The sequence below is a fragment of the Manis javanica genome, chromosome 16 (genome assembly GCF_040802235.1).
Source record: "Manis javanica isolate MJ-LG chromosome 16, MJ_LKY, whole genome shotgun sequence".
NCBI classification, from domain to species: domain Eukaryota; kingdom Metazoa; phylum Chordata; class Mammalia; order Pholidota; family Manidae; genus Manis; species Manis javanica.
Genome location: NC_133171.1, coordinates 3,414,798 through 3,486,886, shown reverse-complemented (window position 1 = coordinate 3,486,886; position 72,089 = coordinate 3,414,798). Strand labels below are relative to the sequence as shown.

The 72,089-nt window shown below is 41.1% G+C and overlaps 1 protein-coding gene across 1 annotated transcript; it reads left to right on the top strand.

Annotated features, from left to right (window-relative positions):
- Positions 1-25,397: 25,397 nt before the first annotated feature.
- On the top strand, positions 25,398-61,475 carry SMIM13 (small integral membrane protein 13). Its single transcript, XM_037011566.2, has 2 exons — positions 25,398-25,557; positions 57,369-61,475. The coding sequence occupies exons 1-2, from the start codon at positions 25,482-25,484 to the stop codon at positions 57,554-57,556; spliced, it is 264 nt and encodes an 87-aa protein (XP_036867461.1). The 5' UTR covers positions 25,398-25,481; the 3' UTR covers positions 57,557-61,475.
- The last annotated feature ends 10,614 nt before the right edge of the window (positions 61,476-72,089 follow it).

Sequence of the window (72,089 nt, the reverse complement as noted above, 5' to 3'; positions counted from 1 at the left end):
AGCAGTCCCTCCAAAATACAGTGTAGAGTAGAGACAGTTTATGGGAGGTAAATTCTCTCAGCTTTTGCTTATCTGGAAATTTTTAAATCCCGCCTTCAAATTTAAATGATAATCTTGCTGTGTAGAGTATTCTTGGCTCAATGCCCTTCTGTTTCATTGCATTAAATACATCAGGCCACTCCCTCCTGGCCTGTAAAGTTTCTGTTGAGAAGTCTGATTATAACCTGATGGGTTTTCCTTTGTATGTGATCTTTTTTCTCTCTCTGGATGCTTTTTATACTCCATCTTTGTTCTCGATCTTTGCCATTTTAATTATTGTATGTCTTGGTGTTGTCTTCCTTGGGTCCTTTGTGTTGGGAGATCTGTGCACCTCCATGGTCTGAGAGACTATCTTCTTCCCCAGATTAGGGAAGTTTTCAGTAAATACCTCTTCAAAGACACTTTCTATCCTTCTTCTCTCTCTTCTTCTTCTGTTACCCCTATAATATGAATATTGTTCCATTTGAATTGGTTACACAGTTCTCTTAATATTCTTTCATTCCTAGAGATCCTTTTTTCTCTTTGTGCCTCAGCTTCTTTGTATTACTCTTCTCGAATTTCTATTTCATTTACCTCTACTTCATCTAATCTGCTTTTAAATCCCTCTGTTATATATTTCATTTCAGATACTGTATTCTTTAATGATTGAATCTCACTCCTGAATTCTTCCCTGAGTTCTTGAATATTTTTCTATACCTCCATGAGCATGTTTATAATTTTTATTTTGAAATCTCTTTCAGGAAGATCGGCGAATTCAGTTTCACTTGTCCCTCCTTCTGGTGTTTGTGGGATTTTGGTTTGAACCAGGTTCCTTTGATGTTTCACATTTTAGATGGTGCCCTCTAGTGCCCAGAGGCTCTACTCTTTGGAGCTGCTCAGCGTCTGGAGCAATGGTGGGGATTGTAAGGGGAATGGAGTGCCTGAAGCTCCTGAAAGTTCCCAACGTGCTGGGCAGAGTGCACCCAGACAATTTTGTCCACATGTCCTTTTTCCTGAGCAGCAAACTCTGTGTAATCCTTACCCCTTTAGCAGCCCTCTTGCTGTTAGAAAATCTCTCAGACTGCCCTCCTTTCCTTTGTCCCAGAGCAGTTGGATTTGGATTAATGTTTTCTACAAGTGGCTGGAATTTCAGTCTCCCCATGTGTTCTGCCTGTCTTAGCTTTCCAACACCACTAATCTCCAGAGCACCATGTAATGTAGGTTTGTGCACCCAGTATAGATCTTGAGGGCTGGGTGTTCAGAGGTACCAGGCCTCTACCCCCCTCCCTGTTCAATTTCTCTTCCTCTCACTGTTGGGTCCCACCGGATCACGGCTTTGGTATGTTACCTGTTCCATGAGGTCTTTTCTTTTCTCCGGGTGTATGTAGTGTGGTGCAGCCTTCTTTCCTGTTGCTCTTTCAGGGTTAGTTGTATTAACTATATTTTCATATTATATGTGGTTTTGGGAGGAGGTTTCTGTTCCACATCTCATGCTGCCATCTTTAATCCCTCCCTTACATCCATTATTTAGAACAAAATAGAAAATTTTCCTTAAGCTCTAATTGGTAGATAGGGTACTGAAGAGAAAGATGGCTTAAGGACATATGTACAATAATAAATCACCTACTATCAGGCCATCTTTATGAAGGACACAAAATATCCAATCATTGTCCTTCAGATGAATAAAGAAGGATTTTTTGGCTACTGACCAATATTTATCATTATTCATGTCCACTTTTTCCTGCAGCTGCTGTGAAATGGCTTCAGATAGCCATGTGTTTTCCTTGACTTCTCCAGGCTGGAGAGCCTTGCTGCTTTGCTCAAAGTTACACCCCCTCTTTTGCATGCAGTTATGCCCACGCCCAGTGACTTGTCACATGAGGATAAGTGACCCATTCCCTTGACCTAATTTAGGATGACTCTGTAGGACATTCCCACCCCCAGAACACCCATTGGACCCAATGATCTTTCCTCCTACCACCTAATCCTACTTCCTTCACTCCCAAAAGCACTCCCAGAGAATCTCCATTTCAGAGGTTGCTTTTTAGGGAAAACTGACCCATGACAAATATATTCAGGTAGTTGAATATTTATGGAAAACTCCCAAAATTTCAAATGAATGAAATGGCCATGTACTCATCACCCTGCTTCAATAATTGTCAACTAGCAGCCAATTTTGCTTCATCTCTACCCTCACTCACTTCCCCCTTAGCTTATTTTGAAGCAAATCCCAGATATTGTAAAATGTAACCTGTGATGGTATCAATATGTATCTCTAAAAGGTAAGGATTTTTCTTTTCAAGAACCATAACTGATATACCATTATGACATCTTTAAAAATTCACACCAATTCCTTACTGCTAAAAAGTCAGCATTCAGGCAGTTTCACTCAGGATCTCTCTGAGGCCCCCTACATTGCAATTGATTGATACAACTTTCAATTCTCTTTCTCTCTCTCATCGGTTTTTAAACAATATATTTTCTGACACTTAGGATCACTATGTTTGTAGTCTCACAAGAGCCTGGGTCATGCATATGATCTGACAATAGCTGCCTTCTGAGGTCCTTCTATGAGCCAGGCACTGTGGCAAGTGCTTTGCATATATTATTTCATTGAATTCTTACAACAACCAGCACATTAGGTATTATCAGTTGTATTTGTAGACAGAGCTGAGGTTTAGAGAGATTAAATAATGTGCCGGGAACATACAGTTTATAAGAAACTGAGCTGAAATTTAAAACATCCTTCTGTTTCCAATGTCCATGTTCTTAACCTCTAAGCTATACTGACTGGGTAAATGCATTAGGAAAAATTAATGCCATCCTGAGGGTGGGCTTTATTATTCTTGGTACTTTTTTGGATGTTCAAAATATTTCTTAGGTTGACAGAGGAAACTGAATGCCATCATAAAATGTCCATATGGTCAATTGAAATCAACAGACATGTACTGAGCACTTTCTGTGTATACTGGGTGGCAGCTGGGGGGAATCAGCTGAGAAACAATATTTGATCACTGCCTTCCAAATCTAGAGGTGGGGTTGGAGGGAGACAGACAGACACACACACAAGTGGATGCAGTGAAAAGTAGGCTCTGGTGAGTGTTACAAAGCTGCCAACAAAAAGTGATGCAGAACAGGGAGGGAAAGTATTCTAAGTTGTGGGGATCAGAAAAAGCTTTTAAAGAACATGTGAGCTGCAAGGCTCTTGCATGATAAGTAGGATATCAGCAAAGTTTAGGTGGATGGGGAATGAAGGTGATGAATATTTAAGTAGAATACAACATTCTAATAGAAGTCCCAATAAACACTGTTCCCCCCTGCTGACTTTGTGGAAATGCACAAAGCGCTCTTTGCACCTTTGTCCACAGCTCAGCAACCTGCACTGTCTGCAGCTGGGAATAAGTCCTCACCTGCCTTCTCTGCCTTTCTTCCAGGCAGCTCCAGGTTGTGGTGGCAGTAGTAAGGGCATGCTGACCATCTATATGAGCTGCTAATTATCTCTTTGCTTGTCCCATTGAAAAAGCCCAGGATTGTCTTTGGATTACTAGTGGCCATGGTCCTGGTGACCCCTGCTGTCATTTATCTCACCAGGTTGTTCTAAAGCATCCTTTGGTGTTGTTGAGGTCAGGCACCTTGCCAGCTCTGCCTTGGCAGGAGAGCATCAGCTCCAGAGATAACTGGTCTGTGCCTCTCTGATTACAGCCTGATGACAGCCCTGGATTGTCCCTGAGGAGCAGGGCCAGGTCACACTGCAGGAGGCGGTCAAACCCTATGCTCTGCAGCTAATCCAGCTGAGATTCCTTTTAGGTCTGTTGCATAAAGAAGCTCTTCTATCCAGTACTTAGAAGGACTACTTCATTTTACATCTTTACTAGAGAAACCTGTTTCTCTGGTTCGATGAAGTTAAAGGAAGAGGAAATGCTGAGCCACAAATTTTTCATTTCCACCTTGTCACCCACCTGTCAACAGCAAATGGGTAGCCTCCCGCTGCCTAACTCTTGTCCCCAAGCCTAGTTGCCCCTTCCTGTCTCCTCAACATCAAGCAATTATTGTGTTCTCAGAAAAGAAAATAGGTTTTAACATTAATCAAAGTAAACCTAAGCAAAGAAGTAAATCTGCAACCCACTCCTCACCTCCAAATCAAACGTGGCAATTAATTTAAAAGCCAAAAGCAAAATATTTCAATTATCCATGATAGCAGTTCTTACAATAAAGGAAGTTAATAACAGCCTAAAAAGCTTAATTGGAAAATGTAACTTCAAGATTAATGTTGCTTTATTATTTCCAGTGACTTATTATTATTACATTTGCAGCACGTGGTAATTGCTAGAGCTACCATCAGATATTTCTGTTTTTCCTCCCAGATGCACGATAGTGTTGTATCTCCAGATCTCTACAGGTTAGGCTGTTCATGTGATTTGCTTTAGTCAAGAATATGTGAGCAACGTGAATGGCTGCTCCTCCAGACAAGCTTTGGGAGCCATGACCTGCCTACGCATGCTTTTCTTACCCCCTACTGCAGTGACTGCTGACTTTCAGGGTGGGGTCCGCTTCACCCACCTGATTCCCCTAACGACAATGCTGGGTAGAACCCCCAGACAGCTGTCCACTGGATGTCGTGCATGCGCTAGAAACAAACTTTTGCTTCTCAAGGCCCTGACGTTGGGATTGTTAGGGTGGCATTACCTAGCCTTGGTCGATGGTTACGTAGGGTTTCTTAAAAGCTTCTAAGCACTAAACAAATGAGTCCCCTGTTAACTTTAAGGTAACCTCAGAAAAGGTTTTGGTTTGATGAGTGTGATGAAACACTCACCTTCTACAATTGTAGGGACTAATGATAATTTTGCCAAGCTTTCTATAAAGGTTATTTTCCAATCTTCTGATAACTTATGCAATATCTAATATATACATATATTTTATTTATTTTTAAATTTTATTTTCATTTTATTTTATATATTTATAAATGATATATGTATTTACATGACATAGACTATGTATATATATTATAAATATACTTATATAACATTTATAAATACAAACACTAATGTAAGCATATAAACATTTTACTATTTTAATAATTTACATTTATATAAATGTACAATAAAATATTAAAATATATAGAAGTATAGATATATAAATAACAAACATGCAATATTGTATATATAATACATATGTAATGTAACACCTACAACATGTTTTTTTTTCAGGAACATTAAAACCTTTACAAACTAACAAGGCAACATAGCAATTACCCTTGTATTTGACTTAATATCAATAATTGCACATTTTAAAAACTTTGGTTCTTAAGATCTCCTATGCCCATATTCTACAAGACTAGTCCTTTTTAGATATATACTTGCTATAAAAACCTGACGGTCAAGACTGGATAGACAAATCTTTTATTCAATGAAAACAAGCTTTTGCTAAGCTTCACTGTGCCAAATTTGTATTTTAGCACCCTCTGCTGAGGAAATTTGTGCACCTCTGATAAATACAGGTGATTCCCACCAACATGGCCTTTTGACTTAACACTTTTCAGATATAGGCTCTGGAGAATGCAGTATTTATACTCAGTACCGAAAGAAATCTCTTCTTTAAACAAATGCCGTTCGGACAAACTATCCCTCTACCAGCGGTATTTGTCTCCTGCAGATGCTAAAGCAAAAGAAATACAGGTGCAGTCATTAATGTGTGTAGTAGAATTTACACAGTCACGACGTAAAAATACACTTAGTGAAAATTAGAAATTTGTAATACCATGCCTCTTTCCCTTAGGACACCCCCACTGTGTTCACACACACGTGTGCTTACCGGCCTCCAGTCTCAGTGTCTCTGAGTTATGTGCCAAATTTCAGTATAAGTCATGTCATTCCCAGTCATTCATTCAGCAGACTGTGTGACAGGCACAGTGCTAAGGGCAGGAATTCCATCCTGAGCTAAAGAGAAGTTAACTCTGTCCTCAGGAAGTCTTATTGGAGAGCCACCTTTCATCAGTGAAGAGATCACTGTTTAATTATGAACGATCATGTGTGCTTTGAAAGGATACAGTTCTCTAAATAACAAGGAGACCTCATTTAGTTGGGCTAAATCACAAATTCATGGCTGAGCGGAGGGGAACTGAAATGGCACCTACAACAGGTGCTCACCAGCCAAAGAGCAGAGCAGGTGGGAGGAGGGAGAGCAGCCAGACCCAGAAAGCAACGGGTGGGACACTGTGTTGAGAGGAAGCCTGGATGGTTCCAGGAGTGAAAGACAGACAAGGTTCCAGCAGAGATCAGGGTGGAGAGGGAGGGAGAGGAGTTAGGGCCAGATCAAGGGACCTTGTGGGTCATGGGAGGGAGTTTTGCTCTTGGCCTTAAGAATGATGGGAGCTGGTGTAAAGGGGGAGATGGGTAGATGCTACAGGTAGGACAACGTTGGCTCTGTGTTGCAAAACAGAATTCCTACTACTGAGTTTTAAGGGTGGTTTCCCTTGGACTCTAGAATTGAACCCAGGGCCAGAGCAGGACTTCAGAGTTCTTCATAACTGGGCACTGTCTATTTTCCAGTCTTATCATCCCATAGGTTCCCTATGATTAGCTTTTGTTCCCTGGGAACATCCACCACACTTGCTTAAAATGCCCTTTTTCTCCCCTCTCCTTTTTCCACCTGTTATAGAAATGCCAGTCATTTTTAAATGACGAGCGCAGAACTAGTTCCTTTGGGAACCTTCCTCTGAGTCTCTCACAATTCTGCCTCTGCTTCCTCTGCGCTTCACGCAGCCCTTGATGTTCTGCCTGGGTAAGTGAGAGCTAAGTTTTGCATTAAGTCATGTCAGAACATTTGGCATTTCTACAGGTGGCGAAAGGAGAGGGGAAAGAAAGGGTATGTCAAGCGAGTGTGGTGGGTGTTCTCAGGGATCAGTAGGCAATCTTAGGGAGTGTGTTGATGTTAACCTATGTTAAATCTAATCTGGTGAATGCTCTTCGCCTTGCTGATACCTAAAAAGTCCTGACTTGTAGGGGACCTTGCAGACTGATCGCATAGGTTAGGTGTGGAGCCTGCGGATCTTCTCCAGCAATGCTGAATCTGGTGGTCTATGGACCACACTTTGGATAGCAATGATAGTAGTCTTTTCCAGTTCTCTGGCAATTTCTTTGTTGGAAAGACTATTTTTTGCAGATATTCACCTATAAATCACTTAATCTGTGCAGTATGAGAAGAAAACAAAATAAGACATTTCAAGGCAAGGGATTCAAAAGTTACGTAACAGTCTTAAATATAATCCAGTTATTCTTAAGTCAATAAAAACTGCCAGAGTAAGTGATAAGTGATTAGGCCTGAATGTTTAAGGGTGTGCTTAAGAACAATGGACCCCATTGTTGACTTAAAGTTTGGTGCTGGTCTCACAAAAAAGGGGATATAGACTAGATCAGTAGATATCAAAGTTATTTGTTTGCAACTCACAGTAAGAACTGTATTTTAGGTTGTGATAGTGTACAAAATTTCATAAATATAACCTTTATGAAATGTACTATGATGTTTTTATTCTATTGCAATCATTAAAAAATGCTTCTCATAATTCATGAATGCATGGTGACTTGAAGCTTGAAAAATCTGAATGAGAGGACACTTTAGTTTGTGTTCTGTTTTTTAATTTTTGATCACTATTCATCACTGAAATGTCATAAGACTGTTGCATTTCACTTTCTAAGGCATGCATTTGTCTTTCTTACTGTATGAGATGGAGTGTTGGAAGGTGGGGTTCAAGGGTAGGCCAAATGGCAGAAAATACCTGTGATGTCTTTTAGGAGTAATTTATTTTATAGGTGCCAGCTGTTTGATTTTCCCCCCAATCTATAACAAAACCATGTGCTGGACTTTGGAATTTTACAGAGACAAGCTGGAATATTTTTTTCCCTGTAATTACTTCCCTCTCACTTAATGCAGGCAGAATATCAGAGTGGCTAAGAGCATGGACTCGAGTCTGATTGTCTAGGTCTGCATCTTCGCTCTCCCATTTATTAGCTATGTAACTTTGGTTGAGTGATTTAATCTCATGCCTCAGCTTCCTCATTTGGGGAAGATGGAACTTTCTGACCAGGATTCCCACCTGGCCTTAATAGTGCCCACTGTGTGTATAGTGTCTGTTTGCACATTTATGGGACGTTTACTGGTGACAGAGCCAATGGCCAGTCATGGGAATAGCAGGCCAGTGGGGCAGAGGGGCAGGGAAGGAGCATGCCCCTGGGGGAGCAGGGAGAGAGCCAGGAGAGAGCCATGGAACCTGGATGCTGCTGGAGAGCTGAGCGCATGCTGGGCAGCATAACCTGGAGCTGGCCTGGAGATTGCATTCAAGCCAGCTGCATGTACCAGGCTGCCTGTGACCACTGTGAGAGTAAACGTGGTAACCCCTGAATCCCCAGCTCACTGCCCTTGCCTTTATTCTGTCTCAGCAGATTCATCGGGATCTTGCCCTAGGGGTGGGATGGGGACTACAATCATCTATAAAATGGGAACAATAATATTTCCTACCTAGTATAATTAAGATGAAAGTTAAATGAGTTTACATAGTAGACAAGTACAACAGAAAAGTTACTAGCTGCTGTTAGTCTGATTTGAATTACGTTACAGTGTAATTGAGCCAAATTTTATATTTTCATGATGAGGTAGAAAAGTACTGTATTGATAAGAACTTTTTAGACAGTGGCTTGAAAATAGCGGCTTAAGCTACAATATTAAGTCCAGTATAAGTGTTTTTAGTAATCTGCAATTGCAATTTTCTCCAGTCCTGATTCAAATGGATCTACAATAACTTATTCAAGTGATTAACTTCCTAAAAAACTGTATTGGGGAAAAATGATTCTAACAGAAATTAAAATTTTTGTACTGGAAAATAAACACCCAGTAAAATGTCATTCTCTGGAAATGTAAGAATCGGGGCTTAATTGTTCAAACTGAAGGATGCAGACTCCACTCTATGTACCACCAAGGAAAATAAGACACAATTTAGGAATTTGGTTTTTTTTGCTCAGTGCCCTTGTTTTCCCTCTCTGTTGTTACCTGATTTTTTGGTTGGCAGAAGTGATTTTGGTACTTTAGAAATAAAGTAGGTTGAGCTGCTACTGGAAAGAAATATGGTATGTTATGGACTGAAATGTTTGTGTCCCCCCCAAATTTCATATGTTGAAATCCTACCCCCCCCAACATGTTTATATTAGGAGATGGGGCTTTTTTTGGAAGGTAATTAAGTCATGGAGGGTGGAGCCCTCACCAATGGAATTAGTGCCTTTGTAAAAGGGACCCCAGAGAGCTCTCTGTCTTATGCTGCCATGTGAGAGCACAGCCAGATTTTTGCCTCCTCTGAGCCAAGAAGTGGTTCTGCACCACATACAAAATCTGCAGGTGCCTTAATCTTGGGCCTCCCAGCCTCCAAATCTGTGAGAAATAAATGTTTGAGATCTATGGTATTTTTTTTGTAGCAGCCCAAATGGACTAAGATAACATTCATTATAAATGTTCAACCTATTACATTGTGAAAATAATAGTATAGCTATCTTTTAAAGTTCTAAATTGTTTAGCCTTTCCTTAAAAAAACTAACATTACCCTAAACAGTTACAAAAAGAACTTCTATACATGTGGTCTAAAACCAAGTACTCTGCTGTGGACATGATTAGACTGAAGAAGGAAATGCGCATGCCTTCTTGCTCATGACAAGTCATTGCTATCTGGGTAGGTAAAAATCTGTTAGTCAGCTGTGTAAATCACCACGGGGAATCTGGTGTGTGGTCAATGCCTAACTTTAAGTTAACCAGACCACTGCAAAGACTTGAAGCATGTTTATGTGACTCTCTGTGAAGCCAGAATGAGAGTAGGGGAGAATAAGGGCAGTGTATTTGAAATAAAAATGTTTTTCCAAATGAGATGTAAAAGGAAAACTTGAACCTTTCCTTTCCCTGATTTCTCACTCTGGCTAGTCACAAACTTGCCCTTCTCAGTGACACCTCTCCTAAAGCCGTCCTCTCCTTTCCTTTCCTGCTCCCTCCCTGCGCCCTCGCCTGGGACTTCCTTAGCTCAAACTTGCATCCCTGCAGCCTCTTTTAGGTCACCTTGAGACTTGTACAGGAGGTAAAATTTCTCTGCTCTCTAAAGGGGTCCAGCTAGTCCTAAGAACTAAACTGACACAAGACAGATTACTAGGCAGAAAGCATACAAATTTTATTTGGTAATTTTCATGGGTACTTAGGAACCTTCACAAGCAAAGTGAAAACCCAAAGCACTTAGGGTCCAAGCCTGTATACTAGGTGGGACAAAGTGAAAACTTGTGAAAGCGTGACGGACAACGTGGTTTAGGCTAGGGCAGGTAGTTGTGGAAAGTGGGTAGGAAGACAAGGGTTAGTTTGGCTAGTTTGTTTGTAGAGATTTCTCCCCATCTCTGATGATAGGAATGTCATCCTTCTTCCTGGTACGGGGGGAGCACCTTTCACATGAGAGTTCATCTCCTGCTTCCAGGAAGAAAAGGGAAGGTCAGAGGGCCCTTCTTAGAAATGCTATTTTCAAATGTCTTTAATTCAAAAACATCAGTACACCAAAGTGGCATATTTTGGGGTAACATGCTAAGAACCCCTAAAAGACCTAAAGTTTTTCCAACATATATTCAACTCCACTGTTAGGCATCATTTTTTTTTCTTTCAATATTTCTTTTTTGTTTTTAGGCCTTTGTTTTAAAATACGCTACTTTGATCTTGTCATCTTGTCTTCGATCCTGCCTGTGGCTTAACAACCCAACTTTGCAGATGGCTCATGGAGTCCGGAATGCTCTCTTAACAACCTCCAGACACCCCTGAGATCTTCCTACTGAACATCTAATCCACATACTCCAGCATCAGGATCCAAATCCAGCAGGGCAAATGCTACCTTATTTCCCAAGTCAAAGATTTCTGTTCAGGGCTTTGGCTTGCATTCAGCCACTGGGGCCAACAATCTGGAAGTTGCCATTGGCTCTTCCCACATCCTCAGCAGCACGGACATCTCATGGGTCCTCTCTCCACAGTGTTGCTTCCCTTTGCTCTTCCTTTGCCACCCTAGGTTTGGTTCTTGTGGCTTTGTGCCCAGGTGAGTGCAGTACACTGTATAATGCATTGAGAGCACAAAAAGAAAAGATGAGCAAGAATATATTTTAAAGAGGTAGACAGCTTTCCTAATATTTACTATAAGATTGACCTTGGGGCCCTCACTTGGTCCTGCTGTTATATGCTCATATGTTAAGTAGAATAATAGGCAATATCCTGAGAGCATAGTAGGAGTTCCACTTTCTGTGTTTCACTCTGTGTGATATAATTGATGCCAGGGTTCTTGTTTGCAGAGTCAAAGAACGAACTTAGCAAACAGTCAAGGTAGGAGGGCCAGGGAGACTTTTATTGAGAGATACAGTGTGATGACAGACAGAGAGCTCCTGGCTCAGGCCAGGAGGGGACAAGAGAGCCCATAGTGTTGCATTGTCTAGGGGATTTAGAGGTGGTTGAGAGACAAAGAGGAAAGGATGCAGATCCACCAGATGGTCTCTAAATGTTTATTTTTAAAGAGACAGTAAATTTCTTATCAGTTTTCTGGACTATTTTGCAGAGTTAACGTAAGAAATTTACTGCTTTGATCCTTTTTCAGAATAGCAGTTTCTTGGTTTGGGAGTATATCAGTCAAGGCTGCTTGTCTTGCCTTCAAGGTGAGCTGAGTTATTGATTTGATTAGGGCTGGAGGAGGAAAAGCAGCATCTGGGTAAAGTTAAAGATAAACTGGGCCTTTTAGCAGGCTAAAGTAAATTTTACAATAGCCTCATTTAATTGACACAGACAAGACATGGACTATGTTGAGGTATTTTCTTATCTGGGAGATGTTCAAACATTCTAGGCTAAGTTACTTCTGGCTTTTTAGTTTTAACTAATCTTGATTGAAGAATGCTTATATTCCTAGTTTGATATTTTACTTTAGAGAATTAATGTGACTCTGTCTTTGCTTAATTGTTTAATATGGAATTTTGGTAGGGGTCTTTTTCCAGAGGACCACACCCTACCCTGACTACACCCATGGTCCCTGTCTCATAATGAGTCATAAGAACTACATATTTGAGAATATATTCATAAATGACATATTCAATGAGGGGTTGACATCCAAAATATACAAAGAGCTCAGGTACCTCAACAAATAAAAAGCAAATGATCTAATTAAAAAATGAGCAGAGGATCTGAACAGACACTTCTCCAAAGAAGAAATTCAGATGCCCAACAGGCACATGAAAAGATACTCCACATCGCTAATCATCAGAGAAATGCAAAGTAAAACCACAATGAGACATCACCTCACACCAGTTAGGATGGCCAACATCCAAAAGACAAACAACAAATGTTGGTGAGGATGTGGAGAAAGGGGAATCTTCCTACACTGCTGGTGGGAATGTAAATTAGTTCAACCATTGTAGAAAGCAGTATGGAGATTCCTCAAAAAACTCAAAATAGAAATACCATTTGACCCAGGAATTCCACTTCTAGGAATTTACCCTAAGAATGCAGGCACCCAGTTTGAAAAAGACATATGCACCCCTATGTTTATCACAGCACCATTTACAATAACCAAGAAGTGGAAGCAACCTAAGTGTCCATCAGCAGATGAATGGATAAAGAAGAGGTGGTACATATACACAGTGGAATATTATTCAGCCATAAGAAGAAAACAATTCCTACCATTTGCAACAACATGGATGGAGCTAGAGGGTATTATGCTCAATGAAATAAGTCAGGCAGAGAAAGACAAGTACCAAATGATTTCACTCATCTATGGAGTATGAGAACAAAGAAAAAAACTGAAGGAACAAAACAGCAGCAGACTCACAGAACCCAAGAATGGACTAACAACTACCAAATGGAAAGGGACTGGGGAGGGTGGGTGAGAAGGGAGGGAGAAGGGGAATAAGGTGCATTATGATTAGCACACATAACATGGGGGGGCATAGGGAAGGCAGTATAGCACAGATAAGACAAATATTGACTCAACAGCAGCTTACTAGGCTGATGGACAATGACTGTAATGGGGTATGTGGTGGGGACTTGATAATGGGGGGATTCTAATAATCACAATGTTGCTCATGTAATTGTATATTAATGATACCAAAATTTAAAAAAAAGAGCATGGGACTACAAGAAGTGCCTTGAACACTTAAGGCAGTTCAGATCCAGAACCACAGTCCATGGGGTGGATTATGGCCGTCCAAGGAACAGTGTGGGAGGCTAACCCGGCAATGTGTAAGTAGTGTGTCTCAATAAAGAATGTGTCTCCCTGTGAAGCGTGGAGAATGTGAAGCATGTGTGATTAATATTTTTTTAAAACACTAAAGGTAAGAAAATAATAAGGGAATAAATAAATAAGTAAAATTTAAAAAAAAAGAAATACATATTTGGTCATCTGAATGATGACCAATCATTCCAGAGCCTTAAAAGTGAAATGGGTGTCTTGTCATGTTAATGAGAGACTTTTGGACCCCACCTAAAGTCGGGGGCTGGAGGCTGAATCAGCCAATGGACAATGATCGAATCAATGATGACTATGCAATGAAGCCCTCAGAAAAATTCATGAGAAGAGCATAACTCTGTTTTTTCATCCTGCTTCTCTGTTGGAGAGAATTTCCACACTTGGGGAACCAGAACTCTACGTGCTCCGAACCAGGCCCCAAGCGCCATAGAATCTCCTTTATTTGGGATCTTGCCCTGTCTGGTTGTTAACCTGTATTCTTTAAGGTATCCTTTATTAAACTGGTGAACATTAAGTGTTTTCCTTAGTTCTGTTAACTGCAATAACAAAATAGTTGAACCTAAGGACCGAGGTTGTGGGAACCCCCAATCTGTAGCTGGCTGGTCAGAAGCACAGGGAACAGCCTGGGGCTTGCCACCGGTGTCTAAAGTTGAGGGTGGAAGCCAGACTTGAAGGACAGAGCCCTTAACCTGGGGAGTCTGGTGCTGTCTTTGAGCAGATAGCATCAGGACTGAGTTGAGTTCTCTGACACCCTGCTGGTGTTTGAGAATTGCTTGGTGGTGTGCATGGGAAGACCCCCCCTCCCCACCCCCACACACTGAAACTGTGTCTGGGAACCCAAAAGGAATTGTAGTGCTGTGTGAAAAAGCACTATGCATTGCTGTTCCCTTGCCACAAGTTGCTTTCAATGGGGTTCACTTTGTAAAAGCAAGACTTTAAAATAATAGGTTATCATTAGAATGGCCCAGAAATCCTTTTGTACCAGACAGGAGTTTTCTCTTGGCAAAATATGTAAAGACAAGTTAAGCATTTTTTTCTCTTATATGATCATGTCCCAGGTTGGGCCCCTGGAAGAAAATTCTGATACAGCCTGCAGGATGATTTTGAGGGCATACCGTTGGCTTCAGCATGAGCAGGGAAGAAAGGAAGCAGAACTGAGTAGAGGGAGAAGCTGAGCTGTGCTGCAAGGAGACTCCCTGGCTGGCCTCATGGAAGCTCTGGAGCTACAGTGGTTTTCCAAGTTGTCCTGAATTGGGCTCAGACGGCGGGATCTTTATATTCTGCTGTGTAACCGTTCCGAGACGTGGGCCGCCCCAGGAGGGGGATGGGCGAGCAGCCCCTGTAGGAGCGCCATGGATACTCCCTATAGCCGGCGCCTCTGTCCAACACCGAGTTGGGGCGCTGACGCGTGGTGGAGCACCATGCCCGTCCCAGAAGACAGCTGTGCAGCACTGCTGGCCTTTTGTGAAGTGAAATGATAGAGTGTCTCTCAGTTGCATACTACGTAGCAGCCAGTTTTGGAAACATAACCACATTTAATCTGTTTTCTCAAAATAAAGAGGATGTCTTAACATAAATGAGAAAGAAGTTGTTTTCGAAAGAATTGCACCCTATGGATAAAATATTTTGAAAATGTGTCCTGTTACATGACTTAGTTGTCAAAAACTACACAAGTATGTTGCTTACTTGCTCATAAACTTGGAACCAGAGTGTTTTCACTTGTTAAAAAATTTCTGAAGAATTCCCAGGGATTGTTAACCAATTTATAAAAGTAACAAAATGCAACATCTTCAAATTAATGTTTGAGAACAGCTAACACAGGGAAAATGGAACATACTAGCTGAATACAACAAAAGTCTTGGTATAGTTAAGTGGATGGGATTGAAAAAGAGCATATCGCAATTCAGAAAGTCGGAGATGTTCGGCTTCCCTTTCACCTGCAAATCTTCTGAGGCTTCTTTTATAATTATAACAAACATGAAAAGTAATTAGTAAGATAAATGGAACTTGGATTGTTGAGCTTCTGAATCTCAAAGTAGTTATCATTTTCAAAAGATTCCTTGAAGTAACGAAGACTATTTAGAGATCATTATGAGTTGAATTGTGCCCCAGGAAGAGATAAGTTGCAATCTTCACCTCCAGGACCTGGAAGTGATTTTATTTGGAAAAAGATTTGGTGCAGTTATAATTAGTTAATGACTGCTGTTCTTTTAAGACAAAGAAGGCAGAGGCACAGAGGCAAGACAGCCATGTGGAGATGGAAGCAGAGACTGGATTCATGCTGCCACTAGCCAAGCACACCCTGGGGCCACCACAAGCTGGACGAGGCAGGGACACATTGTTTCCTAGCGGCGTCATTGGGGGCACGGCCCTGCCAGCCCCCTGATTTTGTGCTTCTAACTTCCAGAACTATGAGAGAATACATTTCTATCCTTTTAAATTATTCAGTTTGTGGCACTTTATCACAGTGGCCCTAGAAAATTAAACAGAGATGGTAATTTTTTTCCTACCAATATAAAAAAATTTAAAAACAAGTATTTTATGTAATCTCTGTTTCATCTTTGTAAGCAAATAAACATGTATTGAAGGCTTGTGCTCAAAATTTTTTAAGACAAAAAGAGTAGTTGGCAGTAGAAAATGTTTGAGGATGTGCTAGAAATTGTGTTCGAGAAGTGATTTGAAGAAATAATTTGAGGCCAAGAATACTCAGCATCTCAGTTTATTTCCGCCAGGCCTTGGGGTCATAGCAATCCAGGATTCCCCTAATCCAATTTTAGGATTCCACCTTTTCTGGGTCAGTCAGATCAGGGAAAGCTGACCCCGGCTGTGGGTTTATTTTCAGTCCTCCCTAACTCCTGTGGTGTGGCCCTTTGGTGTTTCAGCCCTGGGTGCCTGGTGATCACCCAGAGCGCTAAACACCTGCTTTGCCCCAGTCCCCAGAGTGGAAGGCACTGCACAGTCTCTTCAATGCCCCCCTCTCCCTGGGCAAAAGGGCCCCCAAATGCCTGGCTTGATTTTGGTTTCTGGATTCCCATTTCTATCTTCTCCCTCATCTTGGCCCACTTATTTCTCATTATCTTACTAGTTTTTTGACACTGAGATATTTTTAAATTCAGTTTTTTAATTGTATTCAGCCAGACGGTTGGCCCCATTTACTTAGTCTACCATTACCATAAGCCCCATCAGAGTTTAGTAGAGACTGCTATCTTAGACTAAGCCAGTGACATCTTCAAGTCTCCAGTCTTTCTTCACCCTCCATTTTTCCACCACTTTGCTACCAGATAAGTGTTTTTAAAACAATGCTTCCATCAAGTCATTGCCCAGCTCAAAAAAAAAATCTTCAGTGACTCTCACTGCGTGACGGATCTGTACTGTGTCAATTTAGTTAAGCTGGAATTTCCCAGAATTTCCTGTATGGTTCTGGATCAATGGTGGCTAACAAGAGACATTTTTGATGCTATTTGGGAGGTAGAAATGAAGCCACTGCTAATGATTTCTTTAAATATTTTACTGGCTGGTGGAAGGTGCCAGGCATGTTGTTTCTCATCTACAGCTAAGCTACCTGTTTTCATGAGGAAGGACCCAATAGAAGTTCTTCCACGTTTAGAGTTGAATGGTGGTGACCCCTCCCCTCTCCCCAAATTCACATCCACCTGGAATCTCAGAATGCGAGCTTATTTGGAAATGAAGTGTTTGCAAATGTAATTAGTGACATAAAGATGAGGTCCTATAGCCATCCTGCCTAAAGCAATCTACAGATTCAATGCAATCCCTATCAAAATACCAACAGCATTCTTCAAAGAACTGGAGAAATTGTTCTAAAATTCATATGGAACCACAAAAGACCCCAAATAGCCAAAACAATCCTGAGAAGGAAGAATAAAGCAAATAAAGCAGGGGGGATGTCACTTCCCAACTTCAAGCTCTACTACAAAGCCACAGTAATCAAGACAATTTGGTACTGGCACAAGAACAGACCCGCAGACCAGTGGAACAGGACAGAGAGTCCAGATATTAACCCAAACATATATGGTCAATTAATATACAATAAAGGAGCCATGGACATACAATGGGGAAATGACAGCCTCTTCAACAGCTGGTATTGGCAAAACTGGACAGTTACATGTAAGAAAATGAAACTGGATCACTGTCTAACCCCAAACACAAAAGTAAATTAGAAATGGATAAAAAACCTGAATGTAAGTCATGAAACCATAAAACTCTTAGAAAAAAACATAGGCAAAAATCTCATGGACATAAACATGAGCAACTTCCTCATGAACATATCTCCCCAAGCAAGGGAAACAAAAGCAAAAATGAACAAGTGGGACTATATCAAGCTGAAAAGCTTCTGTATAGCAAAGGACACCACCAATAGAACAAAAAGGCATCCTACAGTATGTGAGAATATATTCATAAATGACACATCCAATAAAGGGTTGACATCCAAAACATATAAAGAGCTCATGCACCTCAACAAACAAAAAGCAAGTAATCCAATTAAAAAACGGGCAGAGGATCAGAACAGACACTTCTCCAAAGAAGAAATTCAGATGGCCAACAAACACATGAAAAGATGTTCCACATTGCTAATCATCAGAGAAATGCAAATTAAAACCACAATGAGATATCACCTCACACCAGTAAGGATGGCTACCAGCCAAAAGACAAACAACAACAAATGTTGGCGAGGTTGTGGAGAAAGGGGAACCCTCCTACACTGCTGGTGGGAATGCAAATTAGTTCAACCATTGTGGAAAGCAGTATGGAGGTTCCTCAAAAAGCTCAAAATAGAAATACCATTTGACCCAGGAATTCCACTCCAAGGAATTTACGCTAAGAATGCAGGCACTTAGTTTGAAAAAGACAGATGCACCCCTATGTTTATCACAGCACTATTTACAATAGCCAAGAAATGGAAGCAACCTAAGTGTCCATTAGTAGGTGAATGGATAAAGAAGATGTGGTACATACACACAATGGAATATTATTCAGCCATAAGAAGAAAACAAATCCTTCCATTTGCAACAACATGGATGGAGCTAGAGGGTGTTATGCTCAGTGAAAGAAGCCAGATGGAGAAAGACAAGTATCAGATGATTTCACTAATCTGTGCAGTATAAGAACAACAAAAAAAAAAAAACTGAAGGAACAAAACAGCAGCAGACTCATAAAACCCAAGAATGGACTAACAGTTACCAAAGGGAAAGGGACTGGGGAGGATGGGTGGGAAGGGAGGGATAAGGGGGAGAAAAAGGGGCATTACTATTAGCAGACATAATGTAGAGGGGGGCACAGGGAGGGCTGTACAACACAGAGAAGACAAGTAGTGATTCTACAGCATCTTACTACACTGATGGACAGTGACTGTAATGGGGTATGTGGGGGGGACTTGGTGATGCGGGGAGTCTAGTAAACATAATATTCCTCATGTAATTGTAGATTAATGATACAAAAAAAAAAGATGAGGTCCTACTAGATCAGGGAGGGCCTTAAACCCAATGACGGGTGTTCTTATAAGAAGGCCTCTTGAAGACACAGAGATACTGACACATAGGGACGAAGGCCATGGGGAAACAGAGGCAGAGATTGGAGGGCGAGCCTTGTCAGATGCCATTGGAAGTGAGGAAGGATTCTCCCCTAGAGCCTTCATAGGCAGGGTGGCCCTGCCAGCACCTTGATTTCAGACTTGAAGCCTCCAGCACTGTGAGACAAGACATTTGTGTCTCAAGCCACCTGGTTTGTGTCACTTTGTCATGACCAGCATACCAAACTGACACACTCCAGCTCCAAGCAGAGCTCCTCCTCCATTTCCTCCTGCTCCTGAACTCCACAGGGAGAGGCACCACTTCTACACATCGCCTTCAGCATCAAGGTGGGACCGGGGAGAGGTAGGCATGGGTTCCAGTTAGTCTTTCTGGATAAGGGTTGCCTTCTTTGGTCCTTGTTTGCCCTGGCCTCGTCCACACCCAGCTTTCCTTCTCAGCAGCCAGTATAGCAACTATAGGCTCAACACTACACGTGAAGACTGCCCACCACTCACACAGTTGCCTGTAATTCTTCTAACTGCCTTACTCCATAGTGCACACAGTCTGTTTCTCTGATCCCTAACAGACTGTCTTCCAAATCAAGTAAAATTGAAATCAAATAAAACCAACCCTGACACCCAATTCCTTCCATCATATATTAGATAATTAGGTTAAGATTAATGGCTAACATGTGGAAGACCTCCTAAATGTAGGCCACTATGCTAAGAAAGCTCTTTGTATGTCTCACTAAATTTTCAAAACAACCCTATAAAGAAGGTATTGTTATTATGTCTATTTTATGCTTACAAATATTAGTGTTTACAAATGTAACAGGGGCTTAAACTCTTAAAAGGAGATGAAGAAATTCAAGTCCTAATTCATACCCAGAGTATGACTACAGAGCAGGAGTTTTTAACTCCTGTTTCAATTACACCTCAACTCCAAATTCAGTAGAACAGAAAAGAATTGTGTTTTTTCCATGGAATCTTTGGGGCCCTAAACCTCTCCGACATAGACACAAAGTGCATTTACTGACTTCAAGACTTTGCTCCTGACTTTTCCCTTTATTTCCCCCTTTTCCCAAGCCACCCTCTGTTTTGTGGTACAACAGAGACAAATTTTTCTGTTATGTCTGACTGACCTGGGTTTGAATGTCAGTTCTATCCATTACCTACTCTCAAATTGTTTAGATCTCTAAGCCTGAGCTCATCTGTAAAATTCTTGTGTTATACATGTAAAATATTACTTAATATAATCACATGTGAATGTCTGGTTCTCCCTGCTAGACCATGGCTCTTCAACTTTTAAAAACTGTAACTCACAGTAAGACTATAGTTTGCATTACGACTTGATTCACACACGCACACACACACGTACACACACACTCATACCATACTCATAAATGTGGATAACTGAAACCGGTTTCATGAGTAATGCTTGCTTACTTGCAGTAAGTTCACAGTAATATCTTCTATTTTATTTTATTCCTTAAGGTGCTGGTCGCAACTCACTAAATTGATTTCATGAAGCACAGATGGGTCAATGTTGAAAAACACTGAGTCAAACTGGGTTCTTTTACATAAGGGAGCATATTTTATTTATTTTTGTATTGCTACTGGCAAGCACAGTGCCTGGTACAAAGTATATAAACATTTGGCAAATTCTTGTGATATGACTGGGTTTTCTTTGAAGGCAGCTATCTTGTCTTTGCTACCTTGTATCCACCCCACATTGACATAATTCTTCACACAATATTTGGAATCAAATGCCTATTGTTAGGCTTTAGAGACCAAACATTTGGATTAATAAACATTTGACAAGCACCTACTGTATGGCAATACATAAATGTGGAATTCATAGCTCCTTAATTACCTTAAAAGCGGTGTGGGGGTTGCTGGGGCTAACAAGGAATAATTGCCTGAGAAATTTAAAAATGGAGTAAGGCATGGAGGCCAACATGTCACCTTTATTAACAAAGATGAGGTCACAGAACACATAGTAACATGAGAGCCGGTCAGGCCTATTATTTAAACCCTAACTTGAGGTAATCCTGAACGGGGGTGGTTCATAGGCTCTGCTGAGGCCTATGCAGATCTGAGGCATGAAGCAGCTCATACCCAGGAGGAATGTGGGAGGAGCCAAACTCAGCAAAACCAGTTTATTTTTTCTAAATACACCAATTAGGTAAGTCACTCTGCCTGGACCAGTGACAGAGGGAATAAAAGCATAGAGAGACCAGACATATTATTACCAACTGAGCTTCCTCCCTTATGGAAGGAAATTAGGGGAGGGGTGAGTGTTCCCTTCTAAGAATCAGATTTGGGGAACAAGTTATAATGTATGCATTTCACATATACATATGCATATTATTCAGTATTTAACATATGTATAGGCCTATGTAAATACTATAGTTTACATATATACATACAAATATGGTGTGTATTTATATATACATATGCATATGTGTAAAATACCAAATAATATGCATGAGTTAAATACTAAATAAAAATATAAAACAATCCAAGGAATAGCACAAGATAGGTACCTAATTAACTTCTAAATACAGTTTGCACTAGTGTTTCTCCAAACTGACTTCATCAAAACCTGGAGGATATTAAATAATTGCAGATCCTCTATAGCTCCCCCCAACCCTGCTCCCCGATCCCAACCTTCAATATGTCTGGCATTAAAGCTGGGAATCTGTTTTTAAAGCTTCCTAGGTAATTCCAATGTACAAGTAAAGCTGAGAACCATTAGCTTGGAGGAGCTACACAGAGAAGGTCAGCAGGAATCTGGGGGGTCTCACTGAGGAAGAAATTGGATGGACTGCAGGATAAGTAGGATTGAGGTGGTCGGAAAGGAGGGAGCAGGGCATTTCTACACAGGGATGAAAACAATAGGGACTCCAGAAGTAACTGTGACTTAAGAGCAACCTCAAGACCTTACTCTTGAAAACCCTTACAGAATTCATCTTTGGAAAAATGATCTATGCTAATAGAGCAAATCATAAGACAAATGGCAGCGTGGCTTAATGGAAAAGATCTCAAACTTTTGAGTATTAGGAGACTGGTTTCTGGCTGTGTGACTTTGCCCTCATCAAAACCTCTTTCACCTGGATATTTAAGGATTGTTTGTAAAGATAGGAATTCCTAAAGCATTGTGGGGGAGATGGTTGCACAATCTTGCCTATTTCAGTGTAAAGGAGTGCAGAGAGCATTAAGAGTCAGGAAAAAGAACTAATAAAACTTAGCTAAACCTTAACAGCAGACCATTCCGGAATAGTAAGAGATTCAATGTCTAAACTTAGAGAGAGACCAGATCAAAGGAAGAGAGAGCGAGAGGCCAGCCAAGGGCTGTTTGAATCCTAGTTTACTAAATCCCCATGGTTTACAACCCTGATATCCACCCTGGCAGGGCCCTTGCTTATTTTTATACTGCTTCTCACTTTAGGTCCCTGTATCTTAAACCGGCTAATAGCCTTTGTTAGGGAAAGAGTGAGTGCTGTTCAGGTGCTAATGCTGAGACCGCAGTATCATTCACTCACACAGCAGGAAGAAACAAACATTCCATGACTGGAATGGTCAAAGGAAAGTGGGGAAATGTAGAATCTAAGCATTAGTAAGATTAGTAAATTAGCATAAGCATAGCCATCTTAGAAACCTAGAAACCATTTTCTGAGGGTGTGACTCAGGAAGAAGAAAAAAAAAAACAACCTGGGTCTGGGTAAGGCCTTGAAAAACAAGTTAATCATGAGCACCGGGTGGTGGGCAGCTGTGACCCTTGGTCAGCTAACCTTGGTCAGTAAATCTTACATACCAAGCTTATCGTGCAGAACCTCCCTAACCATTGAGGAGTAGTCTTACCCTGCCCTTGCTTAACCCCAGGATATATGTCTTGCAAGAATAATGTATAGTTATAGAAAATTGCTATGAGTTAAGTGCTTTGAAATTGCTATATAAACCCTTGGCTCTGAGTGCTCGGGGTCCTTGTTGAGACCCGCTGCATCGGGCTGACTTGGACCTCAGCTAGCTAGCTGAATAAAGACTGCTTGAATTTACATCTCTATGCCTGTGTAGTTTGTTCTCTGGGGAAGCCTCCGAAGCCTGGACCCTAACATCAGAAAATGGCACTGCCATTCATCTAGCTTAAGCTACAAACCTGGGAGTCATTTTTTTCTTTTCCTCACCTATCTTCACATCTAAATTTATTAGCTAATCCTGATGATTCTAATATTTATCCCAAATCTGTTCACTTTTCACTGATTATATTGATTACTACTCTAATCCAAGACATCATCTTTTACTTGGATTACTCCAGAGTTTTGGATAGGACAGACCTGGGGTGGGGCCTGGGACCTGCATTTTTAACAAGTTCCCAGGTGATGCTGACGCTGCAGGTCCAGAAACCATTCTTTGAGAACCACTGCTTTAGAGCAATGATTAACTATGGGTGCATATGAGAATCACTTAAGAGCCTTCAAAAACTACTGTGCATTTGACTGACTTCTAGAGATTCTGACTCCTTTGGTCTGGCCATTTGTAATTAAAAAAAATTCCTCGGTGATTTGAAATGTGCATCCAGGTTTGAAAAATACTACCAAGGCTTAGAGAAATGGCTAAGTTGTTCACTTCTTGTGGCCTTTGCACTCCTGTTATGTGGTACAGTCTTCCCATTAGCTGGATCCTTCTTGTCATTCAGGCCTCAGACAGAAAGTCACTTTCTCAGGTAGGCCTTCCCTGATCACTCCAATCCAGAATAATCTTTTCACACTGTCCTTCTTTTTTCTTTATAGGAATTAGCTGTTCATGAGATTTCTCTATTTATGCTTATTAACTGTGTCTTCCAAGCATAATCATGTTGACTATAAACACGGCTGTCTTGTTCACTGCTGTGTCCCCAGCACTTAGAACAGTGCCTGGTATCTATTAGGTATTTAATATACATGAATGAAAGAGAAGATAAAAGCCTTTAAATTCTTCCAGTTCTTCTGTGTTCAACTGTTAAACTGGATTTTTTGATAAAAAACGTGTTTTATTTATGCAAAAAGAACTGACCCATCTACGAAAACAAAATCAATGCATTTTTTTTTTTGGTAAATGTATCATAATTGCACAGGATTCATTCTCTAAGAACCCGGAATTAAATTTGCAAAATCATGGTCCCTTAATGTATTTTCATATACAGTGTTTGCTCATAATACTGCTGTTTGGGGAATATACTTCATAGAGTGGGGCAGCTGGGTATGGCAAAAATATATTTATTAAGTCAAAGGACTGCTGCTCAGATATTGTTTCCTTGTTTTTGGAGACAGAAGAAAGGAATTTGTAGAACGTAAAGTACTGCAAGGAGCAAGCAAGTTACAGGAAAACGTAAAGGTTACATCTGGTTCCTTTGAAAAGAGAGCTATGCATTTCTCTTCTCTTCTGGAGGCACCTCTGCAACGAAAAATGTAATCTGGTGGAATTGAGTAGTTTTAATTTCAGGTAGAGATAAAGTACTTGAGATTATTACAGTGTCTTGTTTTACAAGTGCGGCAAAATTTGCAACTGCAGGTCATCTGTCGCTTCGTCTCAAGGGAGCAACTTATCTGAATTTAAAACTCAGGTGAATTACGGGCAAACATAAGTCCTTAAGTCCCTCGGGGACCATTTCTGGAATACACTACCTATGAAAACGTACAGAACAACATCGGTGTCAGAGGAAAAAGTGAGATTCCGTGCCTGCGGCCGGTCTTTGGCACGGATGCAGTATTTCCTCAAAGTCCCAAGTATCCATCCATAGTTCCCAGCAACGGGGCTTGGTTCAACCCTGTTGATAACCCTGCCTGATAAACTACAACCAGTTTACCAGACAGCTGCCTCCCCTTTGTTCTCTTTTCGTCGATCATGTCTTTAAACAAAACGACTTTGTATGTGGAATAACGGTTAAAATCACTCTGCGCTGCATACCAAGCCGCAGTAGAGACGGGTTGTGGCTTGAGAAAGACCAAGGCAGCAGGGTCGAGTGGGAGGGGGAAACCCAGCGGCTGGGTCGCGATGCATTCTGGGAGTTGCAGTCCCCTCCCAGCGGCCTCGACGAGCCTCCGTCGGGCTCTGCACACCATTTCCCAGCGGCCTCCGCGCAGCGGAGGCGGCGAGCGGTGGGGGTGATCGGAGATGAGCTGCCGCAGGGGTTGGAGGTCTGGGGCCGCGGAGCCGCCGCAGGAAGTCGGTACCTGCGGCTCCCCGGGGCCGAGGGCTCCTAGGGCGGGCGTCGACCAGGGCCGGGTGGCCGCCGCGTGTGCCTGAGCTCGCCCCTCTCCCGTCCGCGGGCGCTCTGCGGCCGCCATGGAAGCACATCCGGCTGCCGCTGGGGTCTCCTGTCGCCGCGTCCCCGGCTCCCCGGAACGATGAGGGGGTAGGGGCGTTCTGCGTCCCGCCTCCGGCCCGCGCTCGTCGGCCGGGGAGGAAAGGGGGTTCGGTCGCGACGGCCCGCCGCGGTGCCCGCCCCCGCTCCGCCCCGCCCCCTGGGGGCGCTGCCGAGGGGCGCCCGCTGCCCATGCCGCCCCGGCGCCGCGCCGCGCCCGGTGCCCGCCGCTGAAGCCCAGGACGCCCGCCCGCCTGCCCGCGCCCGCCGGCCCGCCGCCCCGAGCCGTCTGCCCTCCAGCCCCCAAGATGTGGCACAACGTCGGGCTGACTCTGCTAGTGTTCGTGGCCACTCTGCTGATCGTCCTGCTGCTGATGGTGTGCGGTGAGTGGGGCACTCGCCGTGGGGCAGTTACACCCCGCGGCACACACGCCGCCTCGACTCGTGTTGCTGAATTGTTTGTTCTGTATTCTTTTTAAAAGCGTAGATGGACAAGTGTCTTAAAGTCATCTGTTGTCCACTTGCCTCTCAGGGGTGAGCTCAGAGGAGATGTACCCTTGACCCTTGACAGGCCTCCTGGCATCCTGGAGAAAGAACAGGATCCAGGGCTGGGCATCTTATTCGGGGTTAAACCAGATATATTGCTTCACCGGCACCGTCTGCTCTTGATTGCCATTCTTACCACAGTCTGCCCAGATTTTAACCTTGGCCTGTATTCGAAGGTGAAGTGATTGGTTACTCCTTTTTCTTTTTTACAGGTTCTGACCCTAATGATAATGAGAAGTTTCACTACCTCCATTTGATCGGGGATAGGGACAGAGTTGGATTTACAGCACACGTGAAATCCTCTTGTTTATTTCTAGTTCAGCCTTACACTTCATTCCGAACAGAAATAAATGTTGGGAGTAGGCAGAACCTAAAAACACCGGCTTGTATTAAACTTGCAATGTCAGGTCACCTAACTCTTAGTTCTGTAGTAGTGGTGCTATTTTGTTTGCTGTGAGTTTTTTCCTTCTTGGAATGGGAAGACGTAAAACTTCTCAAGGCCATATTAGATCTTTTTTATTTCTTTATTTACAATAACTGATATCTGCAGATCTCAGCAAAGTGGGGAACAATTGAGAAAAATTGGGCAGTATTTGGAACCAAATGTCGGTTTATTTTTTTGTAATTACAGTATTCAAGTTTGGGTTCAGGTTGATGCAATAAATTGGTCAGAATTCATAATAAATACTACAAGGCTTTTTCATTACATGATTAATGTAGTAAATGCTCAGTATCAGACGTGTTTGGAGAATGTGATTCCACTTCTACTTATGCATATGTAGATATTTGTATTTATATACCTGTATGTATATTTTTAATTTTCTTGCTTTACTAAGGCACAACTGGAGTTAAAGCTTCTAATTTACAGCTGTTCTCTTAATGATGATAAAACAATTGAAAAGCCTTTCTCAATTTCCTGCTTGTGATGTAAGGATTTGGGGCTAATTGTAGATGTTTAAGATTCTTGAAGAAAGGAAACCAGATCTCTGTGATTTGTTTGGATGTGAGGAAGGAGGAAAGCATATGTTTCCTTTTCTGATTTGAAGATGCAAGATACCTGGAGATGAGGTTGTGACATATAGACCATACACCTTGGATAAGATATTTGCCAGACTTGTCCCTGGGGCATCAAAATTCCTAATTATTACGTACATCAGACTTGCTCTCTCAACTACCAGTAGCTACTTCATTTTAATCTTAATCATTTTTTCTAAAAGTGTCCTGCCTGTGGTTTCAGAAAACATGGAATGAGAGCTGAGGTGTGGTAATAAAAGAACACCTTATTTTGACTGGAATGGTCAAGAACTAAGAGCTGTATGAAGAAGTAATCCGAGCACACTTTGTTGGGAGAGCTAATGATGGGGTAGCTTCATGTTTTGACTAGGATGGGCCTGGGGCTTGGAGGGAGGGATCCCCCTAGATTTGAGAGAGAAACTAGGGCATTGTGTTAATTTACTGGACCTGCCGTAATAAAATACAACAGGCGTGAAACAACAGAAATTTATTTTCTCACAGTTTTGGAGGCAAGAAATCTGAGATCAAAGTGTCAGCAGTATTGATTTCTTCTGAGGCCTCTCCTTGGCTTGTAGGTGGCCATCTTCTTCCTGTGTCTTCATATGGTCTTCCCTCTGTGGTGTCTGTGTCCTCATCTCCTCTTACAAGGACCCCTGTCATATTGGATTAGGGCCTCGTGCTTATGAATTCATTTAGCCTTCATTAACTCTTTAAAGTCTGTATGTCCAAATACCATCACGTTGGGAATTAGAAATCTGTGACACAGGTCTGCCCCAAGAAACTCAGCCTAGTTTGTTTTAGAACTCCGACCAGCTCTTTCACAGTCAAGTTTCGTTTTCAAATTTCAGGTTCCTAGGAAGGTTTTCCTTCTCCTGTTCTGTTGGTTGTGCCTACTTTCTTGCCTCTGACGCATTCTAAAATATTTTCCACTCCCACCATTCACTGAAGCAGCCTTTGTTAAGGTCAGTAACGGATGGATGTTCTCCATATTGCCAAGTCCTTGGTCACTTGTTGTCCTAATTGTACTTAACCTCTCGTACTCATTCTGTGCAGGTGAGTATTCCTTCAACGGAGCATTTCTTTGGGCTTTTGTGCACTGTACTTTCATGGTGTTCTTCCAACTATAGTGACTAATAAACTTTTCCTGGCTTTTCCTTCCCTAGAATTTCTTTCTTGATCACTATCTACAATGGAAAATAAATGTTAAATTATAACCAGTACATTCTTAAGTATATAAATTACATATATCAGTTCATATATACATATAATACACTTCTCATCTCTCTTATTTCTGAAATAAAAATTTTAAGTACTTCCTTGTTCTTTATGAGATACGTGTTATTTTCTATTATATTTCTGTAATATGATACAAATACATATGGTTCTACTTTATCTTTCCTCTGTTCTCTCTCTGTGGTATCTTACCAGACCTAGAAATTTAAATATTAACTGTGACTGACTTAAACTGATATCTCCAGCTCTTGCTTCTCTCCTGCACCCCAGGCTTCTGCATCCATTTTTTTTTCTTGATAAATAAGCATCTCAAACTTAGTATAGCTAAAACAGAACTCTTGGTTTCTACCACCTGGTTCCTCCCTTCCCCTCTTCCCATCTCAGATGTTCCCAGCAGCCAAGGACATGGATGTCATCCTTGGTTTCGACCTTTCCTTTACTCCCCACCCCTCTCCCTTTCTAGTTATTAACTCCATTTGGAAGTCTGTTCAGTTTTATCCCTTAAAAAATCTGAAATATGTTCTCTTCTCCATGTCTCTCAGCACCACCATCACCATCGTCATCTTTGGCTTGCCTTAGTTTCCTAACTAGTGTTTTCCACCCTGTCTTTTTTATTTTATTTTATTTTATTTTATTTTGGTATCATTAATGTACAATTACATGAGCAACATTATGGTTACTAGACTCCCCCCATTATCAAGTCCCCCCCCATTATAGTGTCTGTCCATCAGCATAGTAAGATGCTGTAGAGTCACTGCTTGTCTTCTCTGTGTTGCACAGCCCTCCCTCTGCCCCACCCTTTCTTTTTATAATATACTTCTCACATACTAGTTAGACTCTTATTAAGGCAGTGCTTTCATGAAAGTTATTAATGAAAGAAAGTTTCAAAAGTCAGTAGTACTAAAAGACATTAAAAAGTTCCCTTCAACCTTCAGTTACACTGCTTCTGCCAGTTATTTACTTCCATATTCCTAAATTATTTATTCATAGCTTTTTCTTGATTTTGCAGTTTTAGACATTACTTATTAACCATGATAGAGTCTCCATTTCTGTCCTTGCGTGTCATTAATAATGACAACTTTTGACTAATTTGAGAGTCAAGATTTGTAATTCAATTGGATAAATGGTCCCTGCTGGTCAAATAGTGTAATAAGACTACAATTCTTTTTTATGTGGTTTTCCATTTTACTTAAAGTTCATAATTGCATTTTTAATTTACCTAGTATTACTTTTTTGTATGTACACATTGTTATTCCTCTCCCAGCCTCTCTGTTTCATCTCTTACACACACCCATTGATAATATGTCCTATGTATTCAAAGGAATGGTTCCTCTCATTTCCAGATCCCCTGCCTCCCCAACTCTTCTACCCAGTCCCAGAGACCCCTTACCTTCTCAACAGCTTTCATTCTCATCCTATCCTTAACTTTCTCTGCTGCAAACCCAGTTTTCTGGATCTCATATTGTGTAATCAATCTTAGTTTACACTTTTGTTTTACAGGAGCACATTTTCTGGTAACTTTCTATGAAAGAATGCATGGAAAGTACTTGTTTGAGCTAACGCATGCCTGAATGTCTTTTTATTTATTTTACTTTATACCTTTGTATTTGATAATAATCTGAATAGATGTCAGGTTGCATATAATTTTCATCTAGAATTTAAAAATTATTACTCATTGATTATTAACTTCCTAGCCCTGATTTTGAGAAATCTAATGCTTTTTGTTTCCTTGTCCTTACATGTGATGTGGTTTCTCTTTCTATATGCTTTCTGAATAGTTTTAAAAAAATCATTGTTATTCTGAATTGTCATAACAGTATGCCTTGGTATGTTTCTTTCATTGCTCTGGGCCCTTTGGATTCAGATTTGTTCTGGGAAAAATTTTCTAAGGAGTCTGATAATTTTCTGCCCTCCATATTCTTCATTCTTTCTGAAACTTCAGTTAGTTTGATGTTGGCCTCATGGACTGATTTTTTAATTTTATCTTATCTACTACTTTCTGTCTTCCTCATTTCTCTACTGGGAAACGTGTTTGTTGGGTTTTCTATCTTTTAGGTTTTTATTTTAGCTATCCAATTTCTAATTTCAGAGCTTCTTCTTTGTCGTCTGATTATTTTTCTTCAGCATGTATTCTGTTTGTGTAGTAATATCTTTTTGCTTGCTTGCTTTGCACTCCTTTTGTGATTGGAGATTTTCTGCAAATGTCTAGTGACCTGTTCTCTAATCATATTTAAGGGTCAGGTAGTAAAAGCTGGTGATAAATTCAGATGTCAGCTCTGGGCTCACCGCAACGTGGTGGGGCAGTAAGTTGGCTTCTTCTCTAGTGGATCCCCAGTTATTAGTATCTAGAGGTTTACTCTCAGAGTAGTCCATCTCTCTGGAGAAAAATAGTCTCATTTTTTGCTTAGGTATTAAAAACTCGGCTGCCTGCATGCCAACACTGTAAACAGACGATCAGCCAAACCCTCTTTTCTTCCCTACTGCCCCCTCTCTTCCCATCCCAAGTCCTGATTTTTTCCTGTGATTCTTGATTGAATTTTGACTCTAGTTGGTATCCCCCTGTCCTGCCATCCAGATTTTTGAGTCCTTATCTCTGCTAAATCAGTTGTTACTCTTAAAAATGTCACCCTTGCTTAAAGCCTGTCCTATAATGGCTCCCCATTTCTCTTGGAATACAATCCAGATTTCTTACTGGGGCCTGCAAGCATCTACGTGATGTAGCCGCCTGCCTCTCCACCCACCTCCTCCGCTCCCTCCCTAGTGTTCCACTAGGAGGCCGACTCTCCTCAGGGCCTTTGCCCTTTGCCTGACTTCATTTGGCTCTCCTTGTGGTAGGGTCCTCTTCACTCAGGCTTCACATCAGCTGTTGTCCCCGAGAGCCCTGCACTGCCCTCCCAGGGTAGCCCATCCAGTCACTGTTTATCTCTTTGAGCCTCAGTTTCCAGAGCAGTGAGCTCTGTCTGAAATGAGCTGTTTGATGTGTTTGTTTCCCCCAATTAGAGTGCAGACTCCATGAAGGCAGGGACTTTGGCTTGTTCACTGCTCTATCCCTGGATCCTTAAGTAGTGCCTGGAGTGTAGTAGGACCTCAGTATATTTGAAGAAGGAATGAAGAAAGATTCCTCAAGATAAATTATTAAACTCCCACTACAAGTAAGTCTTAGGTGTGGCACTGTGAAAATTAATTTAGGGAAACCTCCCTGACATGGTGTTGGGAGGCCTGCTGGGGAAGCTCTCACCCACCACTCCTCAACCTTGGACCTCATCAGAAGAGGTGGCCACCGTACTGCTTTAGCTGGGTTAGGAGGTTTCCGCTTTCCACCTCCCCGTTAGAGCCCCGCCAATGGGAGACTCTCACGGTGCAGCCAGTGAGAAGCCACCATACTTGGGACTCCACTTTCCTCCAGTGGACTCTTGCTTGGAATAGCCCTCCCAACTAAGCGCCTTCCTCTGTAAAAAAGTTCCTCTCCTTTGTTCTCCAAACATGCCCATGGTTCTGCAGTACCTGGCTTGTTCCAGATTATCATTCTCTGCTTTGCTCAAATAAACCCCTTTTTGCTGGTAAAATAACTGACTTTTATTTTTAAGATTAACAGGACAAACCAGGGCTCTCTTGATAGATAATCCTTATATTTCTCAGTAGAACACACTTAGTGAGATCTTATTACCAGGGGCCATGGTGGAGGTCATGGGTGTCCAAAAATTAAAGCATAGTCCCTGCTCTTGAGGGTCTTCTACGCCAGAACTGAAGATATTCACAAGGTAATTCCAGTAAAACCTAGGCTTCTGAGCTCCAGTTTTACAAACATGGTTCTACTCCTTTTCCTGTTTTTTCACAGGGCTCAGAATCTACCCAAAACAACTCCTTGCTTTCAGTTTATGCGCAAAACTGTAGGCATTTTTTTATCTTCCTCATTCATTCCCAGTCATTGAGCCATATGTCATCCACCCACTCATCCACTAGATACTTGAGCATCTCTTGTAAGTATGGGTGTTCTGAGAAACAAAGATAACTAAAACCTGGTTCTACCACTGAATTACAAGTTCAGGAAGATGATAAAGTCTGGTCGTCACTTTCAACAACAAATTGCAAGAGTCTTAAGAAAAGGTCTGTAATGTAGGTTCACTGTCCTTTTACATGAAATTCATCAGCTTGAGAGTGTATATCCATTCCCCGTTACCACCTTCCTTTCAAATGGATACAAGTGTTTTCTTTGCCCAGGTCTCCAAGAATAGTTAACAAGTGCTGAGTTCATTTCTGTGGGATAATAAAAATGTTTTTGATCTTTGGTTTCTGGCACTGGGCTCCCTAAGCTCCTGGAATCCTGGATCAGGGAGGTGCTAGAAGCCCTTTTGTTTTTCATAGCAAGCCCTGTGACCACACCTGTGTTTTGGCTGGGAGGGGGCTGCCTAGATAATTTCAGGATAGCGGCTGGTCATACGAAAGACCAAACATGCTTAGTGGGTGGGAAGTTTCAGCTCTACCCCCTGACCATCTGGGGAGGGGTTGGGGATTGGGTTATAAAAACTATGGAACTAAGAGTATAGTGAGCATTTCAAACTTACCATATCTAAAGTCACTCTTGGGCTTTTCTTGCAACTTTGCCATCTCAGTAAAATGGCAATACTGTCATTCTAGTTGTCAGCGAGGCCTCCCCAATCTATGATACCAGCCTTCCACACATGCCCTCTTTCCGATTAGGTTGCTTTAGATTTTCCTGTCATTCTTCGTTATCATTGGACAAGGATGTTGCAGTAGGGATGGTATTTGTAACATAGTAAGTGCTTGAGAAATATTTAAATGAGTGAATAAATGAATGAATTTTCAGCCCTTAAAGAATTGGTTAGGATGAGGTTATAGATGGGGCAGGAGGCATCAGGGCTGTGGCACTTCAGTCACATTACCTGCAGAGTTTATGCTTTCTTATAGGCAATAGTCTAAGAGTTTTTAGTGGGAACTTAGAATTTCACTTAAGCTACAGTGTGTGTAGAGTGGAAGGCTAGAAGCAAGGAAACCAGTTAGCAGGTTAGCATTAGAGGTTGGTGAAAGTTTGAAGTAAACGGCAACGGTAGGGGCTGGAGCCTTGGTCTTCTGGTTGTAATGTGATGGAGTAACAGTCATGCCACCTCCATCCACTCGGCCTACCTCTGTGTCTGAAGAGTTTGTGAGATTTGAGATCTTTAGGTCCCCGGAAAATACCAATGTGGGTCTGTATGAGGAGAGAGAAGGAGTTATTTGTCTAGTATGCAGACCATCCCTTCTCCAGAGGCTAGCTTGGTTGTGCCCCCGTTCAACCTGGCTCAGCAGACCCTGGAGAGACTGAAATTTGTAGGTCTTGTCTAGTACCCAGTTCCATGTTCCTGCTGTGACTGACAAGGTCAGGGAGTTAGTGAACAGAGTTGGACTTTGGCCGATCTAGCTGACCAGCACTGTCACTTATTAGCTGTGTGACTTGAGCAGTGTGTCAGCCTCCCTTACTTTAGGCAGTAGAGGACTTTGCAGTAGAATCTGGGAATGCTGAAGATTGACTCTCTGCTTCTCTAGCTCATTCTGAGGTACAGGTGAACAAATATGAATTACTTAGTAGGTGTACAAATATGAATTACTTAATGTCTGAAAAGCAGATTTTTCAAAGATTAAATCTTGTTTTAGAAATTTAAACTATCTTTAATATGGTTTTACTTGTGAGAAATGTACATTTCACAGGTACTGTAGAATAAGATAAAATGTGTTGATCACAGAAAAGTGTGAACAGAAAGTACAGTTTAATGAGTGTTAGCAATTGTGTGCAGTATTGTGACCACCACCACAATCAGAATACAGAACACTTCTTCACTCTAGAAAGTTCCTTTATGTCCTTTGTAGTCAGTCAGTACTTAAGTCCCTGCAGCAAGTGCACTGCTTTCCATAGCCATAATTTTGCCTTTTCTAGAATTTGATATAAATGGAATTACAGAGTGTGCTTTTTTGTGTTTGACTTCATGCACTTAGCATGATGCTTTTGAAATCCATCTGTGGTGTTGTGTGTATCAGTAACTTACTCTTTTTATCCATGAATAATACTCCATTGTATGGATATACTATTTATTTATCCATTTATTTATTGATAGGTGTTAGAGTTGTTTCAGCTTTTGGCTATTACAAGTATTATTACTATTGTTAACATTCAATTATAAGTCTTGGTGAGAACATGTTTTCATTTCATTTGGGTAACTTTATAAGAAACTGCCAAATATTTTGCATTACCAGCAGCCATGTAATCAACTGTCTGTTCAGATTTTTTGCCTACTTAAAAAAATTGTATTGTCTTAAAAATAAAAAAAAACCATACACACACAAATTTAATGAAATAAATTTCTTTACAGATACTGCTTTTGATTTAAAAAAAATTTTCATTCAATTCTAACTATTTTCTAGTTTTATTCATGCTTTCTCTTTTGGATCATGGATTGTTTAGAAATACGTTATTTAAATTCTGACTATTTGGTTTTTTTCCCCTGTGTATCATTTTGTTACCAATTTCTAGTTTAATTTTGTTAGGGTCAGAAAATGTATTTTGCATAATAAAATTTAAGAGGATTTACTCTTCATGAGACTAATTAATAATCTATTTTGGATAATGTTCATTATATACTTGAAAAGAATAATTACTTTGCTTAGTGAGTGGAATGTTCTTTACATGTCAGGCTAATAAGGTTGTTCAGTATCTTTGTGAAAGGACACCCAGCAAGTTTTTACATTTGTCAGCAAGTATATTACATAGTGGGTATCTTTAGAGCTCTGAAATGTTAATTGGTGAAAGTCATTAAACCCTTAAATTTATGGGTAGTCTTTTGTGTGCAAGGGTGGACAGGATGGAGGTTGGTTCATTTATTTTGGATGTCTACTCTGTGCCAGGTACTGTTTTAAGACTTAGAAGACTCAGTGAAAAACATTGATAAACTGTGTATTTCCTTTCCATATATATTTCCCTTCCTTAAGAAACTTGTATTTTGGGGGCATGACAGACAATTAGTAAATACAGGGAAGGTCAGAAGTGATCATGGAGTGCTAAAGCAGGCACCCAAGACAGTATTATACTCAAGAGACAATATAATAGAAAGATGTAAACACTGTGTATTGATGATGTGAAAATTCTCAGCCTTGAGTTTATGGAGGTTACCCTGGAGGGGAAGAGACTGGGGACTAGGGGATAGTACAATGGCTAACATGTGTTGAGTGTTTGCTATGTGCCAGGCATCTCTTTTAGCATGTTACCTGTATTGTTTTTATTACTACATTGACTCTTCAAGAGTGGGTGTTGTTATTTCCATTTTGTATAAGAGGGAACTGAGGAACATAGAGGCTAACTTGCCCAAGTTGCAGGTAAATTATTGAGGATTCATGGCCAAGCAGTGAGGCTCCAACATGCATCTGAAATATATGAGATGGTGGTGATTCAGTTGACAGATAATAAGGATTTGAACTAGGATACAGAATGGCACTGGGAATGTGGAGAAGGGAACAGAGGAAGAGGGCTTATTAAGGTAGAATTTGTACATTGTGGTAAAGTACAGGAGAAGTATGGTCAGAAAATGTATTTTATATAATAAAATTTAAGAGGGTTTACTTTTGGTTTACTCTTAATGAGACTAATTAATGATCTATCTTGGTGAATGCTCTTTATATATTTTAAAAGAATAATTGTGCTGAAAAGGAACTCTTTCCCATCAGAGATGGGGAGAGGATACAATACCCATCACAGAAATATGAAGGTCAGGAAAGAGCTGTTGAATGTCTTAAGAAAGGTATCTTCAGGTCAACTGGGTAGAGATTCCTTCCTGGGGCTCAAGAAAGGCAGAAGATAGGGATGAAAAATTTAATCATTAGTGTGGATAAAATGGCAGTATTTCTAGAATCTCTCTCCTGGCCTTAGTGCATCTCCATATCAATAGGTGTTTCCAAGGGGTGGAGAGAAGTAGTTCATTTCCATGTCAACAGATGATTATAAGGGTGGGGAGAGCAAGGGCATATCTGGACCAGAGAGGTTTGGTGGGGTCCCTTTTTGCATATGGGTCACGATAAACATGGGTGAGCAGAAGTGGATGAAAAGTTGTAAGCAATAAATGGGGTTTTCCCACTTGACTTCTCCCTTTGACTGATTTTGGCTTCAAAGGTAATTTGCTCTGAGCTGGGAACATATTTTCCCCCTAAAGTTACAATTCATAATATATGGACCCCTGGGAATATTGTGCTTGCCAAAGAGAAAAGAAAATAGAGAAGAGGAAATGTCCTAAAGGCAGTGTTAAAACTGTCTTATATTTATCAAATACAGGAGTTTTAGATGTGGAGGTCTTATGGCTCAACATTATGTTGCTTCAGTGATGGTGTATCTCCAGGAGCTTGTCTTCTGGTGTGGCCCAGTTCATTATGAAGGGGTGTGCATTGTAGTAGGAAGAGCATGGCTCTGTTTTTACTTAGCCTACATCTGAGTTCTTGGACATACTCTTTTAGAAGTGAGCCTTAGCTGCCTTCAGGGTAACATGAAAATAAGGTAGTAGGATTGAAAATGAAGAAGAGCTTTGTACAGCTGAGACTGGTATTGAGCCAGTTAGTTAACCACTTAGATGCCATCATGAAGGGGACATTGTGTAACTCCACTGGAATGATTCCACAAAGATAAGAATTTGTGGTTATACTGTACCTGGGCTTTTGGCCTAAAAAGATCTTGGGTAGTAAGATTAAATTTGAATTCCCAAATTAGTGTTTTATGTTTTAGCCATACTTTCACCATGAAAATCAGACATTTGATATACTTTTTAAATTAATTGTTCTATTTTGCCTAGCTGGCCTTCTTCAGTGATTATGAGTCACTTTGAGCTTTTCTTTTCTTATCTAGAAACTGGGAATAATGATTCCTAGGCTAATTAGTGCAGAGGGCTATTGAGAAGGTTAAAATGAGATGTTGAAATATAAAGTACCTTGTGAACTGAGGACTCCATAATTGCAACTGTTAACAAAACAAAACTCATCCACGTAAATTTGAAGATCTAATTGGCTTTATTAAATGATTCATGAATCAAGTAGAATCCCCTCTAGCAAGCAGAGAGATTTGTACAAAATGGAGGGTTTTTATAGATAGAAGGGTGGGGCAAAAATGCTCAGGGATTGTTTCAGGCAAGGTCACCATCAGGGGGATCAGGGAGTGTTATGCAGACCACCTCACTGGGGATCAGGAAATTCCAGACTGAATGGGCTTAATATTCCACCCTCCGGAGAATCTGAAACTGCAGTTAGGTTAGGCATTAAGCCTAGTGTGTTGACCCCAGGTTGGGCCTGTGTTTTTAACACAGCTATACCCTGGGTTTGTGGTGTGGTATTGGTGATGGTTCACTCACTCAAGGCATCTTGCACAGAAAAGAAGTGTACAGTGTGTTTCATGAGATTTGACCTTTGAACTAACAATTGATTGGCATTCCCAGGTGAGGGCTTCTTGCTTATCCCAGAATAACACACCTGCCTTTGCCAGCTAGTTTTTCTGATATACAGTGCTTATCAGTGTGAGACTGGAGCAAGGCACAGACCTTCCTTTTCAACTATGGAAAGCTGCAGTACTCTTTCTATTTACAAGCACATAGAATTGTAGACAATTTTCTCCCCTTTCACCCTTTAAGTCTGGGGAGAGGAAATCCAGGGGCAAAATACCTCTAAAAACCAAAAGCAGTCAAAGGGAGAAATAAAGTTTAAAACTCATTTATTGCTTACAAACTGCAGTCCAGGGCCATCTTTCTCCTCTGCTCTGGACGAAGGAAGCAAGTAAGCAAGCCAGCCCCTCCCTTTAAACACTCAAATTCAGATACACCCTCCGTTGCCCAGGTAATTACCCAATGATATGGAGATGAACTTCTCTCCACCCCTGAGGATATGCAAATGCACTAAAGCCAGGCGAGATACTCTGGAAATGTTACAATTTTACCCACAGGCCACCCCTCCAGAAATCTTGCCTTACAATCTACTCATCCCCTTCTTCTACAATGTTCCCTGGGCGAGAAAACTGGAGCACTGTGACCAGACTAATGATATAACAAGAGCAACAGCATAAAATCATGACAGTCCTCAAACCAGAGGATTCAGCAAGGTTCAAAACAAAGCCTTGTGCAGATTAAGTCCATAGCCCGTCCATTCCATAGGCAGACAGTAGCTGAGGGTTCAGAGCAATCATGTGGCAGCTGCAGCCAGGGGGTGCATTTAGGCCACAAGGACTGTAGGAGAAAATAGCCTTAGGGGCAATAAGATACATGTTTTAATAACACCAGTGTAGGCAAATCTTGTCCCTCAGGTAGGATACATGCAAGAGAATGGTCTTGTGATAAAACAGTGGCAGGAATGGGATCTCATCCTGGTCTAGTATATGACACGTTCACCCCCCTCCCTGTGGGAGTTACAGATGGGTCAGTATATAGGGCTACGGGAGGTACATGCACTGGCCATAAAGATAAAACAAAACTTTCCCATAAGATGCTCTCACCTCCTGGATGTTTTGGGTACACTACCATGACCTTTGGGGGCCATTTAGCTGTTACTCCAGGAATACACATGAGGCCAGCTTCCAGGCCTTTCCCCCAAGATACCAGAAGAGCCAGCTGTCGCTGGTCCATGTGTTGAAATGGCCAGGGCCAGGTCCATTCAATAGTGTCTCCAGGGCTTAAGGCAACAGGGGCTGGCAGCAGGATGTTGTTCTGATGGCCATATCCTGGCTTCAATAGCTCTTCTTTGGTTTGGACGTACAACTGTATAGGAGAGGCAGCACGGTGCATGAGCATATTCACAGGGCTCAAAGCTCCTTTATGTGGCTTCTCATTCAAACACCGCAGCACTGTCCATAGGCGAACTGACCAACCTCGTAGACTATTGGTGTCCAAACTCAGGCCAGATTTCAATAAACCGTTGTACCTCTCTATCATGCCTGCCCTAGTAGGATTATATGGTACATGAAAGTTCCACTTTATTCCTAATTGCTGCACCCATCCTTGTAATGCATGTCCAGTAAAGTGGGTGCCTTGATACCTCTCCATCACCGGAAGCTGGCCAGAGGCTGCAAAGAGACGCTCCAGGCCCCTCTTGGTTGGTGGTTTGCTGATCTACACAATGTGCAGGAAAAGCAACCAATAGTCCAGTAGCTGTGTCCACACATGTCATGGCATACTGATATCCTTCTAATATGGGCAGAGGCCCAGTATAGTCTATTTGCCACCTGACAAGGGGTATTGGCCTCCTTACTATTGTCCCATGTTGCTTTGGGACTCGGTATAAGTCCCTCTAAGAGCACACAAGGCACTCCTGATCTCTGCTGACTTCTTCAGATGTCAGTGGCAAGCCCCACCTATGGGCTACAGCCCACATTGTCTTTTGACCCGTGGGCAACCAACGCTGGTGTAGTCATTGGGCCACATCAGAGGCAGGCTTTCCTTCTAGCCAGAGCCCCTGGACCAATATGTCTGCTTCATCATTCCCTGGGGATGCCAAAGGCAAATGGCAAGTCATGATACGATAACAGTCTGAGCAGAGGCCCATAGGTCTTGCCACAACTCTTGCCCCCAAAGGGGCTGGTGACCAACCATCCAGTTGGCATGGTAACATGTCAGTAGTCACAGGGTCAAGCCCTGATAGACGGCCCAGCTGTCAGTGCAGACAATTATGGGGGAAGGCTCCTGGGTGATCACAAACCATACTGCCTGCAACTCAGGGCATTGACTGCTCTTCCCCTCTCCATCCTCCATCCATATGTCTCAGTCTTCGGATGGAAAGCCACAGCCCTCCACTTCGGGGACTGCTCACGACTGGAGCTTTCTGTGTACCAAGCATCTTCAGTTATAGGGGCTTTTCCCTCCTGATAAAGGAGGCTGAAAAGCAAGTTCTTCCCACTTGCCACTGGTATAGGTCACTGGCCCCAATAAGTGTTGGAGTTCTCCACATAAGGGGAGAATTGCAGTGCTGTAAATATGCGCCCCATTTGGCCAGTGTAGGCATCTGTGCCACGCCACTCCGTGGACTTTGGGTCCTGTCTTCTACCCACTCCACAATGGATGATAGGTGGTTATTACCTTGGTCGGAGCTGTTCCAGCAATGGGCTCCGTAGCCAGCAAGGTGTGATACACAGCAGCCAGTTGCTTCTCTATCAAGGTGTACCAGACCTCTGCTCCTTTTCCATAGTTGTGACCAGAATCCAATAGGTTGGCATGTCCATTCAAGTTGCTGCCAAAGACCTCATCCATAACCATCTCTGGTTACATGAACATTTAGTTCACAGGGCCTTGATGAGTCCATTACATTCAAGGCCTGTATGGCCTTGACTGCCTGCTCGGCAGCAGTAAAAGCAGAGCAGCTGTACATGTCTCATCCCAGTCCCACCTGATGCCTTTTGTACCAACCAGTATAAGGGCTTCAGAATTTGTGCCAAGTGTGGGATAAACACTCTCCAGTAGCCTAAAAGACCCCAAAACTCTTGTAAGACTGCCACAGTGGTAGGGGTGGGGAAAGCCTGAGCCTTGTTTGTTATTGCTTTAGGAATATCTTTACTTTTACCAAACCAGACAATGCCTAAGAATTTCACAGACAAACCAGGTCCCTGAATCTTGGTGCTGTTCATAGCCCATTCTTTTTCCTGTAAATGTTGCAACAGTCTAGGAACTGCTCCTAAATCTGAAAGAGAATCAGATGTGAGCATATTGTCATCAATGTAGTGATATAACCACACTGTTTGTGGTTTCCTCTATGTGGCCAAGTCCTGGGCTACAAGTCCATGACAGATGGTGGAACTGTGATGATATCCTTGTGGAAGGACAGTGAATGTCCATTGCTGGCCTTCCTACATGAAGGTAAACTGTACCTGGCTTTCCTGTGCTATGTCAATAGAGAAGAAAGCATTAGCAAGGTCTACATAATGATACGTTCTGAGTTCATGGCTGAGGGTGTCCAGAATGTCTGCGATAGGGGACAGCAGCATGCAAAGAGGGTGTGACTTTATTCAGTTCCGTGTAGTCTGCAATCATATGCCTGGAGCCATCTGGCTTTCTCACTGGCCACACTGGGGAATTAAAAAGACTATGAGACGGCTTTATGATGCCCACTCTCTCCAACTCTAATAGAGTTTCTCCAATTTCCTTGTGCACCCCCAGGCAATTTATACTGCTTAATATTTGTCACCTGCTGAGGTACAGGCAGAGCTACAGGTGAGTATTTAGCATGTCCCTTCAGAACTGCCTTACCACTTGTACCCTCAGTCCGAACTCACCTGCAGTGGTTGTAACCACAGGCCCTGCAGGATATATAACCCCAAAACATATTCAGGGATGGGAGAAATGTACACAGTATACTCCTTTGGGGGTAAATGCCCTATACCCAACAAGATTTGGGTTTTCTTCATTCTAATTGCCTTACCCCATAGCCGTCTATTACAGCAGGGGCCCTGGGAAAATGCTCAGGGTTGCCACGAATCAAAGAATACTCAGCTCCTGTGTCCACCAGCACTAGGACATGTTGTACATTCGTAGGGGATCAATGAATTGCTAATTCTACATGTGGCCTCTGGTCCCCACCATGTTGCCCAAGGTGGGGACTTTGACCCCCTCCTCAGTCAAACCACGATGCCCAGTCATCCTCCTGTGGGGGTGATGGCCCAGGCGAATCCTGAGTACTCTCTCCAGTGAAGTTTTGCAGGGACACAGGCTGGGCATAAGGCCTTGACTCTGGTTTCTGTGTCCTGGACCTCAGTGGCTGGAACTGCTGCTCTGGCTTTAATTGGTGCCACAGTTCTAACAATATTCTACTGGGCTGCCCATCGAGTTTTTCTTTCATTACCGCAGCCTTTATCAGATCAACCCACATCTGGGTCCTCGAGACCTTCATGGGGCCTTTTGCACCTCTCCTTTCAGTCATGGCCCATACTTCCTTCTGTGCCCTTATTGTTTCAACCTCCCCCAGATCTGCTAAAATACGCATAGCCTCCCTTATGGGTTGCCCTAGGTGGGGGGCAAGAGTATTCACTAGGGACCCAAAGAGAGATGTGGGAGTTGTATGCAGCACCAGGTTTCTCATTCCTGTAGTGAACATCTCCTCATCAGGGCCCTGGGGGTCCATATTATAGATGATGTTTTTCATACCCAATTTCTGCAGTACCTGTTGGAGCTCTGCATATGTTTTCCAACTACTGGGAAAATATGGCAAATCACCCTGATTAGGCCAAACTATCCTAATGGCAGCTGTCAGCCATTCCAGGAGTGTCTCATTCCCTGAGGCGTGATGGGCATTTTGGGGAAGGCCCCACCCCTCTAGGAGGTACTTTACTCTAGACCATTCCCCAGTCAGGGTTCCCAAGTTGGAAGCCCCACAGCTGGGGGGATAATAACAGGTGAAGCAGCACCCTCTGCTGCTGCATCCCTTGGGGCCTCCCCACCATGCACAGGAGCAGCCATTATGACAGATTTTGGGTTGAGAGGCACCCTGCTGACTGCCGCCAGATGTAAGTCCAGGGAGAGGAAATCCTGGGGCAAAATACCTCTAAAAAACAAAATCAGTCAAAGGGAGAAATGAAGTTTAAAACCCGTTTATTACTTAGAAACTGCAGTCCAAGGCCATCTTTCTCTGCTCCAGAAGAAGCAAGCAAGCAAGCCAGCCCCTCCCCTTAACCTCTCGGGTTCAGACACGTCCTCTGTTGCCCAGGTAATTACCCATTGACATGGAGATGAACTTCTCTCCACCCCTGAGGATATGCAAATACACTAAAGCCAGGCGAGATATTCTGTAAATGTTACAATTTTACCTACACGTCCCCACCTCATCGTTTTTCTCTCTATTCCTCCTTCCCTTTTCTTTCTTACTAAATCCCACAGCAAGGCACACGACACATGCCCTATAGAAAAGGGTAGGTAAAGAGTTTTCTGGTGTCTGCATATCAGATTACCAATCCCACCTCACCCCTACCCCAAGTATTACTTATGCTCAAGAGGTTGAAGACCTCTTACAGTGTTCACAGTTGTTAAGGTCACAATGTGTTGAGGTTTTGAAAGAATTGAGGCAGATCCCAAAAAGATTGAAGGTTTCAGTTAGACTTTATCCAGCAAAAGAATTGCCTATCTAGCTCAGGGATGGCTTTTTTGTGTGACTCCTTAAGTGGAGACCATCCTGTAGGAGCCAATGGCCTAATAAAAAAGTAGAGGAGACGTTTTTACTGGAGTTCCATTCCCTTCCAATCTCTAAGATCAACTCCCAACTGGGAGATGGGAGAAAGATGGTGGCATGAGAAGTGAGGGAGAAACCTCCTCCCCAAACCTACACAGAACATGAAAATACAGCAAATACAACCAATCCTGAAAGAGAGACCAGAGGACTGCAGAACAGACTGTCTACATCTGGGGAAAAAAGAATACCTCACAGAAAAGGGTAAAGTGGCAAAGCTGCGTGCCGGCACTACCCAGGCCCTCCCCACAACCCAACCCACATGTGGGAGGAAGAGAAACGGAGCAGAGAGGGAGTAGAAGCCCAGAACTGCTGAACCCTCTGCCCTTCAGATCTGCCCTGGGAACACAAACCCACATTACTTGGTGCTCTGGAGATTAGTGGTTTTGGAAAGCAAAGACTGGCAGAATACTGGGAGAGACTAAGATTCCGGCCACTTGTGGAGAACAGCTACCCACAGCTGGCCCCCCTGGGACAAAGAAGGGTGGGTAGTTTGAAAGACTTGCCAACAGCAAGAAAGGTGCTAAAGAGGAAAAGATTGCACAGAGTTCGCTGCTCAGGATAAGGGGCATGTGGACAAAATCATCTTGGCAATTCAGCCCAGCAGTTGGGAACTCTGAGGAGCTTCACACACTCCATCCCCCTGGTGGGCAACGCAGCCCCAAGGCTCCCCACTGCTGTACGAGCCTGCCACTCTTTCGGCAGGCATCGGTCCTGCACACCTGCTACTCCCGCCATTGGGCCAGGCCAGACAGAGGGCGGCCCTGCCAATGGCAACTACAGGGTGTAGCACAGAGGCTCCTCCCTGCATGGTAGTCCCACTGGACTTGGCAGTGGAGGCAGGCACTGCAGCCAGGAAGGCAAGAGCTCTTTCCTCCCACAGGAGCCTCTTCCGCTTTCCTACGACAGGTGCTTGGCAGTTCCAGAGAGTAGAACTTCTGTGCTCTCGAGGGCACCTCCTACACAAATCTATTGTCCCATAAGAAACACTAAAAAAAAAATTAAGAGACAGATTAATTTTGTCCAAACAAAAATTCAAGAAAAAACTCCAGAAAGAGGGCTTAGTGAAACTGAAATCAGCAATCTTCTTGATAAAGATTTCAAAATAAAAATCATAAAAATGCTCACAGAGCTACAGAAAAATATTCAAGATCTCAGGGAGGACTTCAAGAAAGTGATAGAAACATTGAAAAATACAGTATCTGAAATGAAACATACAATGGAGGGATTTAGAAGTAGATTAGATGAGGTAGAGGAGAGAGTAAATAAAATAAGAAATTAGAGAAAAGGAAAACAAAGAAGCTGAGGCACAGAGAGAAAAAAGGATTTCTGTGAATGAAAGAATAATAAAAGAACTGTGCGGCCAATCCAAACAGAACAATATTCACATTACAGGGGTACTAGAAGAGGAGGAAGAGAGAAAAAGGGATAGAAAGTCTCTGAGGAAATAATTGCTGAAAACTTTCCATCTGGGGAATGAAATAGTTTCTCAGGTCATGGAAGTGCAGAGATCTCCCAACACAAGGAATGCTAGAAAGATAATACCAAGACATGTAATAATTAAGATGGCAAAGATTAATGACGAGGAGAGAGTATTGAAAGCAGCCAGAGGGAGAAAAAAGATCACTTATAAAGGAAAGCCCATCAGGCTATCAGCAGACTTTTCAGCAGAAACCTTACAGACCAGAGGGGAGTGGCCTGATATATTTAATGCGGTGAAACAGAAGGGCCTCTGAATAAGAATACTCAGCTAGATTATCATTTAAGTTTGAAGCAGGGATTGGACAATTTCCAGATAAGCAGAAGTTGAGGGAATTTACCACTCACAAGCCATCTCTACAGTGTTTCTTAAAGGAACTGCTCTAGATGGAAGTGCTCCTAAGGCTAAATAGCCGTCACCAGAGAAAATAAAACCACAGCAAAGAAAGTAGACCAATTAATTTCTAAGCAAATGCAAAATTAAGTCAACTGCTTACCAAGTTAGTCCAGGGATACACAAAGAGTACAGAATATGACACTTAATATATAAGGAGTGGAGGAGGAAGAAAAAGAAGGGGAAGAAAAAGAACTTAAGAGTATATTTGAAATAGCATAAATAATCAAATTAAGACAGACTGTTAGATAGCAAGGAAGCTGCCCTTGAACCTTTGTTAACCACGAATCTAAAGCCTACAATGGCAATAAGTACATATCAATAATCACTCTAAATGTAAATGGACTGAATACACCAAATCAAAAGACATGGAGTTACAGAATGTATTAAAAAACAAGATCCATCTATATGCTGCCTACAACAGATGCACTTTAACCCCAAAGACATACACAGACTAAAAGTGAAGGATGGAAAAAGATATTTCATGCAAATAATAGAAAAAAAGTAGGAGTATTAGTACTTACATCAGACAAAATAGATTTCAAAACACAAAGTGGCAAGAGACAAAGAAGGACATTAGATAATGATAAAGGGGACAGTCCAACAAGAGGATATAACCATTATAAATATCTATGCACCCAACATAGGAGCACCCAAATATGTGCAACAAATACTATCAGAATTAAAGGGATAAATAGAATGCAATGCATTCATTTTAGGAGACTTCAACACACCACTCACTCCAAAGGACAGATCAGTCAGAAAAAGAATAAGTAAGGAGACTGAGGCACTGAACAGCACATTAGATGGACCTAAGAGACATCTACAGAACACTCCATCCAAATGCAGCAGGATACACATTCTTCTTAAGTGTACATGGAACATTTTCCAGGATAGATCACATACTAGGCCACAAAAAGAGTCTCAGTAAATTAAAAAGGATTGAAATGATCCCAGCCAGCTTCACAGACCACAAAGGTATGAAACGAGAAATAAATTATGCAAAGAATCCAAAAAAGCCCAGAAACACATGGAGGCTCAACAATGTGCTTCTAAATAATCATTGGATCGATGACCAGATTCAAACACAGATCAAACAATATATGGAGACAATAAAACAACTCAACAGCCCAAAACTTGTAGGATACAGCAAAGGCAGTTCTAAGAGGAAAGTATGTAACAATACAGGCTTATCTTGAAAAAGAAGAATCCTAAATGAAGAGTCTAAAGTCAGAACTAATGAAACTAGAAAAAGAACAAATGAGGCTCAAAGTCATTAGAAGGAGGAACATAATAGAGATCAGGGCATAAATAAATAAATTTGAGAAGAATAAAACAATAGAATCAATGAAAGCAGGAGCTGGTTCTTTGAGAAAATTAACAAAAATAGATAAAACCCTAGGTGAGACTTATAAATAATGAAAAGCTAGTGTACACACATAGACAGAATTAGAAAGAGGAAGGAAAAATCACTATAGACACCACAGAAATACAAAGAATTATTAGAGAATACTATGAAAAGTTATATGCCAACAAAGTGGATAATGTAGAAGAAATGGACAACTTTCTAGAACAATAAAACCTTCCAAGACTGACCCAGGAAGAAACAGAAAATCTGAACAGACCAATTACCAGCAATGAAATTGAATCAATAATCACACAGACCCAAGAAGGGACTAACGGTTACCAAAGGGAAGGGGGTGGGCAGGGTGGGAGAAGGGGTTTAAGGGACATTATGATTAGCACACATAATGTAGGGGGGTCATGGGGAAGGTAGTATAGCACAGAGAAGACAACTAGTGACTCTATAGCATCTTACTATGCTGATGGACAGTGACTGCAGTGGGATGTGGAGGAGGGGACTTGATGATAAGGATGAATGTAATAACCACCGTGTTGCTCATGTGAAACCTTTATAAGATAGTATATCAATGCTACCTTAAGAAAAAGTTTTAAAAGTTGAATTGGTAATGAAAAAAAAACTACCTAAGAACAAAAGTCCTGGACTAGATGACTTCACAGTGGAATTTTATCAAACATTTAAAGAAGACCTAATACCCATCCTCCTTAAAGTTTTTCCAAAAAGTAGAAGAGAAGCGAATTCTTCCAAACTCATTCTGTGAGGCTGGCATCACTTTAATACCAAAACCAAAACGACACCACAAAAAAAGAAAATTACAGACCAATATCCCTGATGAACATAGATGCAAAAATACTCAACAAAATATTAGCAAATAATTAAAAAAATACATCAAAATGTATCCATCATGATCAAGTGGGAATTATTCCAGGGATGCAAGGACGATACAATACTTGAAAATCTATAACATCATGTACCACATCAACAAAAAGGACAAAAATGACATCATCTCAATAAATGCTGAAAAAGTGTTTGACAAAATTCAACATCCATTCATGATAAAAACTTTCAACTAAATGGGCACAGAGGTTATATACCTCAATATAATAAAGATATATGACAAACCCACAGCCATTTTTCTAAGATTGGGAAAAAGACAAGGATGCCCACTCTCCCCACTTTTATTCAACATAGTACTGGAGGTCCTAACCATGAAAGTCAGGCAGCACAAAGAAATAAAAGGCATCCAAATTGGTAAAGAAGAAGTTAAACTGTCACTGTTTGCAGGTGATATGATATTATACTTAGAAAACGCAAAAACTCTACCCAAAAATATTAGAACTAATAACTGAATACAGCAAGGTGGCAGGATACAAAATTGATACACAGAATCTGTTGCATTCCTGTATGCTAACAATGGATTAGCAGAAAGAGAAATCAGGAAAACAGCTCCATTTACAATTGCATCAAAAAGAATAAAATACCTAGGAATAAACCTAACCAAGGAAGTGAAAGACCTATACCCTGAAAACTACAAGACACTCATGAGAGAAATTAAAGAAGACACCAATAAGTGGAAACCTATCCCATGCTCATGGATAGGAAGAACTAATATTGTCGAAATGGCCACCTTTCCTAAAGCAATCTGTGGATTCAGTGCAATCACCATCAAAATACCAATTCTTCAGTGAACTAGTTCTGAAATTCATATGGAACCACAAAAGACCCCGAATAGCCAAAGCAATCCTGAGAAAGAAGAGCAAAAGAGGAGGGTATAACGTTCCTCAGCTTCAAGCTGTACTACAAAGCCACAGTAATAAAAACAATTTGGTACTGGCACATGAACAGACCCATAGATTAATGGAACAGAATAGAGAGCCCAGATATAAACCCACACATACATGGTCAGTTAATATATGATAAAGAAGCAATGGATATACAATGGGGAAAAGACAGCCTCTTCAACAACTGGTGTTGGTGAAACTGGACAGCTACATGTAAGAAAATGAAACTGGATTATTGTCTAACTTAATGCATGAAAGTAAACTCTAAATGGATCAAGGACCTGAATGTAAGATGAAACTATAAAACTCTTAGAAGAAAACAGAGGCAAAAATCTCTTGAATATAAACATGAGCAACTTTTTCCTGAACACATCTCCTCAGGCAAGGGAAACAAAAACAAAAATAAACAAATGGGACTACAACAAACTAAAAAGCTTCTGTACAGCAAAGGACACAGAACAAAAAGACGTCCTACAGTATGGGAGAATATATTCATATACGGTTTATCCGATTTAACATCCAAAATATGTGAAGGACTCATACAGCTCAACACCCAACAAACAAATAACCTGATTAAAAAATGGGAACAGGATCTCAACAGACATTTCTCCAGAGAAAAAATTCGAATGGCCAACTGGGATATGAAAAGATGCCCCACATCACTAATCGTCAGGGAAATGCTAATTAAAGCCACAGTGAGGTATCAACTCACACCAGTTAGGATGGCCAACACCCAAAAGACAAGAAACAACATATTCTGGTGAGGATGCAGAGAAAGGGGAACCCTTCTATACTGTTGGTGGGAATGTAAATTAGTTCAACCATTGTGGAAAGCAATATGGAGGTTTCTTAAAAAAACTAAAAATAGAAATACTATTTGACCCAGGAATTCCACTTCTAGGAATTTACCCGAAAAAAACAAGATCCCAGATTCAAAAAGACATATGCACCCCTATGTTTATTGCAGCACTATTTACAATAGCCAAGATATGGAAGCTACTTAAGTGTCCATCAATAGTTGAATGGATAAAGAAGATGTGGTATATATACACAGTGGAGTATTATTCAGCCAAAGGAAAAAAGAAATCCTACTATTTGCAACCACATGGATGGACCTAGAGGGTATTATGTTCAGTGAAATAAGCCAGGCAGAGAATGTTAAGTACCAAATGATTTTACTCATTTGTGTAGTGTAACAACAAAGCAAAATTGAAGTAACAAAATAGCAGTAGACTCACATACTCAGAAGAAGAGCCTAGTGGTTACCAAAGTGGGAGGGGAGGGAGGGAGAAGTGGATTAAGGGCCAGTATAATTAGAGTCACAAAATAGGCAGGTCATAGGAAAGGCAGTACTGCTTGGAGAAGACAAGTAATGACTCTATAGCATCTTACTACCCTGATGGACAGTGACTGCAATGGGGTGGGGACTTGATAATATGGATGAATCTTGAAACCATAATGTTGTTTGTGTGAAACCTTCATAAGATTGTATATCAATGCTAACTTAATTTTAAAAAATAGGAAGAAAAAGATCATACCCTCAACCCCCAACTGTCAGGGGTAGTCCCTACAGCCATGTTCACTATATCTGACCCAGGTAATGCACACTGGTCCTGTGGTTGACACTTAACTCTAGTGGGGACAGAGATTCTAGGCTGTATTTTTGAGGATATGAACTGTTAAATCATATAAAGCTGGGAAGAAGCAGATATATGCATGAGAGGCCTAGAAGAAAGCAAAGCAAGCATGTAGAAAGAAACATAATGCTGAGAGAATGGCCTTAGTTCACAAGAGCCTTCTCATGGTTCTAATCTCTCGTAAGGGTGCTTCCTCTCATGTGTGAGACCCAGTGAGACACTCTTGTAAGCTTATAACAAATTCTCCCTTTCTGATTAAGCTACGTCAGGGTTCCTGTTATTTGAACTAAAAGCTGCTTTATTAAAATAACAGGTGAACTATGTACAGTTCACCCTTGAACAATAGGGGGTTGGGGTTTCAACCCCTTGTGAAGTCAAAAATCTGCATATAACTATAGACTCTCCAAAATCTTAATGAACAATAGCCTATTATTGACTGGAAACCTTACTGATAATACAACAGTCAGCTAACACATTTTGTATGCTGTATGTATTGTATACTCTATTCTTACCATAAAGTAAGCTGGAGAAAAGAAAATGTTATTAGGAAAACCATAAGAAAAAACATATTTACAGTACTGTATAGTATTTATTGAAAAAAATTTTGCATTTAAGTGGATCCATGCAGTTCAAATGCATTTTGTTCAAGGGTCAACTGTATATGACTTTCTAATTTATATTTATATGTATTTATCATAAGATTGGTACAAATAAAATACTGGAAATGAATAGGCATTTACAGGGAGTGTAACATACCAGAAGTATGTGAAGAGACAGTTTAGTTAAATTGAATAACAGTTTAGCCATTAAATGATGTGTGCTGAGCATTCTTCATAGTACTTGTGTTTCTGTGTCCCCCCACCCCAAATTAGCTGTTATTTCCATGTCTAACTAACATATCCAGTTAGCATCTTACTAGCAGTTCTATCTATCTGTGTAGTACCTCTCTTAGTTTCTTTTTTGGCTAAGTCATGCTTTTCCTGGTATGTATATCTATTGGGGTTTTAATAACAGTTCTTTTTCCAAAATAAGTTACACTCTGTGTAGTTGTTTTTCCATTCAAACTGCTTGGGATTTTCATTTCATCCTTTGTTCAGACTCTTAACACTCATTGATCTGTTACAGAAGCATGAGATCCTAGGTTCACATCCTTCCACCTGCAGTCCTCCTACCATTTCTCACCCCAAAATTGTAATTGTGTTAAGAACATAGTCATTTTACTTGGAGAACAACTTGAAGTTCTCAATTTAGTGAATACCACTGCAGTTTGTATCAGCAATACAATTTATCTCTGCATTCCCACCCTGTCGTTACAGTGTCATTGTGAAAAAACAAATGCAGTGGATATTTGTTCTTTTTGGCTGCCCAGCAGATGAACTCGGATTCTATATTAGGGGAATCTCTGCCTCACGATTTTTGTGGGAAGCACTGCCCACATGCTCCTCCTCCTGCACCACCAACCCTTGCAAACTTTACAAACCCAGACTGAACAGAGAAAAATTAGTATATTTTTCAAGCTTGCATATCTCCATATTTGGGGGTAAAAAAAAGAAGAGGTATGGAATCCAGGATTTAGCTGGTGTGGCCGGGGACCAGAATGGTAAGTGTGGAAGTAGTGGTCTGAACTTGGTGCTCCAAACTCAGGAGTTCTCTCATTGCACTATGGCCTCTAGTGCAGAAGCACCGTGGAGTTTTATGGCATTAACGCTAATGGTGAGTCATTCACCATAGTCTGTTTTCAGTCAAAAGACGTCAGGTGACTTCCCTTACTTTTGTTTATCGTCATCTTATACGTTAGAACCACTGTTGTAATCTTTGGCCTTTTTGATGTTAAGACTTACAGTCAAAACTAACCTAAAAGGGATTTTCCTTACTATCTATTGAAATCAACTACCTTGTAGATTTAGACCAATTGATGGCATTGAGTTATAAGCCTACATATAAGACTTAACATGTAAGTCTATAGAACATTCTTGATTTACTTACCAGTTTCTGACTTGTTTTTCTCCTGATTTTCCTGATTATCAAAATCATGTGTCCATTGTAGAAAAATTTGGTAAGTATAGAGAAATATTTACAAAAAAAGTGTAGGTCCGCACATTGATCTACAGATGCAGTGCAATCCCTATCAAAATTCTCACTGCCTTTTTTACAAGAATTGACCGGGTAATTCTAAAATTCATGTTGAAATGCAAGGGACTCAGAATAGCCAAAACCATCTTGAAAAGAACCAATGTGATAGGCTTATACTCTCAATTTCAAAACTTAATACAAAGCTGCTGTACTCAAGATGGTATGGTACTGGCATAAGGATAGACATAAAATCAATGGAATGTAATTGAGAGTCCAGAAATAGACTGTAGCATTTATAGTCATTTGATTTTTGACAAAGATGCCAAGACAATTTAGTGGGGGAAAGAACAATCTTTTCAGCCAGTGGCTCTGAATAACTTGATATCCACATGCACCAGAACCTCTCTCTCACTCCAAAATTAATTAAAATGGATCACTTAAAACTATACTCTTAGAAGAATATATGGATACAAATCTTCAGGACCTTGGGATGGTCAGTGGTTCCCAAGCAACCAAAGAAAAACAGAAATTGGATTTCACCAAAGAACATTACCAAGACAGTGAAAAGAGAGCCCACACAGTGGGAGAAAATACTTGCACATCGTGTATCTGATGAGAGTTTAGTATCAGGAACATAAAAAGAACTCTTAAAACTCAATGATGAAAGGACAATCTGATTAAGAAGTGAGCAAAGGAATTGAATAGACATTTCTCCAAAGAAGATATAAAAATGATGAAATATACATCAAACAATGTTCAATATCTTTAGTCATTAGGGAAATGCAAATTAAAGCCATAACAGTATGCCACCCCATACCTGCTAAGAGTGGCTATAATAAAAAAGGTGGATAATAAAGTCTTGGTGAGGATGTAGAGAAATTGGACCCTCATATACTGCTGGTGGGAATGTAACACTGCACAGCTGCTTTGGAAAACAGTTTAGCAATTTGACAAGTGGTTAAACAAAGTTGCTATGTGACTCAGCACTTCTACAATAAAAATGAAGTGATACATGCAATGACATAGATTATGAACCTTGAAACTATATGCTAAGTGAAAGAAGCCAGACACTGAAGACTATATATTGTTATTTCATTTATATGAATGTTCAGAATGGACAAATCCAGAGGCATAAAAGTAGATTGTGGTCGACAGGGCTGGAAGAAGGAGTTAATGGGGAGTGACTACTGATGGGTGTGGGTTTTCTTTTGGGGATGATGAAAAGGCAACCTTGCAAATATACTGAAAGCAAATGAATTGTACTCTTTCAAAGGATGAATTTTATGTGAATTGTATTTCAATTTAAAAAAAGATAAAATAGAAGTCATTTTGGATCCCACTGCCCAGGAACTACCCAGTTCATGTCAACTGGGCATTTTACAGAAGGCGACCTCAGTGCCTTTAGACACCTTCTCATTTATTCTTCACATTTGCTTTGTGACTCTCCTGTCAGAACTGGGACTCCTGACATCTTCTCCAGTGTTCTTTCCACTTATTCTTATTGGCTGTGCCTGTTTTTACAGAGAATTTTGGGTGAAGAGAAAGTATGCGAATTTGGAATATCATTAAGATACTATTTCACAAAGTTAAGAAGCCTTACTCAACACACAGTTGACCAAAATGTATTTGTGCTGTGCTTCAGTTAGCACTCAGCACTCAAGCTTAAAGGAAAGCAAAAATTTGAGAAATGGGTTAAATCTCTGAAGTTAGTCTTTCAGTATGAAGGAGTTTCCACCATTTCCACCCCCACCAGAGATTGGAAGAAAGAAACAAGTAAACCTAGAAACTTCTTTAAATGGTCATTCATCCTGGCCTGGTATAATGCTGGGGTAGAAAAATGTTGGATTTTGTTTTTATAAAATGGTAGTCATCAGAATGTACTGTAGTCCATTGTCTATGGAACTAGAGTTTATAAGTAGAAGGCATGAAGGAAACTTGCAAGCTTGGAGAACTTAGTTACAATGGTTAATTTTATTTTATGCTCTTGACACTTTAGAGCAACCAGTCATGGGTTCAGAGGGCTTATCCTCTGAGCTCCTTTTTTGATTGTTCCTCATGAGTGGGCATCTAAAATGTAGCAAATGTTGGGCTCCTTGCAAAAACAAAACTTGGTTAGTAATTTTTTTATTTTTAAGGAGAGTTACTCAGATTTTTTAGTAACTTTGACAGGAAAACACTCTTTTTTTTTCTTTTTTTTGTTATCATTAATCTACAATTACAAGAGCAACATTATGTTTACTAGACTCCCCCCATCACCAAGTCCCCCTAACAAACCCCATTACAGTCACTGTCCATCAGTGTAGTAAGATGCTGTAGAATCACTACGTGTCTTTTCTGTGTTGCATGGCCCTCCCTGTACCCGCCTCCTGCACATTATACATGCTAATCATAATGCCCCCTTTCTTTTTTTCCCCCCCTTATCCTTCCCTTCCCACCCATCCTCCCCAGTCCCTTTCCCTTTGGTAACTGTCAGTCCTTTCTTGGGTTCTGTAAGTCTGCTGCTGTTTTGTTCCTTCAGTTTTTGCTTTGTTCTTATATTCTACAGATGAATGAAATCATTTGATACTTGTCTTTTTCTGCCTGGTTTGTTTCACTGAGCATAATACCCTCTAGGTCCATCCATGTTGTTGCAAATGGTAGGATTTGTTTTCTTCTTATGTGTATATGTACCACATCTTCTTTATCCATTCATCTACTGACGGACACTTATGTTGCTTCCATGTCTTGGCTATTGTAAATAGTGCTGCAATAAACATAGGGGTGCATATGTCTTTTTCAAACTGGGCTGCTGCAGTCTTAGGCTAAATTTCTAGGTGTGGAATTGCTAGGTCAAATGGTATTTCTATTTTGAGCTTTTTGAGGAACCTCCATACTGCTTTCCACAATGGTTGAACTAATTTGCATTCCCACCAGCAGTGTAGGAGGGGTCCCCTTTCTCCACAACCTCGCCAACATTTGTTGTTTGTCTTTTGGATGGTGGCGATCCTTACTGGTGTGAGGTGATATCTCATGTGGTTTTAATTTGCATTTCTCTGATGACTAGTGATGTGGAGCATCTTTTCATGTGTCTGTTGGCCATCTGAATTTCTTCTTTGGAGAAGTGTCTGTTCAGCTCCTCTGCCCATTTTTTAATTGTATTATTTGCTTTTTGTTTGTTGAGGTGCATGAGCTCTTTACATATTTTGGATGTCAACCCTTTATCGGACCTGCCATTTATGAATATATTCTCCCATACTGTAGGATGCCTTTTTGTTCTATTGGTGGTGTCCTTTGCTGTACAGAAGCTTTTCAGCTTGATATAGTCCCACTTATTCATTTTTGCTTTTGTTTCCCTTGCCCAGGAAGATATGTTCATGAAGAGGTTGCTCATGTTTATGTCCAAGAGATTTTTGCCTATGTTTTTTTCTAAGAGTTTTATGGTTTCATAACTTACATTCAGGTCTTCGATCCATTTCAAATTTACTTTTGTGTTTGGGGTTAGACAGTGATCCAGTTTCGTCCTCTTCCATGTAGCTGTCCAGTTTGCTAACACCAGCTGTTGAAGAGGCTGTCATTTCCCCATTGTATGTCCATGGCTCCTTTATCATATATTAATTGACCATATATGCTTGGGTTAATATCTGGACTCTCTGTCCTGTTCCTCTGGTCTGTGGGTCTGTTCTTGTGCCAGTACCAAATTTTCTTGATTACTGTGGCTTTGTAGTAGAGCTTGAAGTTGGGGAGTGAGATCTCCCCACTTTATTCTTCCTTCTCAGGATTGCTTTGGCTATTCGGGGTCTTTGGTGATTCCATATGAATTTTTGAACTATTTGTTCCAGTTCGTTGAAGAGTGCTGTTGGTGATTTGATAGGGATTGCATCGAATCTGTATTGCTTTGGGTAGGATGGCCATTTTGACAATATTAATTCTTCCTAGCCAGGAGCATGGGATGAGTTTCTATTTGTTAGTGTCCTGTTCAATTTCTCTTAAGAGTGTCTTGTAGTTTTCAGGGTATAGGTCTTTCACTTCCTTGGTTAGGTTTATTCCTTGGTATTTTATTCTTTTTGATGCAATTGTGAATGGAATTGTTTTCCTGATTTCTCTTTCTGCTAGTTCCTCGTTAGTGTATAGGAAAACACTTTCTGTGTATTAATTTTGTATCCTTCAACTTTGCTGAATTCATATACTAGTTCTAGTAGTTTTGGAGTGGAGTCTTTAGGGTTCTTTATGTGCAATATCATGTCATCTGCAAATAGTTACAGTTTGACTTTTTCACCAATCTGGATGCTTTGTATTTCTCTGTTTTGTCTAATTGCCGTAGCCAGGACCTCCAGTACTATGTTGCATAACAGTGGGGAGAGTGGGCATCCCTGTCTTGTTCCTGATCTTAGCGGAAAAGCTTTCAGCTTCTCGCTCTTTAGTATGATGTTGGCTGTGGGTTTATCATATATTGCCTTTATTATGTTGAGGTACTTGCCCTTTATACCCGTTTTCTTGAGAGTTTTTATCATGAATGGATGTTGAATTTTGTCAAATGCTTTTTCAGTGTCTATGGAGATGCTCATGTGGTTTTTGCCCTTCTATTTGTTAATGTGGTGAATGATGTTGATGGATTTTCGAATATTGTACCATCCTTGTGTCCCTGAGATGAATCCCATTTGGTCATGGTGTATGATCCTCCTGATAGATTTTTGAATTTGGTTTGCTAATATTTTGTTGAGTATTTTTGCATCTATGTTCATCAGAAGTATTGGTCTGTAATTTTCTTTTTTTGTGGGGTCTTTGTCTGGTTTTGGTATTAGAGTGATGCTGGCTTCATAGAATGAGTTTGGAAGTATTCCCATCTTTTCTATTTTTTGGAAAACTTTGAGGAGAATGGGTATTATGTCTTCTCTGTAAGTCTGATATAATGACATAATTCCACGGTAAATCCATCTGGCCCAGGGGTTTTGCTCTTGGGTAGGGTTTTGATTACCGCTTCAATGTCGTTGCTGGTAATTGGTCTGTTTAGATTTTCTGTTTCTTCCTTGTTCAGTCTTGGAAGATTGTATTTTTCTAGGAAGTTTTCCGTTTCTTCTAGGGAAAACACTGTATTTTTAAAAATCTTGACCTTAAGATACTACTGGTGCTCTGGCTATATTTTTTTATCACATAGAGAAATGCTATTAATTTTTGGTGAAAATTTATTATTTCTAGAAACTTATGAATTTCTTAGACCTGACAGACAAGTTTTCAGTGAAGTACAGTTTGATTCTTAACATTTAACTAATGTCTTTTGCACTCAGTTTATCCTTACGCCTTGTCCATAGTAAATGCTTAATACGTGTTTGTTTGTTTTACATATATACTTATAATCACATATATAATTACTTAACATTCTGTTTTGTATTATATCCCCCCATACATACACAATTAATTAGAATGTTCTCAATTGATAATCATGTGGGATAAATTTTCTTATTGTTTTTTCTGTTTTTTAGGTTGGTATTTTGTATGGCATCTTTTTTTATCAAAGTTCAAGTTTCTGCGGGAACTAGTGGGAGACACAGGATCTCAGGAGGGAGATCCTGAGCCTTCAGGGTCTGAAACAGAAGAAGATGCTCCATGGCCTCCGCACAGGATCAGACCTGCTCGGCAGAGGAGGGCGCCTGCTGATGAAGGCCGCTGACCCCAACCAGGGTCCTGTCTCAGTGAAGGATGAAGGGCAGTGGGAGCCTCTGTCTGCAGGGACTTGGCTTTGCAGTTCGCTGAAAGATAGAACATTATACTTAGATTTTAAGTCTAATTTACAAAAAAGGTTTACATGTAAGCCATATGAAAATAAAGGGAATTAAAACCAAATTGGACCACTGCAAATTTCATCTTAAAGATAATCTTTTGCTTCACTAGCTTTCTACTCAGATACTTATTCTTTGGCTCTTGGATTTATTTTCTTGCACTGATGTGAATCTGGTAAACATTACAGGCTTGAAAAAACCATATTTTATTCTATAATGTGCATTTTACTTTGTTTGAAATTGGGATGTATGTCATGATTGCTGTCAACCAGGGCAGAGTCCTAATGTAATTATCCTAGCCTAGTAAGTGTGAAATTACAGCTTGTCATTGCTTCATCACCATGTTGTTGGTATCAAATGTGTCAGGTTTAATTGACATTTAAAATGTCTTCAAAAAGATTGCACTATGATTCAGCATTGAAACGAGAAGTTATTGTGTAATGCAGAAAAGCATGGAAACAGAACAGCAGGTGTACATTGATAATAGTGAAGCAAATACCCATCGCTGGAGGGACGACTGCAATTCTGTATTTTCTTGTAAAGTAACCCAAAGTGCTTTACAGGACCAAGAAAGGAAGATACCAGAAGTAGCGAAGCTGTACTACGTTTCGTCTGTGAGACATGCACAAAAGGATTGCCTATCACACACCAACTATGCAGTAGAAGGCAGGAGAAATGGCCAAAAACCTTGGAGTAGATGCAACAAAATTCAAAGCAGTGAGAGCTTGGTGTGATAGATTCGTGCATCGGGCAGGACTATCACTAAGGCCAAAGGTTCCTGCCAACATTCAACAGAAGACAGTGATGAAGCACCCTTTCAAAAAATGCTGCCTCGCCAGTGCTCTTGATGACACCAGGGTGGCTGTTGTGAAGACATCTATGACTGTGATTTGAGAACTGATTCAGAAGAGTTGAACTCAGAATATGAAGTTATAGTTATAACTTAACCAGTACACTTTCTTTACATTTGCACAAGCTTGATGTGATAAAAATCTAACTCTAAAAGCTCTGTTTCCATAAATATAAAATAAACATTCGACATGATATGAAGGCATTGTGTCATAGATTAACTGCCTGTTTTTTTTCTTAGTGATATATATGGTGCATCCTACAACTGATGATACCTTAGATTTAAAAAGTTTGAAAATTTATTTTTCTTCCTAAAAGAGCAATTATTTATTGGAGAACTTAATTCTTACTCTTATAATGTAGTTAAAATAGTTATCCTCTATGAGATACATTTTTGGGGGCAACCTATTCAAGATTTTAGAGTAGTAACTTAGGAATCTAAGAGCTATCTTCTACTTTAGGAAGAACAAGATAAGTTACTCCCTTTGTTTGGGGAGGGCTTCAAGGTCAAGGTGTGTGTGTGAAGAAAACACTTCCTCACAAACCATTCCATCACAAAACCTCAGAATTTCTAGGAATTGAGGGAAAAATATAGTAGCTGAGAAATGCCTGCTTCACTGTAAAATAACTCTGGCCGGCTTCCTGTGTTTGTCTTCCTTGAACTTTGGACTGTGTGTTTACTGGGGAAGGGAGATGGATTAAAGAACCTTCCTGTTTAGTGTTAATATGCTTTTTACAAGAGTGAATTGCAAAGCCAATTTATTTTATTAATCCAAGTTTATGCTTTTAAATTTTTTCTCAAGTCACAGAATATCACCTGTTTTAGGATGGTGTGTAATTATGTTTGGTACTCAAACTTCATGCTGGTAGCTATGTTTATCGATAGTTCGCTTGCTGTGCTCCAAGCTGCATACCTGATGAAGGCTTCTGCTGTTTTTGTAGCCCTTTGGATAAACTAGAAGGGAATTTAAAGAGCACGACTTTAGTTTTAATATTAGCTAGGGGAGGATCCCGCAGCAGCTGACACTAGGGCCTAATCTTTGTCTTTATTTCCTTATTGGATGCAATTTTCTGTTTTCATGTGACTGTAGGGATTACCAAACCAGTGACACAGTTTCAAGCATTCACTTTTGTGCTTCATACTAACTAAACATTACACTAAGGTGGTCATCAGTTAGGAAAAACATTAATTCCTAACAAGCTTCTTGGTACTGGGAGGATATTTAAATAAGATCTCTCATAGTCTAATATTTTGAGTTATAAATTCTGCTTTATAGTGAATATCTTGCATTTCAGTAATAATAGCTGCTGAGAGCCTTAAGTAGCCAGAGAGCTTCCGTTTGTGAAGTATTAATGATGGCTGATGTAACCCCACACAATCTGCAGGGTCATCCACAGAGGACTACAGATTAATCCACCTAAAGGTGTACATGTTGGCATTATTTATTAATGTTTATGCTTCATAGAAGTCTCAAATAGAATTTTAAGAAATGTTCTGCTTAACTTGGGCAGTATAGCCAAAAGCATATTTAATAGCTCATACTCTACTGGGTTTTAACTCTTTAAGAGAGTAAAGAAGTCACGGATGCCAATATGAAAAGTATGTAAACTAATTCCTTTGTGTAAAACCTTTTTGCCCTGCAGTCCTCTTCCCACAGTACACTTACCGCAGTACCTATTTCTGAGGCCACGTCAAAAGGCAAGAGAAATAGTTGTTAGCACTGAATTTAATTATTTGTGTGGTATAGTGTTTTTGTTCTTTTTTTTGTCTTAGTGCTTTTACAGCTGAACTTACCAGGATTTATCCTAAGTGCATGTTCAGTTTCAATAGGAGATGGACTAGCCTCTGCTTAATTTTAAAGTTTAGAAGGTTCTTGTTCCCATCCAACCATTCCAAAATCTTGTTTGCCTCTGAAACGTTTGTGGAAGTTGCCTGTATCAAATGTATTTGTAGCATTGCTCTGATTTAAATGCCAAAAACACTAAATATTTGTGAGGCACTGCTAAGTGAGGTTTTAATATATACATTGAGCTAAAAATAAAATTGATCCAGTGAATTTTGTAGTATTGCTTTCATGGTGAAACAAACACTTTTTTTGTGGATAGCCAGTTCACACATGTGCTGATCCATACCTTCAGATGTTACTAGTTTTAAAACAACTTCAAACTGTTATTTTGCTGACAGCTGGGAATATATTAAGTAATAGTTTCATAAAATATGGCATTTTAAGCCAAAACATGTTGAAAGATTTGAAAGTAGTGCTTTTTTATTTTTAAGAGTAACAATTTTTGAAATTGGTTTAAGTAAGTGATGCAGTATTTTTTAAAGTAATTTTTTGTTAAAAGGTATGTTTTACTGTAACTTGTAACCAAGTAACTTGAGATTTTGACTGGTAAACTTCAAGTGTTTTTATATGTGAAATTGGCTTTAAAAAGCTAGTGAGCTATACTCAAAAGGTTATATATAGACTCCCAAGCAACTAAATGGAACAATATTTTGTTTTGGAGTCTAGAATTAAAGTACCTTGTATTGTCTGCTTTTAAAGTATCCTGTAACTTTTAGCTTAATGCATAAAGAGTAACATCTTATCTTAATAAAAGTCACACTTTCTATTTGTTAATGTACGTGCATTGCCTGTTTTATAACCAGTGTTGAACATTGCCCTCCAAGTCAGTTCTCTAACCATTCACCAAATACTGTTTCTTAAAGGAAAGGTTCTGTGCTGGGCCATGATGCATTGTCATCTGGCCACTTGACAAAAGGTTTATAAGGAATTAGAATTGTGTGCATTAATAGTACCTTTATATAATGAGATGTCAAAGTAGACATGAGGCATGTGTGTGAATGATCACTGTTTCTGTTTTAAAACTGGTCAGTACTATATCTAAAGCTTTTGTGGTTTGTATGGTGTTTTGACTTTCACTTTAAACTGCACACAATAAATTAAAATGAAAACAAAAGTCGTGTATGTTTCATTGATAAAGTGTGAGTTTGAAGCGTACCTTGGACATGAAAGTATTTGAAAGCAGCCATTTTTACCAATGGTCCACCCTTCACCTCATTTTAAGAATTAGGAGAAGACAGAGAGGAGAGTAGTATTCACAGTGCCATGGATGGAAATGACTTAGAACCTGAAGGACATATAGTGTTAGAGCTAACTTACATTTACCATATTCATCCTTTGGTTTTCTTTTCATACTTTATCCAGCATCCTCCAGAATGTTTTGATACTCTTACCATAGATAATATCTCACATTTTTGTTGGTATCAGCCACCAGGGGACTGAGTGAGGAAGCAGACCAAAGCCAAGGAAAAGATTGATAAATGCCTTTGAAAACCAGTTTGATACAGGGAATCATTAATTGCAGTGTCTGGGGACCAATTTTTAAAATTTTTCTACAGCAGTGCTCAGCTGCCAGAATGTAGAGAGAGAAAAAGTGGATTGTGCCAGGGTCAGGCTTGATACTGGAGGAGTATCTCAGGGGCAAGGTCATTAGAGATTGCTGGAGGTGGGCCTTGAGATTCGTGCTGGGTTGTAAGAGAAGTTGGATCATTAAGACTGATAAATTGGATGAATGGGAAGGGGTAGAAATTTAAGACAAAATGAGTGTGACGTTTGTGTGTAATGGGTAGAAGGAAGTTTGGGACAGAGACTAGGATGTTAGACGTGGAGCAGTTCTGAGCAGTGACATGAAATACAGCCATAGAAGAGGGGAATCAGAACTGCACCACAGTGGTGTGTGAACTGTCACATGGCCACTGATATAGCTGGAGTTGGGGTGAAGGAGATTGCCATGAGCTGGTGACCAGTTCAGGAACTTGCAAGACTGACCTGAAGGTGTGGGGCGTCAGGTGGCCCCTGAAAGGAGGGAGTTTCCTGAAACTGGAAGAGGCTTACTCTTGGGGACCCGTGAGAATGTTTCTCTTCACCCTGGCCCGTCTGACAGCTCTGCAGGTCAGTATGTGATTGTTATGGTCAAGCAAGTACTTCGGTTATAGAAATGATGCTGTTTATGGAGAACTGGTTGGGGGGGAGGGGGGGGGAGGAAGGCAGGAAGGAGCAGAAGCTCTGAGAATCATAAAAGGAAGAGTAGGAGATTTCCAGGTCGAGGGTGAGACAAGGATTCCAGACAGAACAAAGAGCTGTGCAAAAATCTTATGAGTTCAAAAAATTTTTAATTTGTTAATATATAATAGACAACCAGTAACTTAAGTTCCCTCTCTTCTTCCCATACATCTTACGCTGTAGCCGTAGAAGCCTTCTTAATGACAGCTTGGTCCAGAAGTTGGTCAGTTTATTGAAAAAGTCTGTTATGGGAAGATACCTTGTTTGGAGAACTGTAGACAGTTGATTATTCCTGGAATAGGATGATTATAGGGGACGATGATTTGAACCTGGAGAAGTAGGAAAGATCTAGGTCACAGAAGGCCTTCTATGCAATGATGAAGGCTTTGAAATTTATATTTGTTCAGGAGCATTGCGATACTTTACTTGGAGCTAGGGCATTGATTCACTTGTTTGACATGTATTAAGTCGTTCCTCTTGCAGGCAGGCACCTGGACGAAACAGGTGGTGTAGAAAGATGTTAACTAGCAAGGAGGGTTGATTTGGAGGCACAGTAGAAACGGGTGTGTCTCGCTGTAGTTACAGTAATAAAATAGCTCCGTGCCACCTGGAGAGGAGTGATGCCCATGGGAAATTTGAGGACACAAAGGATCAACAAGATTTTTTTTTTATTAAGGTATCATTGATATACAATCTTATAAAGGTTTCATATGAGCAACATTGTGGTTATTACATTCACCCGTATTATCAAGTCCCCCCCACACCCCTTTGCAGTCACTGTCCATCAGCATAGTGAGATGCTATAGTGTCACTACTTGATTTCTCTGTGCTATACTGCCTTCCCCGTGACCCGCCTACATTATGTGTGCCAATCATAATTCCGCTTAATCCCCTTCTCCCTCCCTCCCTCCCTCCCTCCCCACCTACCCTCACCAGCCCCTCCCCTTTGGTAACCGCTAGTCCCTTCTTGGAGTCTGTGAGTCTGCTGTTGTTTTGTTTCTTAGTTTTGCTTCATTATACTCCACAAATGAAGGAAATCATTTGGTATTTGTCTTTCTCTGCCTGACTTATTTCACTGAGCATAATATCCTCTAGCTCCATCCATGTTGTTGCAAATGGTAGGATTTGTTTTTTCCTTTGGCTGAATAATATTCCACTGTGTATATGTACCACATCTTTATCCATTCATCTACTGATGGACACTTAGGTTGCTTCCATGTCTTGGCTATTGTAAATAGTGCTGTGATATCTTACTACCCTGATGGACGGTTACTTCAATGGAGTATGGGGGGACTTCATAATATGGGTGAATGTAGTAACCACATTGTGTTTCATGTGAAACCTTCCTAAAAGTATATATCAATGATACCTTAATAAATAAAAAAACAGGGCTGTGATAAACAAGGGTGCATATGTCTTTTTGAATCTGGGATCCTGTTTTCTTCGGGTAAATTCCTAGGAGTGGAATTCCTGGGTCAAATGGTATTTCTATTCTTAGTTTTTTGAGGAACCTCCATACTGCTTTCCACACTGGTTGAACTAATTTACATTTCCACCAGCAGTGTAGGAGGGTTCCCCTTTCTCCACATCCTCGCCAACATTTGTTGTTTGTCCTTTGGATGTTGGCCATTTTAACTGGTGTGAGGTGATATCTCATTGTGGTTTTAATTTGCATTTTCCTGATGATTAGTGATGTGGAGTATTTTTTCATGTACTGTTGACTATTCGAATTTCTTTGGAGAAGTATCTGTTCATATTCTTTGCCCATTTTTTAATTGGGTTGTTTGCTTTTTGGGTGTTGAAGTGTGTGAGTTCCTTATATATTTTGGATGTCCACCCCTTATCAGATATATCATTTGCAAATATATTCTCCCATATTGTAGGATGTCTTTTTGTTCTGCTGATGGTGTCCTTTGCTGTACAGAAGCTTTTTAGTTTGATGTAGTCCCATGTGTTCATTTTTGCTTTTGTTTCACTCGCCTGAGGAGTTGTGCTCAGGAAAAACTTGCTCATGTTTATATTCAAGAGATTTTTGGCTATGTTTTCATGTTTTCTTCTAAGAGTTTTATGGTTTCATGACTTACATTCAGTTTCCATTTCGAGTTAACAGGATCAGCAGGATTTGAGATGGGATTGTGAAGGCCAGTTTAGGAGAAGGAGAGTTGCAGGATGGTTTCATTCCTGAAGCTGGGATTGATGACACTGAGGGATGCACAAAGGAGGAGTAGGTTTGAGGCTGGCCACGGGGAGATGGAAGACTAAAGTCAAGTTTGGGGCATACATATTTGAATTTGAGGTGGTTATATGCCATTAGGTGTACAGAAATACTAAGCAGTTGTAAAAATAGTATTTGGATATGTTTGAAACAGACTGTGACCATCTGCATGTGAAAGCAGTTGGAGCTGTAGGCAAGAACTGGACCTGCCAGGGAGAGGAGTGGCCCCGCAAGAGCATCAGCATTTAAGAGTCTGGAAAAAAAAAAGAGGCCATTAGGACATTGAGAAGGACTGGTCAGAGAACCAGGAACACACTTGAAGGAAAGTAAGGTGCTGGAAGCAAGGAAGATCAAGTATTCAGCTGACACACACTGTAGACTGACATTGCTCAAAGCTAACTATTAAAAGAGATTGTGGTGGTAGGAAACTGTTGCATTAGTCCATGCAAGACGATGCGAATCTGCAGGCTGGTGGTATTGGGGACAAAATGAGTAGATATTAATGGGAGTTGATTTGGCAGGGTTTGGTAATTGATGACATACGGGAGCTGAGGGACAAGTACAAATCAATGGTGGCTGATGGAGAACACAGGTGGGACATATTTTAGGGGGCAGTTTGGGGATAAGTCCAGGTGTGCGTAAGACTGGTGAAAATGGCCAATCTGATTTGAGTTATAAAAAAGATCAGGAGAATGAGTTCCTACCCAAATGCTACAGAGAGTTGGCAGTTTATTTGACCACTCTGTTTCATGGTCTACTAAATGGGAATGATGTCGTCTAAGATTCTTGTAAGGAATATATTTTAAAAAATACTTGTTAAGTAGATTTGTTAATATATAATAGGCAACCAGTAACTTCACCTCCCTCTCTTCTTCCCATACATCTTACCGCTGTAGCCGTAGAAGCCTTCTTAATGACAGCTTGGTCCAGGAGTTGGTCAGTTCATTGAAAAAGTCTGTTGAAATGGGGAGTCATCCATGTTACAGTCTTTGAGGTAAAACCAAGGCTTTTCTTACTGAATATAAATCCATTGGAGTTCAATCTTAATTTCTTTGTAAAAGACTTACATATCTGATTTCCAGTTTTGTTCTCTTAAAATTGTAACAAGAACCTTACAGAGCAATGATTTTTACTATATTTTTTTTACTATATATTTATCTTTTACAAAGTTGCCTTACTTGGACAGACAGGGTTTTACTATCTTGCCTTTATCATATTTTCCCAAAACATCCAAGTAAGTTTGCATAGAAACAGTAACCCCTTTTTTACACTCAACATTTCATTATAATACTTAATTATCTACATTATTAGAGACAACTGAAATAAGCAGTTGTGCAAACCATTTTGATTAAAGAGAAGTCATTACTTGAGATAAAGAGCAGAAATACATAAGACACTAATCCTCCATCCTTGATTATGCACCCGACCCAGGCAAGTGCTGTGTGTCCTATTTCATAGCAAATTGAGACCTTAGCCTGGATCTCTTCACCCTTCTAAGGAGCTTTCATACTCTCACCCTCTGTCTGTCTGTCTCTACCCCCAGTCTGTGCTTCCCTCCTGGTTCATGAGAGGAGAGACCCTCTACCTCTGTGAAACAAACCCTTTTCCCATGCGTTGGTTCCTGTTCCCCTTGCCTTTCAGCAAACTGACACTCAGTGATTATCTTCCATATATCCAGTCACTGTCAACAGGACCATTTCTTCAACTTTTATCGGCAAACATTCTGTCTTGAAGAGGGAAAGTCCTCGTCAGCACTCCCCATGTCTACCAGCCACTTCCTTCTCCACAGCAGGCTTCTCTGAGTTGCCTCTGTGACCCTGACATAAAATCCAAAGGACGTTTCCCTCTCCCCAGTTGTGCCTGATCTCAGCAGCATTTGTCATCATAGCCTGTCCCTTCCTTGAGACATCCTTTTTCTTTGATTATAATGATAGGAAATTATCCCTTTATTGGTTTTGATCTTGTCTGGCCATCAATTCATTTCATTTGCAGGCTTACCCTGCATATAAATGTCAGAGTCTCCCAGGGCTAGGTTGGAGCCCCTTTTTCCTTACCATGCCATTTCCTTAGGCAATCCTGTTTGTGACTTCAACTCCCTTCTCTTCACCAGTGGGGACACATTCTTGTGCCAAGAGTCTTCACAGTCTCTCATCTTGGTTGTCTTTAACACTAGTCAAACTCAGCGTCTGCAAGGTCAGATTGATAACCTTGTTAAAACTGTTGTTCTTCCAGTGGCCTCTGTACAGTTATTAAAGTCGACCACCTAATTATCATCCTTGACCGCTCTTTCAGGCCCCATATCTAACACATCAAGTCTTGTTGGTTCTAATTCTGAAATAGTTCCTGAAACAATTTGTTCTTCTCCATTTTCTTATTACTGTCTGTAGGCAATGTAGTGTACTGGCCACAAGAGTGGTCTCTGGAATTAGACTTCTGTGTGTTTCATTTTTCATCTGTAAAATGGTGGTAGTAGTAGTGCCTATCTCACAGGATTTCTGTAAGGATTCTGTAAAGTGAGTACACGCAGAACGTTTGGCTAACTCCCAGTGCGTACTGAGTGCTCCCTGCTGTAGCGATGCTCTCCGGGATCACTGCAACAGGGGTGGTCTCACCCCACTGCAGTCCCTCTCCAGTTTTTTCTCCTCATTGTCACCAGAATGGTGTTCTTGAAACTCACATATGACCCTGTTTATCTCCTTGCTTATACCACATAAATGGTCTCCCACTGTTCCTAGGAAAAGGGTTAAAAATCTGTAACATGCCCAGTGAAAGGTGGCAAGATCGTGTTTTCCAGCCTGACCTCATGCCGCAGCCCCTCTACCCTCACAGCAGTGTGAGCCATGCCTCGGTTACAAGCATGTGCCCACCCACTTCCCCTACACCGGACCTCCCCTCCCCTCATCTCCTAGTCGTCAGCAGATTTCAGCTCATCAGCCACTTTCTCAGGGAAGCTTCTTTGAGCTCCCCTACCCCCAGCCCTTTCCAGACAGTTCCTTTGTTACATGGAACAGCCTTCTTCAGTGGCCCGATCCCAGACAAGAATTAGACCTTTGTTGGTGCATTTATTTGATTAAGCACCATCATCCCCACTGAATCAACATTTTAATATGATAGAACTTACGTTGAAATAACACTCTACCCTGCCAGCTGGATATACTCAGTCTTTAGCGGGAATCTGAGTCTAAAATCAGAGACCTAATTCCGGCTTTGTCAGCGTCTCCTGAAAATATTTGCTGTTTTCTTTAGTCAGGAAACACAAAAATGTATGTAAAAGAGATTCTTACTTTGCAAACCCCTGATTCCTTCTGTGCATTTTGTGTCCATACTCCATCTTTCTGAAGTCAAAAGATCCTGTGAGAGCAGCAGCCTTTGGCCACGAGGTGGCGACAGATTTCAAGAATTAGCAGGTGGGTGTAGTTTCTATTCCTGTGGGGTGTGGGATCCTTTAAAGAGTGTTGATGGGTTTAGGCATTACCTGGCATCCTGTTTTGTGCCATAGGTAATTTACCTAATCGTCTTTACATAAAGCGGCTAGGGTGAGCATCTTCATTGTTGCTCAAACTGGAACACTTCCCAAAGTGAAGGGGAAGAGCATTGTATTCATCACTGGGCCTGGGCAACGGATAAACCAGGGCTGTTCTGGGCCCACAGGGACATCTTTTCAGTCCATCCGAAGCTGAGAAGAACCAGATGACAGTATTTGTAGCCTGTCTGGTTCCTACTGCTGACGTGCAGTCATGCAGTCAGAGGAAAAAGGAGCGCTCACAAATAGCTTTTGAACTTCACCTCCCAGCGTATGACTCCAGCAATTAGACACTTCCAGAAAATGAGTGATGGGAGGATGATTGACCCACAGGCCCACGTGTTTACTTGTGGGTTCACCAAACTCTATCTTTGATGAGCCATCAGGGAAATAGGGTTTGCAAAATCCTTTTTTATATGTTGCCTTCCTTGAAACATGAAGCTTTTTGAGGCGTGAGGAAGGCAGGGAAAATGTGACCTTTATGGGTAGAAAAGCTGAGGTTCGAAGAGGTAGAGGAGCTTCGCCGTGGACATAGCAAGCACCCAGCCCCAGGCTGCTTCTGCTTGTTGCTTAGAGAAGGGAAACACTGTTTTCTTTTTTACTTAAAGCATCCAAATCGCCTTATGTTATTCAACACAAAGGAAAATAAATACATATAGAAACACAAGATGAAGCCCGGATTTATACAGGTGGCCACGGCAGGATCAGATGAGGGATGCAGTTGATCTTTTGTCCCCTCCGCACCCCGGCCTGGCTTTGTGTCCTGCAGCACCCGCTTTTCCTCACTCCAGGAGAAGCCCAACAGCTTCCGGCTCTCAGGGGTTCTGAATCTGGATTGTCCCGCAGGACTTGCAGCGGGTCGGGAGGAAAGGGGCATGTGGAGGAGGTGACCCAGTGGCCTGCGAGGAATGTGGTTAGATTCCCAAGGATTGAAAGCAGAAGCTTGCACTCTGTTCTCGCATGACCCCGGGAGGTGGCAGGTCCTCAGTCGGGGTGGCTGGCAGGTGTTTGGGATCCGAATGCTAAGCTCCAGCTTTGGAAACTGCAGCCAGGTTTTCTATGGCCACACTGGGCCCAGAGTGTGAGGCTCATGTGAGTGAGTCTTATGGGGGCTGCATGGTTGGCATCTCAGAGGCAGCCCTGCTGGACTGCGGAGCAAGGCTCCTGCTCGGTGTTCTGGACTGCATAGGACCCTTTGGGCTCTGAAGGAGGGTGATGTGCTTGCCGATAACAACTGACATGACATGTCTCACAGCCCTGGTGCTTCACTCAGAGTCCGTTAACTTGGTTTAGACATAAAACAATTCACAAAGTACATAACAAGCCTTGCACTGAGTGCTCTCTAGTTAATTCACACTCCTTAAAGATGATGTGCAGAAACAGCTTCTCCGTGCTCTTCCTCAGACCCCTGAACACAGACACCAAAGACGTGGCCTCTCCTGCCGTCTTGCTCCCTGTCCCCCACCATCACTCCTGTAGTGCGGCGGAGCAGGTGCAAACGCTCATCGCCGCCTCACCTCTCACCTTCAGTGCCCCACCAGGAGCCACCGCTTCCACTCAGCCTTCCCAGTGCTTCAGTGCCCCAGTGGCCTCCTGTTACTACCTGTAGGAGAACACTTCCCATTCGTCCTGCTCACCCAGTGTTCTTAACCCACACAGTCACCTGGATGCTTGCTAAATGCAGATTCTTGATCTTTATTTCAGTCCACAGAGGCAGAAATTCAGGGATGTTGGTATTAAGAATCTGCATTTTTAATATGTTTTTCCCCAGGTAATTACTATTCTTTTTTAAAAAAAACCCTGGTACTGGTTTGAACACTTCAAAATTCATGCTCATGTGGAACCTGTCAATGAGACTTTTTTTGGAAATAGGATCTCTACAGATCATGGTAAAATGAGGTCGTACTGGATCATGTTAGGCCCTAATCCAGTGCCTGGGGACCAGGGGGAAATTTCAGACACACTGAGACACAGAGGGAACGCCACCAGCAGGGGCCGGCACCGAGGCCTGGAGCAGAGCCCCTCCAAGCCTCTGTAAGAGAACCGAGGCTGCTGACACCTTGTTCTCTGACTCTGGCCTCCAGGGCTGTGGGAGGATGCACATCTGTTTTAAGCCCCTCAGTTTATGGTGCTTGCTACTGCTGCCCTAGGGAACTAATACCCCCACCCCACTGATCCTAAGGTCTGTGGTCTAGAACACATAGTCTGTCTTTTCCTTTTCCCTCCACAGGATGCTATACCTCCTATTCCGATTGTTTTAGTGTTGGAGTGCATGTAAGTACATTTTTTTTAGTGGTTCAGTGCAGGATCTCTTTGGGAATGTTCCCGACCTCGTGCGTCTTTGGGAGGCTGAGCCCACCTCTCCCTGTAAAAGTGAAAGCTCCCTGCCCGCAGCGCAGCTTTCCCGTGCTGGTGTGACCCCCTGGGTGAGAGCTCACGCTGGAAGGAGGGTGCCCCGGGAGCCTGGCTCTGGGTCTGCAGTGTCCATGTCCCATTTGCTGCAGCGGTGTGGCTCCTTGGGCAGCGTGTCTGAGTGCACCCTGCAGGTGGGTGGAGCAGGCTGTGAGGGCAGCGGCTCTGCAGCCTAACTGCATCCTCCATCCTGTCTGTGCTGCCCTCCAGCGAGGGCTGGCCCTTCCTGAGAGCCTGTGAGCCACCAGATGGTCTTGCAATCTCTTTCCTGCTTAAGTCAGTCCCAGTTGGTTTCAGTTGCCAGCAACTAAAAAGCCTGATTGTCATGGATGGGCATTCATCTTCTTTTTATCCATTTTTCATGTTACTGGGATTGAGTATTTTTCTTTCACCTTAATTTGAGCTAAGTAGTTATTATTAGTCATTAGCTAGTCATCATCATCATTATTGGGTATAGTTTTTAAGAGTTTGAGCTCCTTTAGTTATACCAGCATGTTTAGTGATGCCTCTGCTCTCCGTCATTGTTCCTTGAGATCCAGTTCTTTCTTCTGGCTCCAGTTTCCTTTTCACCAAAACATCTCATTTGGTAATTCACTTGGTGAAGGTGCACGTTCAGTCTTTGTCTGATCATGAACATGTCTTTGTCTCTTATGAGATGAGCTGGATACAGAATTTTAGATTGCAGTTGTTTTTCCTCCACCCTTTGAGGTTATTATTCCATTATCATTTGGCCTTTGTTGTTGCTGATGAGAAATCAGGAAAGCTATAAATTATCATCACTTTGGAAGCTGTCTCTCCCCTGGTGACTATGCTCCTACGGTTTTACCACTGTGTTTCTAGGGGTAGATTTGTTTTATTAATGTGGCTTGGGAGTTGTGGTGCTTTGAAGAGCTTTTTTATTTCTGGAAAGTTCTCAGTCATTGTCTTGAAATAATTTCTCCTCCATTCTTTCTAGTCTTAGGCCTCTGAGTAGACAAATATTGAATCTTTCATATTTTTCAACTCTTGATCTGCTTGTGCTACTTTTTACTGGATTTCTTCATATTGACTAACTTACTAATTAATTATCTTTTAACCTATGTCCAGTTGGTTTAACCTTACAATTGAATTCCATTTAGTTGTGTATTTCATTACATTACATTATCTGTTTATATGGATACATACATTTATATATTTATCTATTTATTTATTAAGGTATTACTGATATACACTCTTATGAAGGTTTCATGTGAAAAAACACTGTGGTTACTACATTCACCCATATTATCGAGTACCCCCCAATACCCCATTGCAGTCATTGTCCATCAGTGTAGTAAGTTGCCACAGATTCACTATTTGCCTTCTCTGTACTACACTGT

What these genes read in the sequence shown, in the direction of transcription:
- SMIM13 (XM_037011566.2), top strand. Translation starts at nt 25,482, where the DNA reads ATGTGGCACAACGTCGGGCTGACTCTGCTAGTGTTCGTGGCCACTCTG. An exon ending in CCTGCTGCTGATGGTGTGCG is followed by an intron (nt 25,558 to 57,368) that starts GTGAGTGGGGCA and finishes TCTGTTTTTTAG; the next exon opens with GTTGGTATTTTGTATGGCAT.